Source organism: Sinohyriopsis cumingii, chromosome 16, assembly GCF_028554795.1.
Source record: "Sinohyriopsis cumingii isolate HCF-2022 chromosome 16, ASM2855479v2, whole genome shotgun sequence".
Lineage (NCBI taxonomy): Eukaryota > Metazoa > Mollusca > Bivalvia > Unionida > Unionidae > Sinohyriopsis > Sinohyriopsis cumingii.
The window spans coordinates 53,210,377-53,266,239 of NC_142976.1; the positions used below are offsets into that span (position 1 = coordinate 53,210,377).

Consider the following 55,863-nt stretch of genomic DNA (forward strand, 5'->3'; position numbering starts at 1 on the left):
CGAATTCGTCAAACGTTTGATCGAACATAAACATCATTTGATCGATCGACCCCCTCAACGAATCGTGTGGTGTTACAAAGAGTGGCAATCGGCGTACAGCCTCTTGCGAGAACGTCAAGGCGATTCCATCGTGTTTGTGGAAGGCATTCCTAAAGAAGACGATGCCATCGTCTCTGACTCCCGTCAAACCCATTTGGTCATTTTTGACGACATGTTAGGAGAAGACGAAGAAGAAATTAAACTGTGGTTCACGAGCAAAGGGCATCATCGTAATGCCAGTGTCGTTTACATCACTCAAAATTTGTTTCAACAAAGTAAAGCCCATCGCACCATCAGTCTCAATGCGCATTACGTGGTCTTATTTAAAAGCCCTCGAGATAAATCGCAAGTGCAAGTCTTAGCCAAACAGTTAGGAACGCCTTGGCTGACTCAGGCGTACGACGATGCCACTCACACTCCACACACCTATTTACTCGTCGATTTGAAACCTACGACTCCCGATGATTTGCGATTTCGTACCCACTTGTTTCACCACTGGTGCCAAGACGGAGGGCCTGTCCTGTACACGTCTCCGTCCTCGACTTAACTTCACTCCAAAAAATCTATAAAAACCTCAGGCACTTTTCGTCTATCTCACACAGTGTGAATATGACGTCCCTTCAAACACATCTTCCCGTCAAATTGGTTCGTGCCTTGTATGGCATCAGTCGAGAAAAAAATCCACAAATACGGGCTCGTGTCTTAGAAGCTAGTCTCAAAGAAGTCTTACGATGGTTCACGGTGACAGCACGTCAATTACTCCAAGGAATCATTCAGATTCCTCATCAAACCAAACGCTTTTTCGATCGAAACAAAGTCGCTTTGACCCAACTGGCCGATCCCCGCATTGACACTCAAACCAAAAAACAAATCATTTTGAAACCTGGAGGGAGCGGTACTCTAGGAGGGGTCATCATTCGCTCTCTTTTAAGATGGGATCCTAATGCTCCCAAAGTTCTCCCCAAGAAAAAAAAAGAAGTCAAGCGAAGCTCCAAGAAGAAAAAGAAAAAGACCAGGTCCCCAAAGAGACCCGTGTCTCCAAGAACTTCTCCAGTGGCGGGACCCTCCTCTTACCAGACACCACCCCGGAAAAAGAAAAGCCCCCAGAAAAAGAAACAGGGAAAAAGTCCACAGAAAAAGATAAACCCACAGAAGAAAACTAGTCGCAAGAGAGGCACTTCAGCGAGGACGCAATCTTACCCTCGCAAACCACGACCTGCCACGGCGGTGACCGCCTCTCCGGTAGCCTCAGGTTCAGTCACTTCTCCGTTGATGTCACCAAAAACTGAAAAGTACTTGGAGACGTTGATCACACCAAGAACTTCTCCGTTGATGACCCCAAGAACTTCCCCAGTGGAAGGACCCTCCCATTTAACGGCAGTGGCTGCGGCTCACAAAGTACCTGCTCCCAAAATCAAAGTCCAAGAAAGATCGGGCATGTTACAAAGTTTACTGGATTTGTCCAAGCAAGAACTGGCTCGATTTAGTCCGTTACGTACCCCTACACGACGTGTCATACCTGTCCTCAAGTTGATACGCCGTAAAGACAATCAGTGGCGACGCGTTCCAGTATAAAAAAGGCCTGCGACCAAGTAGGGGTTTAAGCGAACTTCCAAAAGATGTCACCTCCAAGAAGTCAAAAAAGAAAGAGACAAAGGCAGACTCGTCATCCGAGAAAGCGCTTAGCCAACATCGACGTTACCCTAAGAAAAGACACAGTCGTTCCAAGAAAAAGGTGCGTCAACAAAGGGGAGGATTCCTTGGCGATTTTGGAAAAATCGTTGTCACCTTTATGACCAAGCGATTGTCCCCAAAAAAAAACTATAAAAGGGCGTCTGATAAGTCATCGATGTTAGTGTCTGTTTGGTGAATGTCCCGGAACCCACAAGCAAAGATGTCCCCCTCCAGAAGACATTCCTCTTCTAAACCCCAAGGAAAGAAAAGGAAAGGACTGCCTCCATGTTTAGTCAAACATGGGGACACGTTATCTGTCCTGTCCAAAGCTTCTCCACCCCTACGAATAAAACTCATTCAAACGGCCTCCAAAGAGGACATCGATACCGTGTGCGAATGTTGTTTGAACGTCTTGAAAGGCACGATCCATTTGTCCAAACACCAGAAACAATGCTTAGGCAAACATCGTCACGTTCTTCGCCAAATGGTTCGAAAGAAAATTCCCGTTCGTCAAAAAAAGAAGATGTTAGTGCAACGTGGAGGCATTTTGCCTCTCTTGCTAGGCCCCATACTGAAAGGAATCTTGGGAACCGTGTTGGGAGGACTGATGGGAGGATGATAAAAAGGCCCTCTGGAGTCCCAAGATCTCAGAATCGACCTTTGACATCCCATGGAAGGACGAAAACTAGCTTTAGTGCCTTACAAACGATGGATGGAATACCATCGTTGGCAAGAACAACGCACCCCGCATTTACCTCCCAATCCCAATTTGAAAGAGATGTCCCAGATACAACACGAATTGCAGTTCTTAATGGATCGCCAAGATTTGTCCGAAACAGAAAAATCGCAAAAGTACGGTCAACTCTTGCAACGACTGCAACGACTGCAACTCTTTCACCAAAAAGCTTTAGACGAAACAGCTCTTCCCACTCTGAAAGATTTTAAGACCTTGATGAAAAGTCCATCCCCCACACCATCACCACTGCCACCACCACTACTACCATCCCCAGAGATGCTACCCCACGAAGGTCTGAGGTAGAAGAGATACGAGAACTGTTTCAAACACCGTCAGCAGCTCCCATGTCTAGTAAGATTGCAGCATCCTTGCATCCTTGCTGACCCCGTCCCCCACACCCCAACGAGAAGAAATGAAAGCTTGGGTTAAAAAGATGATGTCCACTCCTCCTTCGACAGAAGTAAAAAAGAAAGAAGGGAAACCAGAAGTGAAAAAAGAAAAGAAGACCAAAGCCATTCCATTGCCACCTCCACCACTACCTTCGACTTCTATTTCCATAGCCCATCGGACACGTAAATCTGTTTCCAAACCAACCTTTCGTCCCACCCAAAGTAGCATCACCAAAGAGTGGGTGACTTATTAACACATACACACATACACACAAAATGGAGAAGGTGTTAGCCAGCATTTACTACGATCCCTCCCATCCTGCAGGTTACGCAGGAGTACAAAAATTTTATCGTGCTGCCAAAACTCGATTGAAAAGTCTCCGTTTACCTCAAGTGCAACGATGGTTACAAGAACAAGCTACATACACTTTACACAAACCCATTGGACGCAAGTTTTCCAGAAGTCGCACCCGAGTGGAAGGCATCGATCATCAATGGCAAGCCGACTTAGCCGATGTCTCTCATTTGGCCAGCTACAATCGCGGCTACAAATATTTGTTTTATGTCATCGACGTCTTTTCCAAATTTGCCTGGGTCGTGCCCTTGACTTCCAAATCGAGCAGCGAGTTAGTGCGAGCCCTGCAACGAGTGTTGAAACAAAGCGGTCGTCACCCTCTTCGATGGCAAACGGACAAAGGTACCGAATTTCTGAACCAAGCTTTCCAAAAAGAATTAAAGAAACGTGACATTCATTTTTTTACCACCGAGAATCCCGAAACCAAAGCCAGCATCGTGGAACGTTTTCAACGCACTTTGAAAGAACGCATGTGGAAATATTTTACGCATCACCACACTCTGAAGTACATCGACATCTTACCGCACCTGGTGCAAGCGTACAACCAATCTTACCATCGAAGCATCGGACGTGCCCCGCAAGACGTGACTCCCGACAACGAAGTGCTGGTGTTTGAGCGTCTGTTTGGTACGTCCCCGACGAGGGCTGTCCCCAAGAAAAGTGGAGAGTTGGCCGTAGGAGATTGGGTGCGCATTGGCAAAACCAAACGCACTTTGGACAAAGGTTACTTACCTAACTGGACGACCGAACTGTTTCGCGTCACTGGACGAGTGCATGGCCGTCATCCTGCCGTCTATAAATTGGAAGACATGAACGGAGAAGTGCTCAAAGGAACGTTTTATTTGCCCGAGTTACAACGTGTCACCAAAAAAGAAGACGACGTGTACGACATCGAAAGCATTCTCGAACGCAGAACCCGTAAAGTGGGCAAACGACGTGTCAAAGAAGTCAAAGTACGTTGGAAAGGATATCCGCCCAGTTTTGATTCTTGGATCGACGCTTCGCAAGTCATCGACTATAAAAAGAAGTGACCTTCATGCCCTTTCACACAGACGCAGCTACGTCGACCACTCCTTCACCCAGTTCTTCTCTGCAAGATTTACAAAAACAACCTTTGTGGGTGTGGTGCGGAGAACGTGTGCCTAAAACGCAAATCGTCTTTTTCTGCCAAATCTTCGTGGTGTATTGTGTCATCGGGGCAGCCATCGCCAATTTGAGTTTGCAACAAGGAGACAAACAATTGTGGACCATTTTATTGAGCAGTTGCATCGGTTACCTGCTTCCCAATCCCTCCCTGAAATTCTCCTCGAACGGGAACCTTGTGTCCAGTGCCAGTGTCAGTCACCACTCCAATAATAACAAGAACAACAACAACAACCTCTGGCGTCCATTAACCCCTCGGACAGCCACAGAACTCTGCAATTATGAGTCACCAAAACCAATTTTACTTAACCTTACCCAGTGACAGTTCCATGGAGGTGTTTCCCAAGAACACGTTGTGCTGTTACACGGCCAAATTACCTCAGGCCATCCCATTAGATCACGAAGCCCATTGGGAAGTGGCTTTGGTAGAAATCATTCACCCGACCCAAGTCCTCAATGTTCTTCCCAATCAAATTTTTTTACGGTGGAAGTTCATGACGAGCCAATGCAAAAGTACTTGAATACCCATGTCACTTATAGTCAAAAAATCTATGATGACAAAACTTAAACGTGGTCCTACCAATTGTTCGTTCCCCCAGGCTATTATTTTAGTGGTCAACATTTGGTGAGCACCATAGCCTCCAGGTTTGATGTCGTGTTTCTTAAAGCTTTGGAGAGTGTCAGAAAAAGTGTCACCCTGGAGTACCACAAAACAGTTCGTCGCTTCCTGATGAAATTTCCTGAGGGGGGGTAAAATCATGTCTTTCTTATTTTGTCCTGAATTGTTTGCCATGTTGGGTGGGGACATGGAACTGAGGAAGATAGTAGAACAAAAACAAAAACCCGAATTACCAGTCATTTCCGACAACGATACTTTTGCCAAGTTTTTTCGTACCCCGGTAGAACTGAACCAAGGACTGAATTTGATGTTTGTGTACTCCGATGTGGTGGATTATAACGTGGTGGGACACACCACTGTGCCGTTAATGCGTGTCATTCCTTTCAAAGTGGATTCTGTCACGGCTGCTGACGAGGAAGGTGGAAACACCTATCACGTCCACCGCGAATTTGTACAGCCTCACTATTTGCCTGTCACCAAGTCTTATTTGGACACGGTCAACATTGCTATAAAAGGAGATTTGGGACAAAATATTTCATTCACTAAAGGGAAAGTCACGGTGAAACTCCATTGTCGAAAACGGTTCTCTCACGACTCGTAAGTCATATATCCAGTGTACCGAGGGGTTGCTCGACAGCGAGGACACGGTTTAGGAGATATGTTAAAATCGGTCTTTCGTTCGGTGGCCCCGGTGTTGAAACCGATGATGACACGCGGATTGCACGCCTTGAAAGATGCGGCACTGACGCAAGGCAAAGAATTTCCCCAAAATGTCATCATCGACAAACAAAACCCCAAAGAAGCCTCCATGAGGGCAGGCAAAAATGTCTTGTTGCAAACGGGTAAAGACCTTTTGGGTCGACGAGACACACCTATAAATGCTCTGCACGCTACGGAGTCAGGCATTCAGCAAGGACAAGGTAGAAAGAGACGACGAAGAAAACACCCTTTCACCAGACTTCACACTTCTAAAGCTAGAAAGGCAAAGGAAAGAAGAACCGTTCGAGACCTAGACGTTTTCGATTATTGAGAAATAGAAAAAATGATGCACCGAGAGTCTTGCGCTTGTTCCAAGTCGGAACTGAATCTGTTTGCCATGCCACCCACCATGATGACGATGCAAGAATCCCAGTGGGTGGAATTTCATCCCGTCTCCTCTTTGACAGCCTCAGCTCCCATCGAGTTTGAAATCAAAGGACAACCCGAAGATTACATCCATCTGAACAGTAGTTACTTGTACCTGAAAGTCAAAGTGGAAGACACGTCAGCAGATGGTCCCAATCTAGAGGACGATGACGTAGTAGCTCCCGTTAACAATTTCATGCATTCCTTGTTTAGTGAATTGGACTTGTACTTGAATAACAAACTGATCAGCAGCAGCATGGATACTTACCCTTATCGGGCGTACCTGGAAAATGTCTTGACGTACGGAAAAGACGCCAATAACACTCATCTGGATGCTTGCGTGATATGGAAACCTGACAAAGCGACTAAGTTCAACAGCATTATAGTTGCTGGGGAAACTTCAAATTTAACGGGATTTGTAGAACGACGAACGAAAATTGCACTAAGTCGTAGTTTAGAACTGATGGATCGTTTACATTTGGACATGTGGTTGCAAGAAAAGTATTTGCTGAACGGAGTGGATATCCGCCTGAGATGAATCGTAGCAGTGCCGCTTTCCATTTGATAGTTGCTACTGATGCCCCTTACAAAACTATTATTCAAGAAGCCAGACTCTACGTGCGACGCGTGGAAGTGTTGCCTAAAGTGGGAAATGACATCAGTCAGACGTTGAGCAGAACGACCGCCAAGTATCCCATACGACGTGTGGAAGTGAAGACGTTCACCATTCCTACTGGACAGCGATCCATGATCGAAGATCATCTGTTCCAAGAATTCAGCCTTTAACGGAGCCTACAACGAAAATCCTTTCAACTTTGATCATTACAAAGTGTCCAAAATCGAAGTCAGTCGCGATGGCAAGGCCTTGTGTACCCGACCTTTTGAACCTAAATTTGAACCCGAGAAGAATTACTTGAGATCGTACTTGTCCCTGTACGAAGCCACCGGACAGTTAGGAACCAACACCAGTCACGGCATTATGTACGACGATTATGCAGGAGGCTATGCTTTGTGGGCGTTTGATTTTACTCCAGACCAAGGCAGCGACGAGGGACATTTTCACCCTATAAAATCAGGCCAGATTCGTGTGGAAATTCAGTTTACTACAAATCTACCAGAGACGGTGAACGTCCTCCTGTATGCCGAATTCGATAATACCATAGAAACCAACAGTTTAAGAGAAGTCATTCTAGATTATTAGAAGCCATGGAAGACTGTTATCCCTCTTTACCTAGTGGAGAAACTTTGGAGATGCAATGTGAGGAGATCGTGGAAGAGGAATCCCAAGACAAAGACGATGAAGTTGTCATGATGAAGTCGAGATGGCCAGAACAAGAAGCCCATTTAGTCTCCTGTTTTGCCAAACACTTGGTCGAAAAAATGAAGGAATTGATCAAGAAAAATTGCTATGGATGTCAAAACGATCATCCCAGTCAAATTCAACACGACAAATGTCTGATGCTGAGTCAAGAAGAAAAATTGGACGAGTATCTGGACGAAGCTTGGAGTCTCATCTCGGACGAAGTCGTGTTGCATCAGTGGTATAAAGACTTGCGTGAACATTCTTGTCCACCATTAACCACTCAAGAGATCCATCGTATCGAAGCTCTCCTGAATCAGAGTGGGGAGACGAAGCGAAGAAACGTTTATTTGTCAGACATTTTCAAGCAAAAAGTCAGGATCGAATTGATGACATATTATTACCTGTGAAGAAGAAGAAAAAAACCACACAAAACATGGATACCTGGGAACTGTATTACCTTTTGAACCACAGTTCGTACACTGCTTCTTGGAATCCTGTCGTCTGTGTTAAAGATGAACTCCCTCATCGCAAACCTCAAGGCCATCAAGCTTATGTGATCAACACGGACAACAGTCATCTCCCAGGAACCCACTGGGTAGCCGTCTACTTTCCTCAAGAAGGATGTGTGGAATATTTCGATTCGTATGGATTGCCTCCTTTGGAAGACGATATCATTAACTTTATGAGAAGAAATGCTCAGATCACCCGATTCAATAATGTGAAATTACAAGGCACAGATTCCTTGGTGTGTGGACAATATTGTGTGTATTTTCTGCATCATCGCAGCCTGGGCTATTCCTTAGAACATTTAGTGACTCAATTTGATCCTCGTTCTTCTTCTAGAAACGTTGTGAAAGTAGATCAATGGTTCTGTGAGCATTATGCTTATCTTTTGTCTCAAGCTAGGAAACGTAGTGTCCATCAATGGCCTAATGACTTCCAACAGTGGAAATCACAATTTAATTCACAACGTTGTCAGCCCTGTCCAAAATAATGTGTAAATTAAAAAAAAAATGTTTGGTATTTGAAAAAAAATGTTTGATGTTATATTGTTGCATTATTGTTAAAAATGTTAGAGTTGTTTGTTAGTGTTAAGTGATTTTGAATAAAAAAAAAATGTTGTTTTAAAAAAAAATGCCTTGGTCTTTTGTTTGGCTATAAGAATTTTGATTCATGCTCTTTGACTTCTCTCTATCTCTCTCATGACACTCATTGATCGTTCCGGCTCGAAAACCGTAGAGGGATGTTTTCCTTCACGTCCGCGCTTTGACTTTAAGAACCGGGGTGGTTTCCAGTCTAACCATCCATTGTCGACTCATCCTCCTACGAAGATGTGCTCCAAACTAGCTAAGCTAAACGAAGCCTACGTGAATTTGCATAGGGTCAGACACAGTCTGATACCGAAGCCTGAAGAGATAGAGAATGTGAGAATGTTAAAAGTCACTGAAGACCTGATAAAAGAGCTCTTCAGAGAAGACGTGAACAGGGAGAAAGAAGAATGGACAGAAAAGTACAGACTTCAGAGACAGCAGCAACAGCAACAGCAGCAGCAGCAGCAACCTGACAGAGGCTTTGTCGATTGTCGTATCGACACCAAAGAGTTCTTCTTCTCTTTCCGAAGAAGCAGACCTATCGTCAGAAAGTCTATCGTCAGAGGACGTCGCATTCTTAGAAACTAAAAGATTGCCATAGCAAACAAAAAAACAGCCCTTTTCAGGGCTACCCAAATCTCTGGAAAAGAAATAACAATCGATTTGCCAATGTGTGTATGTAGAGTAGTGTGAATATAAACACTGACTCTTTTCTGGTGTGATTGTATGTGTTTGTGTTTGTAAGCATTCACGTACGTTTGTGTGGATAGTAGATGATGGTTTTTGATGTTTGACGTGTGGGAATAGTAGATTTGGGGTTTGTTTATTGCTGCTCCACGTATGTGGATAGTATATTATTTTTAATGAAAATTTTTTAAATAGTAATGGGTAGTAAAAAAATTGAGTGAGTGTTTGTTTTAGGTCCGCGCGTTGTTTGGTCATGATCTAGGTAATATAAATTTTGCTTTATGGGATGTTTTCCTTCACGTCCGCGCTTTTAGTATAAATTGAAAATCGCTCGTCAGTCTAGCTACCCTTGTCGATTGATCAAGAGAATGAACACCAGACTAGCAAAACTGCTTGAACTTCATGTACACCTGGAATATGCCAGGTGTATAGTGAATGAGCTGGCTGCAGAGGCCATCGTAGAAGAGGCAAGGATAAAGAAAGAAGAGGAGGAGAGAAGACAGAGGGAAGAGGAGGAAAAGAAAATAGGAGAGAGGATGTTGTATAAAATTCCAGAGACAGAGGATTGGGGTGCTGAAGCCAATCATCCCGCCTCTGCACTCCCAAGAAAAAAAGTAAAAGGAGACTGGGGAAGAAGATGTGTGTGTGGTGCCAGGCCTGGAAGGTGCCATCATTAACCAGGTGTCACTGGAGTTCAAAAACAAACAGCCCTTTTCAGGGCTACCCAATACTCTAGAAAAGAAATAGTAATCGATTTGCCAATGTGTGTATGTAATGTGAATATAAACACTGACTCTTTTTTTTAAATTGTGTGTGTGTGTGTGTGTGTGTGTGTGTGTGTGTGTGTGTTTGTAAGCGCTCACGTACGTTTGTGTGGATAGTAGATTATAGGTTTGTTTATTGTTTCTTAGGGTATGTGGAGAGTATAGTTTGGGTTTTGTAACCGCTCACGTACGTTTGTGTGGATAGTAGATTAGGATTTGATTTTGATGCTTGGCTTGTGTGAACGGTAGATTTTGGTTTGTTTCTTGCTACTTGGCGAATGTGGATAGTAGATAATATGAGATAAGAAAAGTAGGGGATGTTTTCCTTCACGTCCGCGCTTTAACTACAAAACTAACAGTGTTTGCCATTGGAGCCCATTCCACGGAATAAGCAAACAAGAAGATGCCAGCAGCTTCAGCTTTGTATAACAACCTTATGGGAAGTTGGTACTGGATGGTGGATGGATTGAATGTAGCAGAAAGGCTTGAACAGGAATGGAGGCACGCAGTGACAAAAGACTTCGTCTCAAGACAAGTAACCAGCCTCCACTTAGCAATCGATATTGTGAAAGAAATGATAGAGGATGAGGAGAAGAGAATCAGAGGTTTCATTAACCCACCGTATGTGAAAGTGGGCAAGTTGAAAGAAGCCATAGTTTATGTGACGAGTGTAAGGTGTTTTTTAGAAGACATTGTAGAATGGACAGATTGGTCTTTTGTGAAGTGGGGTTTAGACAAGCTTAAGAAAGCGGAAGAAGTAATGAGGAAAGTGCTGACCGAAGAGGTCAAGAACATCAAAGAAAAGTGGTCTAAGGAAAGAAAAGAAGAAGAAAATAAAAGAAAAAGGAAGAACTAGAGAAACTAAACGCTAACTGGATGAAAATCCAACAGAAGTTCCGAGCTATGGGTCACCCGGACTGGATACCGGAAAAAGAAAAGAAGAAGAAGAAAGGAATGATGGAAAAAATAAGGGGATGGATAAAGAAGTTAAGGAGTTAGAAGAAGAAGAAGAAACCCAAAGGCCCTTTTCAGGGCCACTCCAATTTATAGAAAAGAGATCTACTTTCAATTGCCAACCTTATTTTTTTTTAACAAATCCCATGTTAAATTCCCCTTGTCCCTAGAATTGCTTTTTTCTCCCATGTTAAATTTCCCTTGTCCCTAGACTAATCCAAAATAGATTCCCATGTTAATTCCCATTGTCCCCAGAGGGCCGCAACAATATCTCCCATGTTAAATTTACATAGTCCCCAGAGGGCCGCGACCCTGTTTTTAATGGTAAGTCCCATTGTCCCTAGATCGCCCCACTTTACTACTTAGGAATGTCTTGCAAACGTTGGTAGTCTTCCTTCATAGCTGTCACCTACCTGTATATCCGATTATCCGGTCAATTCTCCTGTCTCTCTGTGAATCACGCTTATTGATTTTTGACAATATTTTGGTACCTGAAAGTCTCCATACAATTGTGGTTCTAAATAATGTTACTTCGTTCTGGTGAAAATGATATTTTCTCCATTTCAATCCCACGGAGACAGTCAACATTATTAACAATGGAGCCATGTAAAGAAGTGGACTAAACATACTGTAATGCCTAACTCAGTACACCAAAATTTTATATAAAAAAAAAACTACATTCCTTCTTCCGTTCCTGAACGCATGCCACCCACCCACCATTGTTTAGACCGCCATCTGCATCTCTTATAAATATGTACTCTGTGTTTTATACTAAATATCAGTATAAAACCTTTCTATTGTCCTCGGAATGTCACGCTGTTTTCATGAGTATTAATGAATTCGTCAAGAAATTCACTTAAAGACATCAACAGTTCTACAAGCCCTGTGATATCAACATTAAGTGGAAAGAAGTTCGCATAATAGTAGTCATTCTGCCATATTCATTTTTATGTAGGACCATGTGTGTGTCGTGCTGCAATCTCACATAAATGGTTTAGGAAATGAATTATCTTACCTTCCATGATTTTTGGAATATCAAAGCCAGAAATATGATGCTAGTCCATAAATTAGAGACTTAACCATCCGGAGGAGTTTCATTGCCGGAACAGCGGACATGCAGGATAGTGATGGAATCAATGTGCCCAGCCAAAGAATCACAATTGTCAGACTTTTGTTGAACAATGAGTTAGAACTAATGTTACTGTTCATTATTGTAAGTTCTTGGTTATGTAGAATTTGTTATTTTACTTTAATGTGCGAAATAGTATGCATTTGATAGGGACTATTTCTAACCGTATTACGACTCATTGCATCAGCAGTACGTTGTACTCTCGATCGGCTCTCATCGAAATTCACTTGTCCGTTTCGTTCTGTTCTACTTAATCAATGGTATGAATATATAAATAAGATTAAAAGTAAAAACGCACACCACGGACATTGAGAGGACAACTTATTTCTGTCTAAATTTTGAGTGCAGAGGGATTTTTCCATGCAGTTTGAACAGTTGACTCGGTTACCGCCATGGCTAACGCTGAGAAGGACAAACATTGATTGGCTAACTAAGGTCATGTGACCTAAATAGGAGTCTATAAATAAGAGTGCAGACAGTACAGTGGCAGATAGCTGTCAGAGCGGCAAAGTATGAACATCTAAGTAGAAAAGAATTTCGGCAAACCATCATTTATATATATTATATATATTTTTACACAACCGATATAAACTTTGGCACTTTGAAATCCCAGAACTGAATCAAATTGTTATGAGAAGTTTTAAACAGATTTATTACAGGATTGCCAGTGAATTTAAATGCTAAAGAATTACTATATAATTCTTTATAAAGCCGCTGCTATCTCCCACCACACTGCTCAAGTACACTAGTACCTAAATTATAGTTTTTATTGAGATCACGCTACCATGTCAGAATGTATCATAGTAAATCCAATATTTAGCTGTTAATATACACAGGAATTTAATAACAGAATTAATTTTACCATAATATGGTGTATTATTTTCTTTTAGCATTTAGACAATTAAGTCCGATTTATATTATCAAAAGCCGATAGTGTTGTGACGAACACTGTGTTTATGTAAAGTCACTATGCCATATTGAGAAGCATGTTCTATATCACCTTTATTATTTACTAAAAAGCATTTTAATCTTGAATTCTGGTCTTTTCGATATATAACACACGGGCTGTTACAATATGTATAAGAAAGAACAAGACAGTGCACTGTCAGTCTGTAAACCAGAAACTCTTCATTTTAATATTGTTATGTTATTAGCGGAGTTTTCCCATCCGCCTCTTGTCCCGAATCGGATTAATTATACCCAAGACAACACCAACGGTCTCCTATGGAAGCACGTGTAGGAAAAAAAGTGACCGACCAAGATTCTGTCAATGCTAATAGTCAAGTAGTCGTTTATTGATCGTCGCATGACACGAGTAAAAAACTGAATACAGATAGCACCTTGTCATGGCTAAGATGGTTCTGTACAAAACTGTATTTACGTCTTTAGGAAGGGCGTTGTACAGTGGATGTTTACTGAATCCTAGCACTGTTCTATCAACTTGCTTAAAACAGTAATATAAACTCTGTATTGTGAACGCTTTCCGTATAATGGTATGTATTTTTCTCTCAATATATTACACACAGATGAATAAAATTAAGCACGACAATATTTCCCACAATATTATCTACAAGACAGCAAGCAATGTCCATGGTATGTTTAAAAGTCGTCCAGAGTGTTAAAAAAGTCGTCCAGGTTAGGTCTAAAAGTCGTCCAGAGTATTATAAAAGTCGTCCAGGTTAGGTTTAAAAGTCGTCCAGAGTATTATAAAAGTCGTACAGGTTATGTTTAAAGGTCATCCAGGATATCATAAACGTATTATAACAGCTACGTTAAAAATTCAAATCACGTACACACACACGCACACACATACACACACAGACACACACACACACACGTCGTCCAGTATATTATAAAAGTTGTCCAGGGCATGTTCAACAGTCTCAAGGGTATTTATAGAAGTCGTCTAGGGTGTTTCAAAAGTCGTCCAGGGTGTTATACAACTCTTAGGGTGTTATTAAAGTCGTTGTTTTAGTCTGATTTACTTTTACATAATCTAGTATTTCAAAAGGGAGCGAATTAAAACTTCATTTATAATTGGTATATCTGAAATGGATCAAGAAAACAGTTCCTTGATTTCGTTGTGCATATTTGTGTTGATCTAAAGAAACTGTTATGATGAAGTCAACCGTGACTAATTACGAGCCATTCTTTTTAAGTCCATGTCGTCACCATGAGCGCTATGCGCGACGTTTGGTTGCCCTTGTGGTATGTTTACATTTATTGTTCCGCTCTACAGTTTCGTTCTTAGCACAGGATTTGATCTTTTAAAGGAAATGATTTTCCCAAACGTTCCTCACTGGTTAGCTTTGTTATTTAAAAACAAAGACCTTGAACATTTTACTTATAGTTAAAATAAGTTTAATTCCCTTTTGTTTCGTATATGATTGATGGGTGTACTTTGGGTTATATAATATACAGCTTGGCCTTACTTATAATGTGCATCTCTAGGGCTAAAGCAGTCATTTTCCCTTCATGGACTACAGAAACGAATTCCAAAAGAACGTTAGCCGATAATTTTTCAAGTTTTCTTGATGCATATTTTCTAAATCATGTATTACACTGTTAGAAGTTAATATTGTCTACACCGACAAAATTCATTCTCCCTATTTTAACATTGTTGAAGTTGAGTAATTTCGACTAGTTCCAGTTCATTTCTCGAGTACCTGTACGCAGTCATTCCGATGAGATATCTGCCATAGGTAGCGTGCTGTTTCCCCAAAACCAAATATTAAAAAAATATTTCAGTCACAGCACATGAAAGAGCATTGACGTATGCCAACATGTTCTACATTGTGCTTGCTGCAAATGCAAACACCTTGGCCATGTATTAAACCAGAAGTACTGTATCGTAGAGCTGTACCTCTGCACGACAACCGCATTCAGTATTTGCATTTAATGTGGTGAGCGACCTCAAAATGGAATTACGCTCAACTGACACACACTCCTACTGTCATCTGATACTTTGAGTTCTCTGCGACCACATTGTGTTGGAGTTCCTGTAAGTTAACTAACAGGATAGTCTTGGATTTTCCATGCATCGTCTGAGACCACTGTTCCAATAAGTCATCTCAGATGAGAGTCTTGGTGTTCTCATATGCTATCTGAGACCACAGTCGTAGAATTACCATAAGTCATATGAGACCGCAGCCTTAGAGTTCCCAAACGTCGCCTGAGATTATAGTCTTTGAGTTACCATAAATCATTTAATATTGCAATACTGAATATTTTGTACGTCGTCGGAGACTACAGTTTTGTAGTTCCCATAAGTCATATGAGACCACAGTCTTGCAGGTACAATAAGTCATCCGAAATCACAATCTTGGAGCTCTCATGAGTTGTCTGATACCACAGTATTGGAGTAAGCACAAGTCGTCTGCGACCACAATACTGGAATTAATATAGGTCATCTGACACTATAGTATTGGAGATATTTGTTCTTCATATGAAACAACAGTGTTGAGTTACCATAAGTCGTCACAGTCTACAGTCTTAGAGGTACCAAAAGTCATCCGACACCACAGTCTTGGAGTAAACATAAGTCGTCTCGACAGACAGATTCCATTGCTAGTGTTTCGAAGAGATCGTTGAAGAATACAAAAAATGCAGACTCTTGAATTAAGGGATCTTGTAGAGAAAATAAAAATCCGTGGGCTATAATATACCTACCGAAATTTTGAATAAAAAGAAACGGTTAGTTTCCGTCATGTATTAGAGGGAGAGTGTTTAAGGCTATTAAGTAAATACGTGTTCTTGGAGTTTTCTAAATTATTTGAACGTTGATATAGTTTGCAATTGCAAATGTAGGTAATAAACTTGATGTTTGCTTCGCCTGTTCTCACAGAAGGATCACGCGATATAAATTGCATATGTGTGAAAGGAGTGTTTTAATGTCGTTCCGAAAGAAACGAAATGATAAAAGAAGCAGCCGCAAGGGACAATCCTGTTAGCAATGTGTTTCCGTCCTAAAAGAAAGGGGTTTTGATATACATGCCACAAGTCCATGAACAAACTGAGCATAATGGCTGAAAATGTTTCTAATTGCAAATAAACAATTAAGCAAACAATGAAAAATTTACAAGATTGCACATGAACAGCCCGAGTTAGAATCTGAATGGGAAACACGAAAAACGTTCGCTTCAGTACTGGAATCGACAATTAAAATAACGTTACATTTCGAATTTGTACACACAACCTCTGGACATTTGATGTCATGGTCAGTGGAAATAACATTTCCTTCCTTTCTACCATCCATCATTAACAAATCAATAGAGTTAGTGAATTTTCTTGCGACTAAGAAACTCTGATAACGAACAGATAGGTGTCCAGGACTTTGAACCTTTTTTTCCCAAACGAGGTGGCCATGAAGGTGAAACGCTTTCACTATGCCTTTTTCTTCATCAGAAACACAAACTAATTTGTTGTGTTTGCTAAAGGATAAATGCCTTGGTGCTTGCATTTTAAGTTTGCCTTGGTTCAAATCTACAGAATCACTTCTGAATCCATTCTTGTCCATGAAAGCGATGTGGTCTCCTTGACCGTTTTCACACAATAACACAACAATTTGATCGTCGTAAGAGTCAATTCCAAAGCAACGCATCGTGAGCTTAATTGAGTTCAGTTCAGTTCTTTTCTGCAAATCATAAACTTCAATATTTCTGTCTTGAGGATTTGACATGTACAATTTTTTATCAATGACAGTTATATCATATACATTTGGTCTCTGGATTGACGATACTTGGTTGAGTTCTGAATCATAAATCCGAACTTCCCCGTATGCATCATCGTATATAAGGATGCCCTCCTCGTAAAATGATGCCGCTGTTATACGCTGTGGCTTCTCTTTATTTTCTGATCGGAAAATTCTATCTTCTCTCTGATGGGCATTAGGTAGACCAACTCTGCCGTTGATTTGGGGTCGTGTTTTATCAATCCTCTTTAATGTGCCAGTCCACTGGATAAATAAATCACTATGTCCATAATCTGAAATTAAAAAGTAAACTAGCTACGTTTTCAGTTCATGCATTTGCTAACAATATCTGAGACAACTGTCCACTAAATGTATTGTCAAATGAGGTTTGGGATGCAATGTGTCCCTTTCTTCACTGCTGTGTACCCTATATAGAACAGACTGTTTCCCTGTTGTATTTATATGTACCCTACCTACAGATCATAAAATCAAGTTACCTAATACTTCAAAACCTAATTAACCGAGCTTACATTCTGAGCCTCATTATGAAGGCTCGAGTGTTTTAAAAAAGCAATAAAATGTTCAAAGTTTTTAAACATAACACAATATTCAAATGATTTTTAATCCAAGCTCAAGTGTTTATCGTCATAATTTTAATACCCGGGTCTTGATAATATGTTTTATTGTGGCATTGTCGGTCCATCCTTATGTTAACATTTCCATGTCCGGCTGATTTCGTTTCAAGACTCCGACTGATTTCATTTCAAGACTCCGACTGATTTCGATAAACTTTTACCCTCAGAAACATCACGATTTGAAAGTGTGTTGAGTATCAAGTAGGGTTTGATGGTTAAAGTTAAAAGACACAGCAAGAGAAAACCATGTGACTTATTTCGGTGTGATTTGTTTTCTGCGTCTTGTTTGTAAAAGTTTATATACTGAATAAGTAATCTGATAATGGTGAGCGATATACTAACTGACCAAGATGTATATGTAATGAAAGTCTGATCAAATATATTCAGTACATAAACTTTTACAAACAAGACGCAGAAAACAAATCACACCGAAATAAGTCACATGGTTTTCTCTTGATGTGTCTTTTAAGGATATAAGACGTAAAACTGCAACGCTGTGACCTGTTTCCGTGTGACACGTTACTCTGACTGGTCCATTACGCATGCACTAATAACGAGACTCTACCCCTAGATATGATGGCATGACTGTGAGTAGTATATGGGGTCACCCTAGCGTCAAGTCGACTTACCATGCAAAAACAGTCGATTCACTCTGGCGTCAAGGGGAATTTAACATGGGAAATTTTAACATGGATGGAACTGTAGAGCGTCAAGGGGAATTGGATATGGAAATTGAACAGGACCGGTACTTTAACGTCAATGGGACTTTAACGTTAAAATATGGGGTTTGCACTTTGACGTAAATGGAAATTGAACATGGGAATGTCACCTGGATGTCAATGGGAATTGAACTTTGGGTGACGTCATGAGGTTTATAGGGTCAAAACATTTTATAGGGATTTCAATGTATTTGTAAGGACAAAGGGTAGATAGGGACAAACATACAAATACACATTTAAACACACAGAAAAGACGACAGAAATGTTCTAAAACAAACCTCACAGAGAGAATAATGGCTCAAAAAAGAAAAGTCTATTGTATGGGTTCAAAACATTTATTCAAGTATATACATGGGCTCTCTGGCCTGTGCTTTGGTCTAAGCACTATCCATTTAATATATAAACATTTCTACATCAAACAAACCTATTTACTAGTTATTTAGTTCTTGGCTCTAGTAAACCTGTTTACATTTAATGTTCATTTATAAGAAAAAGCTAACACAAAACAAGTAACATGCAATCAAATAGGACAAAGTTCATGTTTCTCTCTCTCTATTCGTCTCACACGTTGTTAAAAATCTGGTCAGCTAGCACTTGTGTCCCAGCGTAGATATTTCCCATCACTTAATCCGTTTCATTCATAAATCGGCTGTTATATCCATCGTGCTAGGTACACTTATCAGTAAGCAGATCAAGTGCAGTCATCGTCTTCTTCCCATGGAGGTACAATGTATACCATATGAATGGTTACTTTTCCTTCGTTGATGTCAAATTTTCCTCTCATCGACTGCACGTCTTCAATAGCCCTAAAAAGTTTGGACGAAGTTATTTCTGCAGGTGTGCTAAATCCGAGACATACAGGTGAGTTCAAACTGTCGCGATACATAGATAGGCTCAAACGACCTCGATCTTTGACTTGGCAATGACATTTGAGTTCCTCTAACAGTGAGTCAAGTAGGTCCGTAATGAAACCTGCTACTTCCTCGGCTGAAATGTCAGACGCGAAGTCTCTAAATTTCACCGTGTAGGTGTAAGTTGTCGTTCTAAATTTTCTTGAGGTCGCTGTCTGAGTCATTTGGATGCTAAAATACTCCTGTAGGTCTACTGAATCCTTTCCCTTCTTGGACGCACTTTGCTGTGACGGTATGGTAGTGAAAGAGGTCAGTGATGTTTGTTCCTTCTCTTTTTTCATCTGCGTAGAGTGATTCATCTTTCTCGTTGCTTGTCCTCGCAATGAAGTGTCGTTCTTGGAAGTCGTCCCTTTTTATACTGGGTGATATCAGTATGTCCATAAGGTAAAGTTTTGTGGTCTGGAAGTTTCACTAGCTGCACGTAGTTTGTCATGGCGTTAGTACATAAATAACTAAGATGTGTTACTGCATTGGTGATGTGACAGTGAGGCAAAGAATCACACCTGTTTCTCGTTGGACTTGAGTCTTACGCTCTATACTTGCTGTTTGAAGGGATTCATTTTTTCTCAATTGGTCTTAGTAGTGACAATGAACTGTTGGTCTTGGACGTTGTCCTTTTTTATATGCTGACCAATATTGATGTGACCGTACGGCAAAGTAAAGTGGTTGGGAAGTCGCACTCGCTTCTGGTACACGATTTGATAGACTTTTTCCAAGGGTCGACTGACGATGTGGTGAGTGGGTAAACGTACAATCCTGTTCGGCTGGTAGGTGGTCACTTTAAAGTTTGCATCCTCTCCAGACTGCAATGCTTCTTTCAATACGCCAAAGTTGACCACACGACTGGTACGATAATTCAGAGTCAATCCTTTCACTTTACACTCTGTGTGCACTTCTCCTTGTGGGTCCCGGTATTCGTAGCCGTAATTTTTAGGACCGCCACTCGCGAAACTTAGAATCTTGTCGTCAGGATGTTCGTCTGTCCAGGCTCCTAAACGGTCTCCTTCGATGTTAGGGTGTTGCTGACCCGGTCGATCGATGTAGATGCAACTGTCCGTGTCAAAGTACAGGACGCGATCCCCTAACAGTTCTAAAGCTTCGTACAATTTTAAGCGAGCATGAGCTGTCACGTAAGCCGCAATGATGACATTTCCAAAAGGGTCGTCTTGTACAAAGTCCAGATCTTCTTCGTAATTGACCAAGATTAAATTCTCTCGAACGACGTCCACGTGTTTCATGTATTTGGTTTTGTCGTGAATCATCTGGAAGTAGCGGGAAGGTTCTGTCAAATATTCCGTCTTGGGTAAACACGGTCGTTGTGCCATTTTACCCCACAAGCAATTTAACATCACTTTGGCAAACGATCGCCTGCCTTCGTTTTTCTCGATGTGGTCTAAAGTGATGCCTTCTTGTTCCCGGTATTTCTCTTTGAATTTTATTTGGTCTTCGGGAGTGTGACACCAGGAAGGATAGCCGCTGGCTTCTTGCTTCAGTTTCAAAAAGGCATCCACGTAGTCTGCGAAAATGCCTTTCTGAGTAGGGTCACCCTTGTGGTATTGTTGTGTCTTGGGAAAGTGGCAAATTTCGTACACTTCTAACAGCTGGTATCCCATGTCCATAGCTTTGAACAATTCTACGCTGACCCAGGTTCCCGTCAAGGCCCGTTCTTCCTGGGTGTGCTGACAAGGCTGATCTTGGTTGCACGTTTCGGCACAAGTACGGCACAAGGGAAACATCAGTTTGCCTTGACAATGGTGAGGTAAGACGGGATGGTATAGGTTCGTGGGAGGCAAAACTTTGCACTTGATCAAGCCTTCGTATTGTCGAATGTTTTTCAGGTCGATGTGTTCCGTCAGCAATCGCGGGTGCCCTGTAGGAAAGCGACAATATTTGCACACGTAGGGATACAGCGAACACACATCCAAGTATTTGATTTCTTCTCCTTTCTCTTCGTCGGCTTGGTACAGCAAACAGGTGGCATTGGTCCTTCCTCCGTACAAACTATCCCTCGGGTTCAACGGGTCCATGAACTGGTAACTTTCCACGACACGTTTAAACTCGGGATCGATTTTCAAACGGTGATCGTATTCGTGTTCCCACATTTCCACCACTTGGTATCCTTGCTGTTCTAACTTTAGGCTTCGCTGACAAGTGTCCTGGTACAGGTCTTCCATGGTCCGTTGTAAAAACTGATTTTTAGTGTCACGGTCAGGGTAGCAGACGGGACATCCGTGAAATAAGCAACCGTTAAACTCATACACGATCTTGGGGTTTTTTAAGTCCCAGCCATCGACCGAATACGTTCCGATGGTCCTTTCGCCTCCTCCGTTGCGGGCATGCTGAATCCATTTGCCTTCCTTGTCGCACAAGTAATGTAACCAGCGTAGGGCTTTGACCGAGTATTGACGCTTGACATAGTTGGTCGTTTGAGGACTGATGACAGCCACGGTCTTTTGAGGCATGAATCGTTGGCGGTACACTAAGGAACACGCTTTGGCAATGGTGCAAGCTTCTTTCAAAGGATCGACCCCTCCGTGTTCCATGAACAGTTCTCGAAATTTTCCACAGCAACGTCGTAAAATGTCCACGTCGGAACGACAATACTTTAACATTTCTTCCTGAAAGTCGAAGGGGTCAGAGGCATGAGCCTGGTACCAAGCGTAGAAATCTTCTCGTTGTTCGGTACGCATGTTGTCGGGGTCGTAATAGTGAGCCTCAGGCAAATGGGGTAGAACGGCATGTTGATTGGCTTCCGTATTGAAAAAGTGTGGAAAGTACCCTTTAGCCATTTCTATCATTCCAAACGTTTTAGGCATTCGACTCAAAGGCATGGGCAAGTAACTCATCGAATCTTTAAACTGCACTTGTCCCACTTGCATGAAAATGATTTTGGCTCCGTTCAAAGTGACTTTAGGACGTTCGGTGCCATGTTCCGTATAGTACCTCAAAAGAAACTGTCCATCGTATCCGGAGAAATTGTGAGCCATCACTGTGGCATGACGATGACAATCTCGGTAACGTTCGATGTCCTCTTTGCTCCATGTCTTGTCGATGGGGTCTAAGACCCATTTGGCAAAATCGTCTAGCGTCTTTAGTCCTCGAAAGATTTTTTCACGCCCTCCAGGAATTTTGCTGCAGTGAGGGCAATAACTGAAGATAGGTTCTTGAATACACTTCTCGCACGCTCGATGAGCCACGCAGAAATTAGGAATGTGAATGCCAGTCTCTTGCATGCATTCGAAATCGAAAAAGATGAAATTGCCTTTCTTCTTGTGACCGTCCTCTTTCTCTGGTGGGGGTTGGTATTTTTGCACGTAACATTGGTGTTCCAAGTCCACGATGTGGTGACAAATGTGACATTTTTTCTTTCCTGAACATACGTGTGCCTTGACACTATTGGTACGTATGCCTTGTCCACACGCGGGGCACAATCTCAGCAGTTGACAAGCGCATTTCTTCTGTGAACCTTGCGTCTTCAAATGTTGTTGGTAACAGGTAGGGCTGACAAACGTGCGCAGACAAGTTGAACAAGGCACTGGTTCTTCGCTCAGACAGGGTTGAGAGGCCAAACATCCTGAGCATTTCCATCCACAATGTTTGTGTTGCTCTCGATTATTATAACCATAGTCACATTTCTCACAATAATAAACATATCCCAGGAATCCAGTGATACTGGTAATGGTATCGAAATGTTCATCGTGATGATAAAGGTGAATGTATTTTCCGTCCTTAAAATGTTGGCCTCGAAACAACAGAGGCCCGCGCATTTCTTGAGGATGCACTTTCAAGGTGTAGCGTGGAGCTAGGACATCTTGCAATTTTTGCATCTCAGGAATGCCACAGGGTGTGTCTTTGGACAGTCCGGCTTGTTGTAACAGGAGTTCTGCTTCATTTCGTTGTTTGGCTCGGTCGGATTGTTGAATAGTTTTCCAGGTTCTTTTCCATTCTACCGTGTCGTTCTTGTTGGCATAGGTTCGTCCCACCACGATGGCACGGGCTAAACACATCTGGTCATGAGGGTTGTTAATTCGGACGAGACTTGTTTTGGTGTTGCGAAGGTCGTCCACCAATAAGACCTTTTTGCGTCCTGTCCCTTGAGGAAGAGAGACGTGAGCCATTTTCAGTGTGGCTTTACCATCGGTGATGTCAAACTTGTCATTGGATTGTTGCACCTGTTGTATCTTGTCCATGACTTTGGAAGGGGTCAGTTCTGCGGGTCTGCTAAACTCGATCCAAACAGGGGATTTCAAGCTGTCGTGTTGTATGGATAGTGTCAAGCGATCGTCTTCTTTGGGTTGACATTGTCGCTTGAGTGTGGTGAGCAAAGAATCCCACATCTCGGTGATGAACCCTTCTGCTTTCTCCAACGGTACGTCGGACTTGAAATCTTTAAACTTCACCGTGTAGGTGTAAGCCGTGGTTCTAAATTTTCTAGAGGAGCGCTTTTCCGTCTCTCGAATGTGATAGTACGTTTCAGTGTTGACTGGTGAACTTTGGTTTGGAGTAGACTCTCTCTGTCTGGTCGCAGACGTGGAAGGTGTTGGTTCAGGTTCGCTCATGTCTTCTATTTGAGCGAACACTTCTTTTCGTGTGTGAGGCGATATGTCACTTCGCTGCCTCTTACGTTCTTCTTCTCTCTCACTGAAATCGTGCGATCGTTTCATCTCGATTGCTGATTCAGAAATGATTTAACCAAGTTCATTCTTTCCATATATACCCTCTCTACCTCTCGTTGTGACAATGACTTGGTATATTTCACAAGGCAAGTGACTTCAGTACCTTTTCGCACAGCGACAACGACAAGATCGGACGTGTTTTTCTATTCTGCGTCTGGTCGCTACACTACTTGCCCTGAATTTACAACCAAACAATGTGTTACACATTGTAATTGACTTCATTGGCTAACCGATATTTTACACTTATGTCTCTATTGATGTGAGTGTGCTTGTCAAAATTTTTGAGTAATAATTAAAAATGTTTGTCACTTTCAACAAATGACCTTGCACTGTATAACCCTGCCTATGGTTAACTCTGAATTCTAAAGTCAAAACATGAGTTCAGGAAAAAATGTAACAATGTTCGTCCTATATTCTCTCAGTTTACACTGAGGATAGGACGAACATTGTTACATTTTTTCCTGAACCCATGTTTTGACTTTAGAATTCAGAGTTAACCATAGGCAGGGTTATACAGTGCAATGTCATTTGTTTCATTCTTAAAAAAGCCGTGTGATTGTCTTTTTTCTGAAAAACTGTAAATCTAACGTTAAAAGAAAAAAATTGCGTGACATATTGCAGTTCCAAAACCGGATAAAGTTAAGATACCAGAATTGTGCAAACTCAAGCTTTTATTTCATACAAAGATTTACTGATGGAAGAAAAAAAATCGTTCTACAATTTTTTAGAGTGTAAACTTTTGAAAAAAATGACATGAACAGTTCACGTAATTATGGTGACTACTGATCACAATTTTGGAGAGGTATCTTCAAACGGGAACATATTCCATTAGGGTATAAATCAAAACTACAATGAGAGAGAGAGAGAGAGAGAGATCATGTATTCCAACTTTAAAAATATGACGACACGTACGTTTGTTTTTATGGCACATTTTCCTTATGAAAGTTTCAAAGAAACACTCATTCCATTTACATAAGATAAGAATTCTTTATTTCAGACTACATAGTCTATACATCTAAATTAAAATATAGATATAAAGTAAAATCACTGAAAACATAAAAGAACATATAGAACATAACACAATCACATCCATAGAAAAAATACACCCTTTACAAAAAATATCACAAGAGTGAACTGAAGACGCATGTAATTAAAGAGTGACCACAGAAAAGTACATCCAAACAAGTCGTGCTATATTTCGTAACATGACTAACATAATTTCCATGAGCCGCTCATGGCGTGATCATTTGTGTTTTAGTTTTATTGTTTGTGAAGTGACTAATGGTCAGGTACAGAAAAACGTGTCTGATCATCTCACGGTGCGAATAACAAGTGAAACCAATTTGAAGCTAAGGCGGTGGAAAATATCGACTGACCAATGAAGTCACTTACAATGTGTAACACATTGTTTGATTGTAAATTCAGGGCAAGTAGAGTAGCGACCAGCCGCAGAATAAAAAAAAACACGTCCGATCTTGTCGCTGTGCGAAAAGGTACTGAAGTCAATTCGAAGCGAAAGCGGTAAGAAAATAAGTATAGCCAATGAAATCGTTTATGATGAGTGATGCATTGGGGTTTTATTAAAGGTAGTGTGGCAAAATAATACCAACGCAAGTGTGCTATTACCATTGCAGTGCAGACAGATTGGAGTGTAAACGTACAAACCCTTTGTTGCGTATTGTACCATTTCTTCTTGCCACGTCAAATATTAAACGGCCACAGTACTGGTTCGCGTTTTGAAACTGACAAACATTTTTAATCTTACTCAAACATTTTGACAAGCACACTCACATCAATAGAGACAGAATTGTAAAATATCGGTTAGCCAATGAAGTCACTTACAATGTGTAACACATTGTTTGGTTGTAAATTCAGGGCTTGTTGACAGTAGTGTAGCGACCAGCCGCAGAATAAAAAAAAACACGTCCGATCTTGTCGCTGTGCAAAAAGGTACTGAAGTCAATTCGAAGCGAAAGCGGTAAGAAAATAAGTTTAGCCAATGAAATCGTTTATGATGAGTGATGCATTGGGGGTTTTTTTTAAGGTAGTGTGGCAAAATAATACCAACGCAAGAGCGCTGTTACCATTGCAGTACAGACAGATTGGAGTATAAACATACAAACCCTTTGTTGCGTATTGTACCATTTCTTCTTGCCACATCAAATATTAAACGGCCACAGTACTGGTTCGCGTTTTGAAACTAACAAACATTTTTAATCTTACTCAAACATTTTGACAAGCACACTCACATCAACAGAGACAGAAGTGTAAAATATCGGTTAGCCAATGAAGTCAATTACAATGTGTAACACATTGTTTGGTTGTAAATTCAGGGCAAGTAGTGTAGCGACCAGACGCAGAATAAAAATACACGTCCGATCTTGTCGCTGTGCAAAAAGGTACTGAAGTCAATTCGAAGCGAAAGCGGTAAGAAAATAAGTATAGCCAATGAAATCGTTTATGATGAGTGATGCATTGTTTTATTTAAAAGGTAGTGTGGCAAAATAATGCCAACGCAAGAGCGCTGTTACCATTGCAGTACAGACAGATTGGAATGTAAACGTACAAACCCTTTGTTGCGTATTATACCATTTCTTCTTGCCACATCAAATATTAAACGGCCACAGTACTGGTTCGCGTTTTGAAACTGACAAACATTTTTAATCTTATTCAAACATTTTGACAAGCACACTCACGTTGTCGAGTAGCGTAGTTTTCTGGAGTACGTACGTACGTGTCCCAGCGACACAGTGCCGTCTCTAGCTCTCTTGAAGACACCAACTGTCTGTTTTATTTTTCTTGCAACTATTTTCTTTCGTGGTAGGGTTTGAATCGAAGGGTCGTCAAGATGCATGAGGTGTTTAAGACGCAACGCTGTCGTTGGGTTCCTATATGCTTGGCTTTCACTTGCCTTGTGAAATATACCAAGTCATTGTCACAACGAGAGGTAGAGAGGGTATATATGGAAAGAATGAACTTGGTTAAATCATTTCTGAATCAGCAATCGAGATGAAACGATCGCACGATTTCAGTGAGAGAGAAGAAGAACGTAAGAGGCAGCGAAGTGACGTATCGCCTCACACACGAAAAGAAGTGTTCGCTCAAATAGAAGACATGAGCGAACCTGAACCAACACCTTCCACGTCTGCGACCAGACAGAGAGAGTCTGCTCCAAACCAAAGTTCACCAGTCAACCCTGAAAAGTACTATCACATTCGAGAGACGGAAAAGCGCTCCTCTAGAAAATTTAGAACCACGGCTTACCACGGTGAAGTTTAAAGATTTCAAGTCCGACGTACCGTTGGAGAAAGCAGAAGGGTTCATCACCGAGATGTGGGATTCTTTGCTCACCACACTCAAGCGACAATGTCAACCCAAAGAAGACGATCGCTTGACACTATCCATACAACACGACAGCTTGAAATCCCCTGTTTGGATCGAGTTTAGCAGACCCGCAGAACTGACCCCTTCCAAAGTCATGGACAAGATACAACAGGTGCAACAATCCAATGACAAGTTTGACATCACCGATGGTAAAGCCACACTGAAAATGGCTCACGTCTCTCTTCCTCAAGGGACAGGACGCAAAAAGGTCTTATTGGTGGACGACCTTCGCAACACCAAAACAAGTCTCGTCCGAATTAACAACCCTCATGACCAGATGTGTTTAGCCCGTGCCATCGTGGTGGGACGAACCTATGCCAACAAGAACGACACGGTAGAATGGAAAAGAACCTGGAAAACTATTCAACAATCCGACCGAGCCAAACAACGAAATGAAGCAGAACTCCTGTTACAACAAGCCGGACTGTCCAAAGACACACCCTGTGGCATTCCTGAGATGCAAAAATTGCAAGATGTCCTAGCTCCACGCTACACCTTGAAAGTGCATCCTCAAGAAATGCGCGGGCCTCTGTTGTTTCGAGGCCAACATTTTAAGGACGGAAAATACATTCACCTTTATCATCACGATGAACATTTCGATACCATTACCAGTATCACTGGATTCCTGGGATATGTTTATTATTGTGAGAAATGTGACTATGGTTATAATAATCGAGAGCAACACAAACATTGTGGATGGAAATGCTCAGGATGTTTGGCCTCTCAACCCTGTCTGAGCGAAGAACCAGTGCCTTGTTCAACTTGTCTGCGCACGTTTGTCAGCCCTACCTGTTACCAACAACATTTGAAGACGCAAGGTTCACAGAAGAAATGCGCTTGTCAACTGCTGAGATTGTGCCCCGCGTGTGGACAAGGCATACGTACCAATAGTGTCAAGGCACACGTATGTTCAGGAAAGAAAAAATGTCACATTTGTCACCACATCGTGGACTTGGAACACCAATGTTACGTGCAAAAATACCAACCCCCACCAGAGAAAGAGGACGGTCACAAGAAGAAAGGCAATTTCATCTTTTTCGATTTCGAATGCATGCAAGAGACTGGCATTCACATTCCTAATTTCTGCGTGGCTCATCGAGCGTGCGAGAAGTGTATTCAAGAACCTATCTTCAGTTATTGCCCTCACTGCAGCAAAATTCCTGGAGGGCGTGAAAAAATCTTTCGAGGACCAAAGACGCTAGACGATTTTGCCAAATGGGTCTTAGACCCCATCGACAAGACATGGAGCAAAGAGTACATCGAACGTTACCGAGATTGTCATCGCCATGCCACAGTGATGGCTCACAATTTCTCCGGATACGATGGACAGTTTCTTTTGAGGTACTATACGGAACATGGCACCGAACGTCCTAAAGTCACTTTGAACGGAGCCAAAATCATTTTCATGCAAGTGGGACAAGTGCAGTTTAAAGATTCGATGAGTTACTTGCCCATGCCTTTGAGTCGAATGCCTAAAACGTTTGGAATGATAGAAATGGCTAAAGGGTACTTTCCACACTTTTTCAATACGGAAGCCAATCAACATGCCGTTCTACCCCATTTGCCTGAGGCTCACTATTACGACCCCGACAACATGGGTACCGAACAACGAGAAGATTTCTACGCTTGGTACCAGGCTCATGCCTCTGACCCCTTCGACTTTCAGGAAGAAATGTTAAAGTATTGTCGTTCCGACGTGGACATTTTACGACGTTGCTGTGGAAAATTTCGAGAACTGTTCATGGAACACGGAGGGGTCGATCCTTTGAAAGAAGCTTGCACCATTGCCAAAGCGTGTTCCTTAGTGTACCGCCAACGATTCATGCCTCAAAAGACCGTGGCTGTCATCAGTCCTCAAACGACCAACTATGTCAAGCGTCAATACTCGGTCAAAGCCCTACGCTGGTTACATTACTTGTGCGACAAGGAAGGCAAATGGATTCAGCATGCCCGCAACGGAGGAGGCGAAAGGACCATCGGAACGTATTCGGTCGATGGCTGGGACTTAAAAAACCCCAAGATCGTGTATGAGTTTAACGGTTGCTTATTTCACGGATGTCCCGTCTGCTACCCTGACCGTGACACTAAAAATCAGTTTTTACAACGGACCATGGAAGACCTGTACCAGGACACTTGTCAGCGACGCCTAAAGTTAGAACAGCAAGGATACCAAGTGGTGGAAATGTGGGAACACGAATACGATCACCGTTTGAAAATCGATCCCGAGTTTAAACGTGTCGTGGAAAGTTACCAGTTCATGGACCCGTTGAACCCGAGGGATAGTTTGTACGGAGGAAGGACCAATGCCACCTGTTTGCTGTACCAAGCCGACGAAGAGAAAGGAGAAGAAATCAAATACTTGGATGTGTGTTCGCTGTATCCCTACGTGTGCAAATATTGTCGCTTTCCTGCAGGGCACCCGCGATTGCTGACGAAACACATCGACCTGAAAAACATTCGACAATACGAAGGCTTGATCAAGTGTAAAGTTTTGCCTCCCACGAACCTATACCATCCCGTCTTACCTCACCATTGTCAAGGCAAACTGATGTTTCCCTTGTGCCGTACTTGTGCCGAAACGTGCAACCAAGATCAGCCTTGTCAGCACACCCAGGAAGAACGGGCCTTGACGGGAACCTGGGTCAGCGTAGAATTGTTCAAAGCTATGGACATGGGATACCAGCTGTTAGAAGTGTACGAAATTTGCCACTTTCCCAAGACACAACAATACCACAAGGGTGACCCTACTCAGAAAGGCATTTTCGCAGACTACGTGGATGCCTTTTTGAAACTGAAGCAAGAAGCCAGCGGCTATCCTTCCTGGTGTCACACTCCCGAAGACCAAATAAAATTCAAAGAGAAATACCGGGAACAAGAAGGCATCACTTTAGACCACATCGAGAAAAACGAAGGCAGGCGATCGTTTGCCAAAGTGATGTTAAATTGCTTGTGGGGTAAAATGGCACAACGACCGTGTTTACCCAAGACGGAATATTTGACAGAACCTTCCCGCTACTTCCAGATGATTCACGACAAAACCAAATACATGAAACACGTGGACGTCGTTCGAGAGAATTTAATCTTGGTCAATTACGAAGAAGATCTGGACTTTGTACAAGACGACCCTTTTGGAAATGTCATCATTGCGGCTTACGTGACAGCTCATGCTCGCTTAAAATTGTACGAAGCTTTAGAACTGTTAGGGGATCGCGTCCTGTACTTTGACACGGACAGTTGCATCTACATCGATCGACCGGGTCAGCAACACCCTAACATCGAAGGAGACCGTTTAGGAGCCTGGACAGACGAACATCCTGACGACAAGATTCTAAGTTTCGCGAGTGGCGGTCCTAAAAATTACGGCTACGAATACCGGGACCCACAAGGAGAAGTGCACACAGAGTGTAAAGTGAAAGGATTGACTCTGAATTATCGTACCAGTCGTGTGGTCAACTTTGGCGTATTGAAAGAAGCATTGCAGTCTGGAGAGGATGCAAACTTTAAAGTGACCACCTACCAGCCGAACAAGATTGTACGTTTACCCACTCACCACATCGTCAGTCGACCCTTGGAAAAAGTCTATCAAATCGTGTACCAGAAGCGAGTGCGACTTCCCAACCACTTTACTTTGCCGTACGGTCACATCAATATTGGTCAGCATATAAAAAAGGACAACGTCCAAGACCAACAGTTCATTGTCACTACTAAGACCAATTGAGAAAAAATGAATCCCTTCAAACAGCAAGTATAGAGCGTAAGACTCAAGTCCAACGAGAAACAGGTGTGATTCTTTGCCTCACTGTCACATCACCAATGCAGTAACACATCTTAGTTATTTATGTACTAACGCCATGACAAACTACGTGCAGCTAGTGAAACTTCCAGACCACAAAACTTTACCTTATGGACATACTGATATCACCCAGTATAAAAAGGGACGACTTCCAAGAACGACACTTCATTGCGAGGACAAGCAACGAGAAAGATGAATCACTCTACGCAGATGAAAAAAGAGAAGGAACAAACATCACTGACCTCTTTCACTACCATACCGTCACAGCAAAGTGCGTCCAAGAAGGGAAAGGATTCAGTAGACCTACAGGAGTATTTTAGCATCCAAATGACTCAGACAGCGACCTCAAGAAAATTTAGAACGACAACTTACACCTACACGGTGAAATTTAGAGACTTCGCGTCTGACATTTCAGCCGAGGAAGTAGCAGGTTTCATTACGGACCTACTTGACTCACTGTTAGAGGAACTCAAATGTCATTGCCAAGTCAAAGATCGAGGTCGTTTGAGCCTATCTATGTATCGCGACAGTTTGAACTCACCTGTATGTCTCGGATTTAGCACATCTGCAGAAATAACTTCGTCCAAACTTTTTAGGGCTATTGAAGACGTGCAGTCGATGAGAGGAAAATTTGACATCAACGAAGGAAAAGTAACCATTCATATGGTATACATTGTACCTCCATGGGAAGAAGACGATGACTGCACTTGATCTGCTTACTGATAAGTGTACCTAGCACGATGGATATAACAGCCGATTTATGAATGAAACGGATTAAGTGATGGGAAATATCTACGCTGGGACACAAGTGCTAGCTGACCAGATTTTTAACAACGTGTGAGACGAATAGAGAGAGAGAAACATGAACTTTGTCCTATTTGATTGCATGTTACTTGTTTTGTGTTAGCTTTTTCTTATAAATGAACATTAAATGTAAACAGGTTTACTAGAGCCAAGAACTAAATAACTAGTAAATAGGTTTGTTTGATGTAGAAATGTTTATATATTAAATGGATAGTGCTTAGACCAAAGCACAGGCCAGAGAGCCCATGTATATACTTGAATAAATGTTTTGAACCCATACAATAGACTTTTCTTTTTTGAGCCATTATTCTCTCTGTGAGGTTTGTTTTAGAACATTTCTGTCGTCTTTTCTGTGTGTTTAAATGTGTATTTGTATGTTTGTCCCTATCTACCCTTTGTCCTTACAAATACATTAAAATCCCTATAAAATGTTTTGACCCTATAAACCTCATGACGTCACCCAAAGTTCAATTCCCATTGACATCCAGGTGACATTCCCATGTTCAATTTCCATTTACGACAAAGTGCAAACCCCATATTTTAACGTTAAAGTCCCATTGACGTTAAAGTACCGGTCCTGTTCAATTTCCATATCCAATTCCCCTTGACGCTCTACAGTTCCATCCATGTTAAAATTTCCCATGTTAAATTCCCCTTGACGCCAGAGTGAATCGACTGTTTTTGCATGGTAAGTCCACTTGACGCTAGGGTGACCCCATATACTACTACTGTGTGTTGCATTTGAGTCAAGTCTCAAGCCCAAAGAAGGCTCATACCACAATAGCTCATACTTTCAGTTTGGTACAACGTAGAAAAGCCAGTGATGGCTTGATGGATAGAAATATATCTCAGGAGTAAAACAAGCCATATAGTATGGACGTGTGCATTTAAAGACGGAAATAGCTGAAGGAAATCGAGGATCATGGGTGGAACGAAGTATTTGGAAGTTCCGTACGTTCTCTCTTATATATTATGAAAGAGAGGGTCCTATGTCAGAACTGGTCATGGGGGTAATCTAAGGTAGTTTTGTCACTCTGTATGATTTTTTTTCCCTTCAGATTATTGTTTTTTCAAAACATCAAGCTCGCGTCGAGTACCTGTGGTTGCAAGCTGTTTGAATGTGGGATACTATGAGATTTTTTATGTCAAGTGTAGACCTATCATAATCCTATATTTCAGTATTGTGCTTCTTGTATAAAGATATATTAGTGGGACTGACATAGTCATAATTGCGCTGATGTGGCATTATACATACATACATACGTACATACATACATACATACATACATACATACATACATACATACATACATACATACATACATAAAAGGGATCCCCAGTTGGCCAAGTGGTCAAGAGCGCTTCCATATCACTGCCATCTCACCTTTGTCTGCGTGAGTTCGAGCCTCGGGCTAATATTGGTGTTGCAACAACATACAACAAAACAACAACTGCTTTTTATGTGGCTAAATACTATAATAGGGTGTACAAAAATGAAAAACCCCAGGAAACAGAAGAATATCAAGCAACCAGAAATAATGGCAACCAATAAATATTTTGGACTGAACAATAGCTCATTTTATCAGCCACTGATATAGTTTTAATACAGAAATCTGTTAACGTGGCCCATTGGTTTGGCGCTATGTGCTAAACATCGGGATTTCGTATTTTCTAGTCTCGCAATGACCGTTTCCGATGTACTTTTTGTGTACTACGTGGTTTGCGTGTCAGCATCACAATCAGTGATTTGCGGGTTGAAATCCAGATCAGAATAAAACAGCCGTGGTGTGTATCTACCCTCAGAACAGTGTAATCTTCCATGTGCTGATACGGCGTTAAATATGGATGACGCCGTGGTGTCTCTACCCTCAGAACAGTGTAATCTTCCATGTGCTGATATGGCGTTAAATATGGATGACGCTGAAAAGATTCAGCTACATTTGTATCAGCAAAGGCTTCTGGGATAGAGGATTGTTGACCTATAATTTGATCGGTTCCAATTTAGCGGGATGTTTCATATTCTTCGTCGCTTCACAGCAGGACAAAGAAAAATATTCTCTCCCCCCCCCACGAACCTTCGGGAGGGGGATTTCGCTACACTTTGTAGTTTCAATCCTTGTAATAGAGTGGGTGGGTGGGTGGTTGTCTGTGTCTGAGAGAGAGAGAGAGAGAGAGAGAGAGAGAGAGAGAGAGAGAGAGAAGGGGGTAATTATACCATTCCACAGGGAACGCTTATGCCACTATAAGGAGCCTTACCTCGTTTTGATCTCTTTTTGTCCCCTATCTTCTCTGCGGGATAATTGTTTGGGAACTGTTCTGCCCACTCGGTGCGAGGCAGGACGGGGCGGGGCGGGCAAAGGAATTCCTCGCAATAAGGACAGCGGAAGCCCAAGTCCACTGCAGTGTTCGACACAACAATTTGCAGACAGCACTTACAGAGGGTGTGACCACAGGGCAACTCTCTCGGGTCCCGGTAACCAAGAAGACAAATACAACACGTGTCGTAGGTGTCTGTTGTTTTGGGAGGCCCAATCGATTTCTTCCGAGATTGTTCGCTGGGTTTCCGCGACGTCTCAGATCCGGCATTTTTTCTTATTCTATTGTACACCTTTATTGACTGCGCAGGGTCTGAAGTAGATAACATATTGCTTTTACGTACTACTGACTGCAGATACAAACTATCGAAGAGAGAACAGAATAAATGTGAAAAGGAAAGACGATAAACAAAGAAAATGATGAACAATACCATTGATTTCATATACAAACAGTAAATTTGGTATTGCTATGGTCCGTCACACCAAATTTAAGTGTAGCAATCTGTCAAACAATAGCATGCAGCCAACAAAGTCTAAAGATTCATTTGAAACTTGTTTACTTCCATCAACAACCCAAAATAGGGTCGGATAATAACAACGTTGTGTTCAGACCTTGCCAAACAATGGGTCTATACTCAAATCTGAATTTTGGTTGATCGTGTAGCCGGGTTTTAGTTTAGACCAGCTAAATATATATATGTTCATGTCAAATAATTATACATTGTTGCATAAAAATGAGTCCATTTTGTAACTTTAGTAGTTTAAAGTTTGAATAGTACATATATATATATATATATATATATATATATATATATATATATATATATATATATATATAAATATATGGGGGGTCCGCATTAGACAATTTTCGATTTTATTTGTGATTTTCTTAGAGCAGGCTTCATTTTAGGTACATGGCTAGTCAAGGTCGAATGAGATCAAGTGTGGGAGGGGAGGTGGCCAAACTTTCAGAAGGCTCTGACTTTCCTCGAAAGGGCACCAAAGCAAAAGTCTATGTGTCTATTTACTCACAGTGTGCGTAATACCCAAGAAAAGTCCGTAAGAACAAATGTTCAAATTTCCAGTGACTAGTAACACTCTGTGTGTGTGTGTGTGTGCCTTTTTTTTAGCCTGGGCTGGTTTCGGCAGCCTCCCCCCTCCCCCGAATCCGGCCATGTTATGTGACTCTCAGAATGCTGGATTCAAGGCCACATAAATTTAAGTACCGGAATGACTGAGTGTGGCTACCATACATTTAATTCAGGTAATTAAATGTCAGGGATACCAAAACATTTAATTTTGGGCGACCATATATTTAAGTCAGTTAGGCAAATGGGATGCTATAAACATACTTACAAATTACTTTACATTGGATAATAACTGAAAATGCCACAAACGACGGTCAAAGGACATTAAAAGCACACAATTTCATATTCAAATTGCATTTTAGGGCTACTGGATTTTAGCTGGGCTACCACTGTATTTATTTTCCTGTAGCGCACTGGGCTATCTGATTTTGAACTTTCTAAAACCTGTATATACACAAGACTCTACACATGTATAAGTACAAAAGAGTGCAACTTTATGCTTAGAGAATTGGAATAATGTGGTTTGCGTCACACGTGTATCATTGCGGTATCTCTTGTTCATTAAACGAGAAAAAAATTAACTATTTTTGGTTTTCTTATCATGTCGTGCTTTTGACAATGACGAATATACCTTCATCCTAATTTGAATTTGCTTTCTTTATTATTTATTTAAAAAAATGTGTAATAAGCAGCAACTCACTGAGGATCTGTGGTTGCGTTTAAATTGCCAATAACGATAAAAACAAAAACAAAGTCATGTTAAATGAAAACTATTACGTGCCAAAGTATGCACCGTAAATTTGTGTTGCGTAGAAATACCATATTTGGTCTTAGTCAATAGTTATAAAATAAGTTTGTATATATATGGGAGGAAGCGAAAGAGAAGTAGCTGTAAAACTGGAGGAAGGGGAGTAGTATGACAAGGACCATGAAAATGACAACCTAATTATTCCTATAAATCGGATGATATCGATTATAATGATGACTGTAACAACCTAAATATCCCGATAAATCGAATGATATCGATTATAATGATGACTGTGACAACCTAAATATCCCGATAAATCGGATGATATCGATTATAATGATGAATGTGACCAATCTAAATATCCCGGTAAATAGGATGATATCGATTATAATGATGACTGTGACAACAGTGATGTGATTTTTATTTTTAACGTAACTTTAACAATTTTTCAGTCATATCGCTACGATGTCTGCAAAGTGGCAGTTTATAGTGATGTCTAGCACTGGGGCATCATGCCGCAGACATGTAGCATGATGTCCCACCCAGTCACATTATACTGACACCAGGCCGACCAGTCCTAACACTAACCTCTTAATGCTGAACGCCAAGCGAGGCAGCTGTTAGTACCATTTTTTAAGTCTCTGGTATGACTCGGCCGGGGATCGAACCCACGACCTCCCGCATCTGAGGCGGACGCTCTAACCACTAGGCCACCGGAGCGGTTCCTGTGACAACAGAAAAGGGCTGGGCGAGGGACTTACTATCTTTTTCCATTATAATCCTCTGCACTCTCAAGTTGCAAGGAAACTGCCCCGCCCACTCAATTCGGGGAAGGATGGGTCGTGGTGGGGTGATATACTCAGTGCATTGGGGGCAGAAGAACCCTTTATCCCTTGCAGTGTTTATGATGTGAAGCCTTAGACACTCCATACAGAACACGTGACTGCATGATAAATTCCTGGGGTCCTTTAAATATCCGGAACAAAGCCTACAAATATGAAAACGTTCATCCCTTCTGGCTGATTGAAATAATTTCTCCCAGTCTGTCTCGCCGTGGTAAGTGTGTCGCATGCGAATTTTTGAAGTTGCCATTGGAATCGGTACACCTTGGTTAATTTTACACCTTTTCAAAAACGTCAATGTTGTAATCCATTCGAAATGTCGAAGAGTTGTACAATGAATCGCAGAATGAAAGGAAGATCTTAAATATCATGTTGGTGTCGTCTTTCAGGTCTTTGCAAACTGCATGTATCTATGTATACCATGTCTGGAATTATGACGGAATCCTGATCCATAAGGTATGAAAACTCGCATGAAAACTGCATTGAAAGACGTCGTCAATCATTTCCTTCATGTAACATACGGAATTAAATAAGTACTTCATATAAACTCACTCAATTCAAAACTTTTCACTAAGATATTGTAATTTCAAAAGACCACACCATGGCAGAGATCTACACATACCTTTGAGAAGATTGCAAGCTATGCACGAGTTGTTAACCACATATGGTACACTGGTACATTTAAAATTCTTTTCAAACGAGCAGATCCTTGAGGCCTATTCACACAGTGACAATTCATTACAACAGTGTATATCGGCTGAGTCTGAGGGTGTGGGGTGTGATGATGTTGTTGTTGTTGTTTTTACATCAGGGTTCACGAAAGCACCTCCGTTTTCTTTCTTAAAAGAAAATATTTATACACTTTTTTACTTAATCAACTAATAAATGGTACTTAAAACAGCCCCAACCATGGCTTCTTAAGATCGTCTCACCCCCATTAGTAAAACTTACAGACCTGACCCCGCACCACGTCGTTTTTGCTTGAATCTAATCCAATATATACTCAAATCTAGGATTTTTACGTACGCTTTTCTGTACATACATGGTGGGCATAGGAAATGACTTAAACAAATAAGTATAATAATTAATAATGAATACAATCTAAATCTTATATCGTGTTAAATATTGAACAATTCACTTCAGTTAGATGACGACTCGTGAATGTATTCCAAAAGATATACATTTGTTTAACAATAGTAAATGCATTCCATATGATATATATTAGTTGGACAATAGTAAATACATTCTATACGATATACATATGTTAAGTATATTTCATACTATATGCATTTGTCTAACAGTAGTAAATACATTCCATACGATATACATTTGTTTAACAACAGTAAATAAATTAATTCTTCAAAAAGACACAGATCACAAGCTAGAAAAATTAATAACTCAAGATATTATCTGAATGAGAGAACTTCTGGTACGCCAGACAATAGCGTCATAGCCAAAACTCACTCTTAAAATATTACATCTCTTCCTGCCCCCGCCCCCCCCCCCCTTGGATGGCAAAGTGGTCTAACGCGCTCGCCTGTACCGATCTCTGATATATCACCTCTGTCCGCGTGGGTTCGAGCCTCGGGCTCGGCCAATATATGTATATGAGAATACTTGCTACCTGTTGGTGGGTGGCTCTTCACGGAATTTTCCGGGACCCCGAGTGGCCCAGTGGTCTAAAGCGCTCACCGTTCCGGATCACTGCCATCTCACCTCTGTCTGCGTGGGTTCGAGTCCAAGGCTTGGCTAGCGTGGGTACATGGGAAAGCCTAACAGTAGCTTCTCGTGGGTCGGTGGTTCTTCCCTGGGTTTTGCAGGGTTCTTCCTCCACCAGTTATACTGGCCGCCATGTATAGCCTATCTTGTGCTGAGAAATGGCGTTAAACCCTTGATCAACAACAACAACAACGGAATTTTCCCGGGTTCTTCCTCCACTACATAAACTGCACAAACAACCCACGTATAGCCGCTTATCATATGCTTGGAAAATGGCGTTAGAGCCAAAACAACAACAACAACAACAACCCTTACGGTGATAAATAAGTGAAATATGTTCTGGTTGACATTTCTAAAAAAATAACCTCAACTATACATAAGTTATATAATTGCTACATCTTATATCATTCGTTCTGATACTTTGTCCTGAAACAGACGATCTTTCCCATTTGTTACTAAATATTAATATTAAATATAAAAAGTCCACGCTAGTCATTTAAGAGAAGTGTAAACTAGTAAAAGTGATCTGACCGTTCAGGGTTGATGCTAATCGACTTTTCAGAGCCAAATGGCTGAAGTATCAATTTCAAAACGCTATTGTCACCTTCATTAAGAGAATAAGACACGCATGGCGATTTCCATTCAGTATTGACGTACATGGTTTATATATTTGTCATTGATATAGTTTTAGCACTATATTTGCCACGAGTCGGGTTATAGGGCTCATTCTGGAAATGAAACTGTATATATGTATTTTTCAGTTAATGGTCAGTACCTACCCTGAGGAAGAATGTACGTATAATTGAAGACAATATCGCTGTTAGCTGTGTAATATTAAACACATGACATTCGACTTGCAGCTGCTGCTGTTGCTGCTCTCTCTCTCTCTCTCTCTCTCTCTCACACACACACACACACACATCCTTTTTAAGCTGAATATATTTATTTTTTTTGGCGGGGGGTGGACATCCAGCACCGCGATGTCGAATGAGTAATGTGATACAGTACATACATTCGTATTTGGGGAAATATCAAGCATCGCGGTGTCGAATGAGTAATGTGAATAAGTCCTTCTTATCTAGGAAAATGTCAAGCACCGCGATGTCGAATGGGTAATTTGAATCAATAATTCCTATTTGGGGAACTATCAAGAAACGCGATGTCGAATGAGAAATTTGAATCAGTCCTTTGTATTTGGGAAAATATCAAGCACCGTGATGTCGAAAGAGTAATGTTAATCAGACTTTGTATTTAAGGAAACAACAAGTACCGCGATGTCGAATGAGTAATATGAATCAGTTCTTCGGGGCCCCGAGTGACCGAGTGGTCTAAAGCGCTCTCCGTTACGGATCACTTGCCAGTAGCTTCTCGTGGGTGGTTGAGTCTTTCCGGGGTTTTCCCCGGGTTCTTCCTCCACCATTAATACTGACCGCCATGTATATCATATCGTGTGCTGAAAGATGGCGTTAAACCCCACAACAACAACAACAACAGTCCTTCGTATTTGCGGAAATGTCAAGCAGCCGGATGTCGAATATGTAATGTGCATCAGTCCGTAGTATTTGCGGAACTTTCCGTTCAGTTCATTTGAAAAGATATCAGGATTTTGAAAAGCATAAACTAAATGAGATCGTGGTTTTAAATTCAGATTTTATTTCTTTCATCTTGAAACATTCGCTTTTCTATCGCGTTAGGCAAATTTCATTTCTCCAAATTTCTTCACAAAACAAATTTATAATTGTGGTATAGCACCAATGTGCTATTATAATGTATACCAATAATCTAACCATGTAATGAATTTTGTAGTTTGATCATTTTGTATTTTGACTCTTAACTCGATGCATATGTGAATAAGCTGTACGTAACGTACTTTATGCATACTTTCATAAACCGTACACACCCTATGCATGCTTGCATAGATGTACACACTATATGCATGCTTGCATAGGCCGTACACACTCAATGCGTACTTGCAGAGGCCGTACACACTCAATGCGTACTTGCACAGGCCGTACACACTCATTGCGTACTTGCATAAGCTGCACACATTCTATGCATGCTTGAATAGGCCGTATACACTTTCCGCATGCTTTAAATAAGCCTTAGGCACTTTATGCATGCTCAAATACACACACACACACACACAAGTAGTGAAGTGGGCCACCCTAGCGACAATGGGAATTAGCATTACAGAGACCCCTGGGCCACTCTAGCGACAATGGAAATTTAACATGGAGAAAAATCGTGGGCCACTCTAGCGACAAGGGGAATTAACATGGGAATAGATTTTGGGCTTGTTGAGCGACAAGGGAAATTTAACATGAGATTTTTTGTTTGTTTGTTTGTTTTTGTTTTTTTTTTAAAAAATTTTAAAAAATGGGGTAGGCAATTGAAAGGCTATCTCTTTTCGAGAAATATGGCTGGCCCTGAAAAGGGCCTTTGGGTTTATGTTAATGTATCCATTAACATAAAGGGCACCGCATTGGTCTTCTTCTTGTCCTTAGGCTGCGTCTCACTGTTGGCCCGTAAATCAGCACTCTTTTGAGGCATCCTTGTCTTTCGACGTAGATCCTACGTATCCACAGACTGGTGTTTGTCCTGTGGACAACGGTCCACTTGGATCGGACATACATGAGCATGTCTGTCCGGAACATCATGGAAGACACAAGCGTAGAAGATTGCACATCGGTCCACATCTTGAAGCGACGAGAACAGGTGAATCAATGCACTGAACTGCGCTTATTTATAGGTAAAGGTAGGATTGAAACGGATTGAGTTCATTCACCAATCCAAACACGCGTTACAAAATTCAGTCAGCCCGCATCCAATCCGACGAGAGCAGTCTGTGACGTCAGTTGGTCTATATAGATTCGCTAGCGCTTGTGTGCAGTCAATCTATGTGACAGTGATTCAACATGACGGAAATTCAGAAAACGATCCATTGGGGTGCACCAACAGGGGAGACTGCCCAAGGGAACCCGGACTTACTTTCAGAAGAGGTGAATTGGGATTTTGTGGATTTTCTCTCCTCGCAAGAATTTGTTCCGGAACCTTCGTTACCTTCTTCATTACCGCAAGTGGAGAATTTTAGACAGAGACAGAAAGAAGAATTGGAGAAATTTATACAACGACAAAAGGAAGCGGAACAAGCTTTTCTCCTACAGCAACAGCAGCAAGAAGAAGAGGTAAGAAAAAAACAACAGCAGCAACAGCAAGAAGAAGTTGCAGCAAGGAAACAAGAGGGTGACAATCAAACGGTCACGGTACTGTTGGATATTTTAGCGGAGTTAAGAAGTCTGAAACAAATGTATCAGATTCTTTATCACGACCGAAGAGAATACGACCTTCCCGAGCTAAACACGTCAACCCTGTGACTAAGCCTACCGTACCACCCTTAGTGATTTCAACCCAATCATCATCATTACGCAGTCCAGAAGTAGGCCTTGGCCGTGGCAAAGGCTTAAGGCAGTTAAAGTTGATTGCTTAAACTCACCCCTACACCATAAAGAAAAAAAGGCCCTTTTCAGGGCCACCCACATTTCTCGAAAAGAAATACAATTTCAATTTGCCAATAACTCAAAAAAAAACCCACCCATTTTACCCTTATAATACGTTTCTGTGTATGAGTGCGTGAGTGTACGTTCTTATTTTAAAATCAAAACTCAAAGACACTTACCTTATATCATTAATTTATTCTTTTATCCATTTTTTACAATCCAATTCACAATTCACAACACAACACTTTAATAAAAAGTTCATTGACTTCTTCTTTCTCCTTGTTTAGTCTCTCTGTTTTTTTTAATTTCTTCACCGTTTTTTCCTCATTTTCTTCCCTTCTTCTTTTCTTCTCCTGTTTCTTTGCCTCTTTTAAATAGAATTGTCTTCTTTCTTCCTCTTCTTCCTCTAAAGAATCCCTCTCTTCTTCCGAAGAATCCCTCTCTTCTTCTGAAGAATTCCTCTTTTCTTCTGACTCCTCTTGTTTCTTTTTTGGGCAACCTGGAGACCAATGTCCTTTTTCTTTACAATAATAACAGGTATCTTGACTTTTGTCTTTTTTAGCCCCTGTTTTTTTTTCTTTTTTGACGGTCTGGACATTCTGAAGACCAATGCCCTTTCTTCTTATAGATATAGCAAGTATCTTGACTTTTATCTCGAAAGGAAGGAGAGTAGTCTGTCGGCTGGTCTAAAGAGAATTTTCTAATGACCCCTCGCAAAGCTCTGACGAAACGTTCGATTTGGTTAGTCTCTTCCATCGTTGTGCTCGGCTTGAGAGTGAAATGAATAGTGAAAGGACAAGACACACACCCTTTTATATACGCTAGTCTGCCATGACTATAAATTAGTCTATGGTGTTTAAACTTGAGTCATTTGACGTTTTGCACTCAAGATGAAACGATCCTATTCATTCGAGAAGAAAGATGAAGAAGAACGTAAGAGGCAGAAACGTGATCTATCGCCTCGAACCAGGGCTGAAATCTTGGCACAAATTCATGCCAGTGATTTTGAAGAGGACATGAGTGAACCAGAATTTGAAACCTCTAAACCAAGTTCACCAGCCTTAGTCAACCCTGAAAAGTACTATTCCATTCGAGAGACGGAAAAGCGCTCCTCTAGAAAATTTAGAACCACGGCTTACAAATACACGGTGAAGTTTAAAGATTTCAAGGCTGAAGTGCCGTTAGAGAAAGCAGAAGTGTTTATCACTGGGGTGTGGGATTCTTTGCTCACTGCACTCAAGCGACAATGTCAACCCAAAGAAGACGATCGCTTGAGACTTTCCATACAACACGACGGTTTGAAATCCCCTGTTTGGATCGAGTTTAGCACCCCTGCAGAATTGACCGCTTCCAAAGTCATGGACAAGATTCAACACGTACAACAATCTAATGACCAGTTTGACATCACTTTTGGTAAAGCCACATTGGACATGACCCACGTCTCTCCTCCTCAAGGGACTGGACGCAAAAAGATGTTATTGGTGGACGACCTTCGCAACACCAAAACAAGTCTCGTCCGAATTAACAACCCTCATGACCAGATGTGTTTAGCCCGTGCCATCGTGGTGGGACGAACCTATGCCAATAAGAACGACACGGTAGAATGGAAAAGAACCTGGAAAACTATTCAACGTTCCGATCGAGCCAAACAACGAAACGAAGCAGAACTCCTGTTGCAACAAGCTGGCCTGTCCAAAGACACACCCTGTGGCATTCCTGAGATGCAAAAATTGCAAGATGTCCTAGCTCCACGATACACCTTGAAAGTGCACCCTCAAGAAATGCGCGGGCCTCTGTTGTTTCGAGGCCAACATTTTAAGGACGGAAAATACATTCATGTTTATTATCACGATGACCATTTCGATACCATTACCACCATCACCGGATTCCTGGGATACAGATATTACTGTGAGAATTGTGATTATGGTTATAACAATCGAGAGCAACACAAGCATTGTGGAATGAAATGCCCAGGATGTTTGGCCTCTCCACCCTGTCTGAGCGAAGAACCAGTGCCTTGTTCAACTTGTCTGCGCACGTTTGTCAGCCCTACCTGTTACCAACAACATTTGAAGACACAAGGTTCACAGAAGAAATGTGCTTGTCAACTCCTGAGATTGTGCCCTACGTGTGGACAACGCATACTTACTAATAATGCCAAGGCACACGTATGTCGAGGAAAGAAAAAATGTCACATTTGTCACCACATCGTGGACTTGGAACACCAATGCTACGTGCAAAAATACCAACCCCCACCAGAGAAAGAGGACGGTCACAAGAAGAAAGGCAATTTCATCTTTTTCGATTTCGAATGCATGCAAGAGACTGGCATTCACATTCCTAATTTTTGCGTGGCTCATCGAGCGTGCGAGAAGTGCATTCAAGAACCTATCTTCAGTCATTGCCCTCACTGCAGCAAGATTCCTGGAGGGCGTGAAGAAATCTTTCGTTGACCGAACATGTTAGCCGATTTTGCACAATGGGTCTTAGACCCCATCGACAAGACGTGGAGCCAAAAGGACATCGAACGTTACGGAGATTGTCATCGTCATGCCACGGTGATGGCTCACAATTTCTCCGGATACGATGGACAGTTTCTTTTGAGGTACTATACGGAACAAGGCACCGAGCGTCCTAAAGTCACTTTGAACGGAGCCAAAATCATTTTCATGCAAGTGGGACAAGTGCAGTTTAAAGATTCGATGAGTTACTTGGCCATGCCTTTGAGCCGAATGCCTAAAACGTTTGGAATGACAGAAATGGCTAAAGGTTATTTTCCTCACTTTTTCAATACGGAAGCCAATCAACATGCCGTTCTACCTCATTTGCCTGAGGCTCACTATTACGACCCCGACAACATGCGTACCGAACAACGAGAAGCTTTCTACGCTTGGTACCAGGCTCACGCCTCGGACCCTTTCGACTTTCAGGAAGAAATGCTAAAGTATTGTCGTTCCGACGTGGACATTTTACGACGTTGCTGTGGAAAATTTCGAGAACTGTTCATGGAACACGGAGAGGTCGATCCTTTGAAAGAAGCTTGCACCATTGCCAAAGCGTGTTCCTTAGTGTACCGACAACGATTCATGCCTGAAAGCGTCAATACTCGGTCAAAGCCCTACGCTGGTTACATTACTTGTGCGACAAGGAAGACAAGTGGATTCAGCATGCTCGCAACGGAGGGGGCGAAAAGACCATCGGAACGTATTCGGTCGATGGCTGGGACTTAGAAAACCCCAAGATCGTGTACGAGTTTAACGGTTGCTTATTTCACGGATGTCCCGTCTGTTACCCTGACCGTGGCACTAAAAATCAGTTTTTGCAACGAACCATGGAAGACTTGTACCAGGACACTTGTCAGCGACGCCTAAAGTTAGAACAGCAAGGATACCAAGTGGTGGAAATGTGGGAACACGAGTACGATCACCGTATGAAAACCGATCCCGAGTTTAAACGCCTCGTGGAAAGTTACCAGTTCATGGACCCGCTGAACCCGAGGGATAGTTTGTACGGAGGAAGGACCAATGCCACCTGTTTGCTGTACCAAGCCGACGAAGAGAAAGGAGAAGAAATCAAATACTTGGACGTGTGTTCGCTGTATCCCTACGTGTGCAAATATTGTCGTTTTCCTGTAGGGCACCCGCAATTACTGACGGAACACATCGACCTGAAAAACATTCGACAATACGAAGGCTTGATCAAGTGCAAAGTTTTGCCTCCCACGAACCTATACCATCCCGTCTTACCTCACCATTGTCAAGGCAAACTGATGTTTCCCTTGTGCCGTACTTGTGCCGAAACGTGCAACCAAGATCAGCCTTGTCAGCACACCCAGGAAGAACGGGCCTTGACGGGAACCTGGGTCAGCGTAGAATTGTTCAAAGCTCTGGACATGGGATACCAACTGTTAGAAGTGTACGAAATTTGCCACTTTCCCAAGACACAACAATACCACAATGGTGACCCCAGTCAGAAAGACATTTTCGCCGACTACGTGGATGCCTTTTTGAAACTGAAACAAGAAGCCAGCGGCTATCCTTCCTGGTGTCACACTCCTGAAGACCAAATACAATTCAAAGAGAAATACTACGAACAAGAAGGCATCACTTTAGACCACATCGAGAAAAACGAAGGCAGGCGATCGTTTGCCAAAGTGATGTTAAATTGCTTGTGGGGTAAAATGGCACAACGACCGTGTTTACCCAAGACGGAATATTTGACAGAACCTTCCCACTACTTCCAGACGATTCACGACAAAACCAAATACATGAAATACGTGGACGTCGTTCGAGAGAATTTGATCTTGGTCAATTACGAAGAAGATCTGGACTTTGTACAAGACGACCCTTTTGGAAATGTCATCATTGCGGCTTACGTGACAGCTCATGCTCGCTTAAAATTGTACGAAGCTTTAGAACTGTTAGGGGAACGCGTCCTGTACTTTGACACGGACAGTTGCATTTACATCCATCACCCGATTCAACATCACCCTGACATCGAAGGAGACCGTTTAGGAGCCTGGACAGACGAGCATCCCGACGACAAGATTCTAAGTTTCGTCAGTGGCGGTCCCAAAAATTACGGCTACGAATACCGGGACAAACAAGGAGAAATGCACACGACGTGCAAAGTAAAAGGACTGACTCTGAATTATCGTACCAGTCGAGTGGTCAACTTTGGGGTATTGAAAGAAGCCTTGCAATCGGGAGAGGATGGAAACTTTAAAGTGACCACCTATCAACCGAACAAGATTTTACGTTTACCCACTCACCACATCGTCAGTCGACCCTTGGAAAAAGTCTATCAAATCGTGTACCAGAAGCGAGTGAGACTTCCCAATCACTTTACTTTGCCGTACGGTCACGTCGGTATTGGTCTGTATATAAAAAGGAACCCTAGGCAAGATCGATAGTTCATTGGGACTACCAAGACCGAGCGAACAAGATGAATACTTTCAGAGAAACACAGAACAAGTTGTTTAGAAAGGCACAATTCAAGTGTGAGGCTTCGGAAGTGGAATGCGATTGTGAGCCTTGCGATGGGTACGATGCTGTACGTTGTGACCTGAGCGATGCCGTAAATCATCATGGGAACTTTAGTGTCCCTACCCCTATCATGGAAAGGGATGCTGTGCGTGTCAAACCTGTGGGATGCAAAAGTGATGCCGCTCGTCCTCTTGGACATTTTACTGAGTTTCGTTTTAAAGGAGAATCTTCACCTTCACGTCTACCCCCCTACGGATGTCATCCAGCCCTGAGCAAACTCCTGCCCATGTCACTCAACCTTCATCGAAACGAACCTGTGAAAGACGAATATTCGTTCCCTGTGCGTTTGTCGGAATACTGCGACTTTGAAAATCGTCTTCAATCGTTCAAAGGAAAATGGCCTAAGTATCTGGGAGGACCGACCCCCGAAGAATTAGCCAGAGCCGGATTTTTCTACTTGGGCGAAGGAGATAAAGTCAAGTGCTTCAGTTGCGGTGTGTCACTTCACCACTGGGAACCGCAAGATTCGGCCTACGTAGAACATGCTCGATTGTCACCGAATTGTCATTACTTACCCTTAGTGGGACCGAGACATTGAAGTAACTTACCATGTCGTTGACGAAGAAGAAACCAGATTGGTTAGAAGTCAAATGTTGGACATCACCGAGACCAGTATTTAAACTTCATTTCAAAAACGATATTGAATCATTACCTAAAGAACTGCAAGAGAAGATTTACAAAGAAGTTTGGCAGGGGTTTGCCAGAGTTAAATCTCAATGGGTCACTGTAGGACTTTTGTGTCGAGAAATTCACAAGAGGAAAGTGAAAAAAGTCAACCAGTGTGTTAGATTTCTTTGGGTCAAGGGTGCATTCATCCTATTATATCGCTTTAGACCGTTTACATCAAAAGAGTTCAGTGACATTCTTGGACGTTACCCTGAATGGCAGTGGTCAGAAATTACTCACTATGTGGATTACTTTTGCTCTAGGAGAAGATTGTGATTTGTACGGACTGACTTATTCATGAATACTTTACAAGAGAACATTCATGCTTTGCCTGTGGAGTTGAGAGAACGCATTTACCGAGAGCTGGTCAAAATACGAGTCAAACGTAAAGAACAATTGCATCCGTTACGTCACCAGATCTTTAACCACTGGTACCTGAATGGTATAAGAGGACTGATTCGTCAGAAATTTTTTCAGTGGTCAGACCTTGTTGAACACTTTCAGTGTATGAATGATGATGATGATGATGGACTAGACGTTCGTAATTTTGGTTACTTCGAGATTCACTTACTGCAACGTATTGAGGAAGACGAGTTAAAGGATTACCAACATTTGTTACATGGAATCTGCTTAGAAAAAGACGAAACATCTAGACAAACTCTGACGTTTCAGTTACAGTATGTAACATTTAAATTCCCTACTGGAGAACGAACATGTTTGGTTAGAAATTACCTTTATTGCTTCCGAAACAAAGACACTATAAAATCAAGTTGCCATGCCACGGATTATGTCACATATCATTGAACAGATTCCGTGGAAGGTACTCAATGACCATATTCAAACCGTGGATCATTACCATCGATTATTACAAGAACTGTATCCATTCAATTTGGGACGACAAGTGGTGTGTGTCTTAGTGACTTGTTTTCTGGGATTTCGTTTACCAGCCGATTCTTTGTGGACTCTTTACGATCAGTACTTACCACCTCCATGGCCTTAAATGGTCACGAAAAACTCCTTTTGCTCAAAGCCTTGCGTTTTCATCTGGATACTTCTCGACCTCAACAGGAAAAAAAGATTCGTCAACTTTTAGCTACCCAAGACGTGTATGACGATGTGTGTGTAGTTTGTGACTTACATCCCCATTGGACAGATGTTCGTGATTGGAAAAAGGCGGGTTTTGAGGCTTGGACCCAAGAAGTGGCCCAGTATGCACAAGAGTTGTTCAAGGAAAAAAGTTACTTTTCAACCTGTGTTAGTGACGGTGCCAGAAGAACCCGTCACCGAGAACAACCACTCGCTTCAGGACAGGACTGTCATGGACATGCCTGAAAGGTCATTCCGGGAGGACACTTGTGTGACAATACCTCATGTAGAGACTGTAAGAACAATACACACTGTCCCTAGGACATCTTGGTTACCCAAAACATGTTGTACAGACACTTGTTTATATTCCACTTTGATCGTTTTGATGTGTTTTTTATTCCTGTACATCACTATTTGGGTTTTATGTATTTTTGTCTTTCGTGTTCATATTTGAAAAAAAAACATTCAATAAACGTGTTCTGAAAAAAGTATATAAACTCTTGTCTTGTTTGTTTTTCGTGTCACAAGTGACATTCCTCACACAATGGCTACCTCTGCTGTCTCTGCTCCCTCTTCCTCTACTGTCAAAGTCATCGACGAACACTTAGATCGTGCCAGTTGGGAGCCTTTGTATCTTCGCCATCCGTTTAACATGCTCATTGCTGGACCTAGCGGTTCAGGCAAAACCGAATTTGTCAAACGTTTGATCGAACATAAACATCATTTGATCGATCGACCACCTCAACGGATCGTGTGGTGTTACAAAGAGTGGCAATCGGCGTACAACCTCTTGCGAGAAAGTCAAGGCGATTCCATCGTGTTTGTGGAAGGCATTCCTAAAGAAGACAACGGCATCGTCTCTGACTCCCGTCAAACCCATTTGGTCATTTTCGACGACATGTTAGGAGAAGACGAAGAAGAAATTAAATTGTGGTTCACGCGCAAAGGGCATCACCGTAATGCCAGTGTCGTTTACATCACCCAAAATTTGTTTCAACAAAGTAAAGCCCATCGCACCATCAGTCTCAATGCGCATTACGTGGTCTTGTTTAAAAGCCCTCGAGATAAATCGCAAGTGCAAGTCTTAGCCAAACAGTTAGGAACGCCTTGGCTGACTCAGGCGTACGACGATGCCACTCAAACGCCACACGCCTATTTACTCGTCGATTTGAAACCTACGACTCCAGAGGATTTGCGATTTCGTACCCACTTCTTTCACCACTGGTGCCAAGACGGAGGGCCTGTCCTGTATACGTCTCCGTCCTCGACTTCATTTCACTCCCCATCAAAAAATCTATAAAAACCTCAGACCCTTTTTCGTCTGTCTCACACAGTGTGTACATGACGTCCCTTCAGTCGCATCTTCTCGTCAAATTGATTCGTGCCTTGTATGGCATCAGTCGAGAAAAAAATCCACAAACACGAGCTCGTGTCTTAGAAGCTAGTCTCAAAGAAGTCTTACGATGGTTCACGGTGACGGCACGTCAAATGCTTCAAGGAATCATTCAGATTCCTCATCAAACCAAACGCTTTTTCGATCGAAACAAAGTCGCTTTGGTCCAACTGGCCGATCCCCGCATCGACACTCAAACCAAAAAACAAATCATTTTGAAACCTGGAGGGAGCGGTACTCTAGGAGGGGTCATCATTCGCTCTCTCTTAAGATGGGATCCTAATGCCCCCAAAGTTATACCCAAGACAAAAGTCCAACGAAGCCCCAAGAAGAAAAAGAAAAAGACCAGGTCCCCAAGGAGAACTTCTCCAGTGGCAGGACCCTCCTCTGATCAGACACCACCACCTCGGAAAAAGAAAAGAAGCCCCCAGAAAAAGAAACAGAGAAAAAGTCCCCAGAAAAAGGAAAGTCCACAGAAGAAAACTAGTCGCAAGAGAGGCACTTCGGCCAAGACGCAACCTTACACTCGCAAACCACGATCTGCCACAGCGGTGACTGCGTCTCCGGCAGCCTCACATTTATCCACTTCTCCGTTAATGACACCCAGAACTGAAGAGTAATTGGAGACGTTGATCACACCAAGAACTTCTCCGTTGATGACCCCCAAAAGAACTTCCCCAGTGGCAGGACCCTCCAATTTAGCGGCAGTGGCTGCTGCTCACAAAGTACCTTCTCCCAAAATCAAAGTCCAAGAAAGATCGGGCATGTTACAAAGTTTACTGGATTTGTCCAAGCAAGAACTGGCTCGATTTAGTCCGTTACGTACCCCTGCACGACGTGTCATGCCTGTCCTCAAACTAATACGACGTAAAGACAATCAGTGGCGACGCGTTCCAGTATAAAAAAGGCCTGTGACCAAGTCGGGGCTATCAGTGTTTTTTTTGGTGCTCCTGAAGACTCAAAGATATCACCCTCCAGAAAACCCCAAGGAAAGAAAAGAAAAGGACTGCCACCACGTTTAGCCAAACATGGGGACATGTTATCTGTCCTGTCCAAAGCTTCTCCACCCCTACGAAAAAAACTCATTCAAACGGCCTCCAAAGAGGTCATCGATACCGTGTGCGATTGTTGTTTGAACGTTTTGAAAGGCACGATCCCTTTGTCCAAACACCAGAAACAATGCTTAGGCAAACATCGTCACGTTCTTCGGAAAATGGTTCAAAAGAAAATTCCCATTCGTCAAAAGAAGAAGATGTTAGTGCAACGTGGAGGCATTTTACCTCTCTTGTTAGGCCCCATATTGAAAGCAGTCTTGGGAACCATGCTGGGAGGACTGGTGGGAGCAAGATAAAAAGGCCCTCGGAAGTCCCAAGATCTCAGAATCGACCGCTGACAACCCCATGGAAGGAGGAAAACTAGCTTTAGTGCCTTACAAACGATGGATGGAATACCATCGGTGGCAAGAACAACGCACCCCGCATTTACCTCCCAATCCCCATTTGAGCGAGATGTCCCAGTTACAACACGAATTGCAGTCCTTGATGGATCGCCAAGATTTGTCCGAAACAGAAAAGTCGCAAAAGTACGGTCAACTCTTGCAACGACTGCAACTCTTTCACCAGAAAGCTTTAGACGAAACAGCTCTACCCACTCTGAAAGATTTTAAGACCTTGATGAAAAGTCCAGAACCATCATCACTACCACCACCACCACTACCACCACTACCATCCCCAGGGGTCACCAGAGATGCTATCCCACGAAGACCTGAGGAAGAAGAGATGCGAGAAGTGTTTCAAACACCGTCAGCAGCTCCCATTTCGAGTAAGATTGCAGCATCCTTGTTGACCCCGTCCCCCACACCCCAACGAGAAGAAATGAAAGCTTGGGTTAAAAAGATGATGTCCACTCCTCCTTCGACAGAAGTGAAAAAGAAAGAAGGGAAACCAGAAGTGAAAAAAGAAAAGAAGACCAAAGCCATTCCATTGCCACCTCCACCACTACCTTCGACTTCTATTCCCGTAACCCATTGACCATTATGTTTATCTTTTGTCTCAAGCTAGGAAACGTAGTGTCCATCAATGGCCTAATGATTTCCAACAGTGGAAATCACAATTTCATTCACAACGTTGTCAGCCCTGTTTAAAGTAGATTGTCAATTGAGAAAAAATGTTTGCGATTTGAAAAAAAATTGTTTGATGTTATCATGTTGGATTATTGTTAAAAAATGTTAGAGTTGTTGTTTAGTGTTAAGTGATTTTTGAATAAAAAATGTTGTGTTTTGAAAAAAATGCCTTTGTCTTTTGTTTAGCTAGAAGAATGTTGGATTGATGCTCTTTCATTTCTTACTATCCCTCTCATGACACTCACTGAACGTTGCGACTCGAAAACCGTGTGGGGGATGTTTTCCTTCACGTCCGCACTTTGACTTTAAGAACTGGGGTTGTTTCCAGTCTAACCATCCATTGTCGACTCATCCTCCTACGAAGATGTGCTCCAAACTAGCTAAGCTCAACGAAGCCTACGTGAATTTGCATAGGGTCAGACACAGTCTGATACCGAAGCCAGAAGAAATAGAGAATGTGAGAATGTTAAAAATCACTGAAGACCTGATAGAAGAGCTCTTCAGAGAAGAAATGAACAGGGAAAAAGAAGAATGGACAGAGAAGTACAGACTTCAGAGACAGCAGCAACAGCAGCAACAACAGCAACAACAACAGCAGCAGCAACCTGAAGCTGACAGAGGCTTTGTCGATTGTCGTATCGACACCAAAGAGTTCTTCTTCTCTTTCCGAAGAAGCAGACCTATCGCCAGAAAGTCTATCCTCAGAGGACATCGCATTCTTAGAAACTAAAAAAAATATTGCCATAGCAAACAAAAAACAGCCCTTTTCAGGGCTACCCCAATACTCTAGAAAAGGAATAACTATCAATTTGCCAATGTGTGTAGGTAGAGTAGTGTGAATATAAACACTAACACTTTTTTAAAAAATGTGAGGGTATGTGTTTGTGTGTTTGTGTGTTTGTGTTTGTAAGTGATCACGTAAGTTGGTGTGGATAGTAGGTTAAAATGATGTCTTTTTTGGTGTTTGAGGTGTATATTTGGGGTTAGATTGGATTGCTTTGCGTATGTAAATAGTCCATTGAAGTGATTTATAAAAAATTTTAAAATAGTGATGGGTAGCATAAAAAAGTGAGTGAGTGTTTCTTTTAGGTCCGCGCGTTGTTGGGTTATGATCTAGGTAAGATCAATTTTATGTTTTTAGGGGGGATGTTTTCCATCACGTTCGCGCTTTCAGTATAAATTGAAACTCGCTCGGCAGTCTAGCTACCCTTGTTGATTGATCAACACCACCAGAAGAATGAACACCAGAATAGTGAAACTGTTAGAACTCCAGATGCACCTGGAATATGCCAGGCGCATACTAAATGAACTGGCCGCGGAGGCCATTGTCGAAGAAGCAAGAATGAAAGAGGAGGAGGAGGAAAGAAGAAGAAAAGAAGAGGAGGAGAGAAGAAACAAAGAAGAGGAGGAGGAGGAAAAGGAGAGAAGAAGAAATTTCAGAATCCCAGAAACCGAAAATTGGGATTCTGAAGCCACATATCCTGCCTCTGCACTCCCAAGAAGAAAGGTGAAAGGAGACTGGGGAAGAAGATGCGTGTGTGGCGCAAGGCCAGGAAGGTGCAACCATTAGATAGGTGCATCTGGAGTTCAAAAAAAAAAAACAGCCCTTTTAAGGGCTACCCAATACTCTAGAAAAGAAATAACTATTAATTTGCCAATGTGTGTAGGTAGAGTAGTGTGAATATAAACAATAACTCTTTATTTATAGTGTGAGTGAATGTGTGTTTGTGTTTGTGTTTGTAACGGCTCGCGTAAGTTAATGTGAATAGTAGATTATGGGTTTTTTAACTGTTTCTTAGCGTATGTGAAGAGTATAGTTAGGGTTTTATTATATGAAATGAGAAAGTAGGGGATGTTTTCCTTCACGTCCGCGCGTTGTTTGGTTCTGATCTAGGTAAGATCAATTTTATGTTTTAGAGGGGATGTTTTCCATCACGTCCGCGCTTTCACTATAAGAACCCACAAGGTTAGATTTTCGAACCATTCTACGGAATAACAGATACAAGATGGAAGTGTCGGCGTTGTTTAATGACTTAAGAAATGTTTACTTTTGGATGATGGATGGAGAGTATACTATTGAAAGGACAGAAAGAGAATGGAGGTTGAGAAAAAGTCTTGACTATGTCAATGAACTACAATTAGCGAGGAAGATGATAGAGGAGATGATAGAGGAAGAAGTTAAGAGATTGAGAGGATTGATTCAACCAGAGTATGTAAGAGTGGGGACTATAAAAGAGTCTATGGACAAAGTAAAAGCAGTGAGATGCTATTTAGAAGAGCTAGAGAAATGGTCAGAGTGGAAGTTCGTGAAAAGGGGCATTGAACAACTAAAGAAAGCGGAAGAAAAGATGAAAAAGATAATAGAGGAAGAAGTGAAGAAAATTAAGGACAGGTGGGCAAAAGATAGAAAAGAACAAGAGAATAGAAAGAAAAAAGAAGAATATGAGAGACTGAACAATAACTGGATAAAAATCCAACAGAAGTTCCGAGCCATGGGTCACCCGGACTGGATACCGGACAATGAAAAGAAGAAGAAAAAAGGAATTTGGGGAAAGATTAGGGGCTGGATGAGTAAATGGAGGAAATAGAAGAAGAAGCAGAAAAAAAGCCAAAGGCCCTTTTCAGGGCCAGCCATATTTCTCGAAAAGAGATAGCCTTTTAATTGCCTACCCCTTTTTTTAAATTTTTTAAAAAAAAAAAACAAACAAACAAACAAACAAAAAATCCCATGTTAAATTTCCCTTGTCGCTCAACAAGCCCAAAATCTATTCCCATGTTAATTCCCCTTGTCGCTAGAGTGGCCCACGATTTTTCTCCATGTTAAATTTCCATTGTCGCTAGAGTGGCCCAGGGGTCTCTGTAATGCTAATTCCCATTGTCGCTAGGGTGGCCCACTTCACTACTCACACACACACACACACACACACACACACACACACAATATGCACATTCACTTCACTTAGTTTCCACGAATTCCTGTACATGCTTATAAGACGTGTGTACACCAAAGCGTCTCTCCCCAGCATGAATAACCTAGTAGTAACAACGAATAAACCGCAACGAAATCACGTGATGTTTTTAAATTCAAAAGATATAATGGCATACTAACTGAGAAACTTAGTATCAACCAAATGAAGTTTTCCTTAAAGTGATAACCGCTCCGGTGGCCTAGTGGTTAGAGCGTCCGCCTCGGATGCGGGAGGTCGTGGGTTCGATACCCGGCCGAGTCATACCAAAGACTAACAAAAACGGTACTAACAGCTGCCTCGCTTGGCGCTCAGCATTAAGAGGTTAGTGTTAGGACTGGTCGGCCCGGTGTCAGGATAATGTGACTGGGTGGGACATCATGCTACATGTCTGCGGCATGATGCCCCAGTGCTAGACATCACTATAAACTGCCACATTGCAGACATCGTAGCGATATGACTGAAAAATTGTTAAAGCTACGTTAAAAATCCAAATCACATCACATCACATCCTTAAAGTGATAAAAAGATTAGATGGAGATATTCCATTTAATGTGCACAAAGGCGATAAAAAGATTAGTAGGAAGTAATCCTTTATTTACGAGAGTTATACAAACTTGTTACCTGTGCATGCCTTCATGACATGAACAACCAGTGCATATCTGATAAGAACAATCATATTTTTGGCATATTTTTCATAGTTTTTGGCATTTTTATAACTATGAAATAAAAATGGGTTTGTATCTATGCCTAATT

General features: G+C 41.9%; 1 protein-coding gene across 3 annotated transcripts; it reads right to left on the reverse strand.

Annotated features, from left to right (window-relative positions):
- Positions 1-16,026: 16,026 nt before the first annotated feature.
- On the reverse strand, positions 16,027-39,853 carry LOC149780420 (uncharacterized). 3 transcript variants are annotated; one of them, XR_016415086.1, is made up of 4 exons: positions 38,238-39,853; positions 37,236-37,452; positions 33,877-34,248; positions 16,027-16,991 (listed from the first exon to the last, which is right to left on the reverse strand). XR_016415086.1 is itself a non-coding variant. In XM_089937346.1 (3 exons), exons 1-3 carry the CDS (start codon positions 36,861-36,863, stop codon positions 16,084-16,086), a joined length of 1,611 nt encoding a protein of 536 aa, XP_089793472.1. In that variant the 5' UTR covers positions 36,864-37,229; the 3' UTR covers positions 16,027-16,083. The 3 variants fall into 3 exon arrangements, 1 of the variants encoding a protein (XP_089793472.1); XR_016415087.1 differs by lacking the exon at positions 38,238-39,853 and having other exon boundaries at positions 37,236-38,054; XM_089937346.1 differs by lacking the exons at positions 37,236-37,452; positions 38,238-39,853 and adding an exon at positions 36,533-37,229.
- Positions 39,854-55,863: the final 16,010 nt, after the last annotated feature.

Coding starts and splice junctions, on each gene's coding strand:
- LOC149780420 (XM_089937346.1), bottom strand. CDS start 36,863: ATGGCAACTTCAAAAATTCGCATGCGACACACTTACCACGGCGAGACA. Junction 34,249..36,532: donor GATTATAATGGAAAAAGATA/GTAAGTCCCTCG, acceptor TATCTACTTCAG/ACCCTGCGCAGTCAATAAAG. Junction 16,992..33,876: donor CAAAAAGAGATCAAAACGAG/GTAAGGCTCCTT, acceptor TTTTAATTTCAG/ATTATGGACATAGTGATTTA.